Source organism: Antechinus flavipes, chromosome 2 (genome assembly GCF_016432865.1).
Source record: "Antechinus flavipes isolate AdamAnt ecotype Samford, QLD, Australia chromosome 2, AdamAnt_v2, whole genome shotgun sequence".
NCBI classification, from domain to species: domain Eukaryota; kingdom Metazoa; phylum Chordata; class Mammalia; order Dasyuromorphia; family Dasyuridae; genus Antechinus; species Antechinus flavipes.
The window spans coordinates 513699485-513771573 of record NC_067399.1 but is presented as its reverse complement, the minus strand read 5'-3'; the positions used below and the strand labels follow the sequence as shown (position 1 = coordinate 513771573).

The window sequence follows — 72089 nt, the reverse complement described above, 5'->3', positions numbered from 1 at the left end:
ATGGACATTTGATTCTGGCACAGATACTGAGGAACTATTTTTACCAAGCTAATAAGCCAGCCCTCAAAAAGTCAAGATGGGGAAGGGGATAAAGGAAACAACAAGCACTTCTATGTTACTTAATTATATACCAAACACTGCTAAGCACTTTAAAAAAACAAATATTATCTCAATTGAGTCTCACAATAACCCTGAGAGTAGGTGGTATTATTATTCCCATTTTACAGTCAAGGAAACTGAAGTAAACAGAGTTTAAATGACTTGCCAGGAACACATAGTTAATAGGTGCCTGAGGCTGGTGTAGAATTCAAATCTCACTAGTTCTAGGCCCAGTATTCCAATCACTGAGCCACCAGCTGCCTCTGTACATGTTAGCAGGTACACTACTATCATCTAGTCCAGCAGGTTATGAAAGATCATTTCATAAAGTGTTTGAAAACTTTGGAAGCTTTCCACAACCGAAAAGATAATGCTTTTTATCTTAACTATTTTTGATTGGTCTGAAATACCATTTTCTTCATGGAGTTGGATCAGGTTGTGGATTCCTAGCAGTTCTAGTTTGGTGAAAGATCAATGCAACAAGGCTTTTAATTTGAGGATTCCATATACCAGGCCATGTAAGCCTGATAATTAGGAAAGAACTTTGATTCTTTATTATTTTTTAATTAAAATTTTTTTAATTTTAATTTTTTTTACTCTGGAAGGAGAGGTACAAAAATTAATAAATTCTTTAGGCATATTTTTCTCTAGAAACTCCTAGAACATTTCCTTCTTGTGTCTAGCCAGTGAATAGTTGTGGCTTGAGAGAATGGAGACACCTGGAGTCAAATTAATTTTATAGTCCTATGGTTTGTGTGGGGAGGGCATTTTTTCCTATGTGGTATGGAATACGTCCCAGTGCTTCTGATGTGGTGGGGGAAATGTGATATCTAGCTCTGGGGATGCCATTTGTCATGGCCCTTGAATATTGCAAATAGTAATATGCAAAATTCAAGGCCACCCTGAGTTCTAAGAAATATTGGATTATGCTGAATCAACTGCCCAATTCACTGTAGGATGATAGGAAATACAGGAAAACCAGGTTATTCCTGATTTCTAGCATATAGTCCCTGGCTCTGATTATAAAAGCTGTCTCCTACCACATCCTTTGGGGATGCAGAGACATATGGGACCTCTGGTGTAATTCCTTATTTAGAAAATCTGCTGAAGATTCCGAGTCCAAGATCTGAATCCACAGCAACTAGTGTCCTGATGATTCCATTTTGAGGAGCAGGAACTTTTGGGAGACAGTATCGGTAGATTGGGAAAGGTAAGTAAGGTCATTACATAGCAGAAGACTTGGCATTTTCCTTGACCCATCATTCCCTGAGTAATGCCCTGGGAGGAGGCCCTCGTGCAACTGTGCTCTTTTTATGCCTCTTTGGTATTGGTTTTGGGTGGGCCTTTCTAAGTTGCACAGGCTTTTGAGGATTGAGCAATATGAAAGTTAAGATTACAGTATGGACTAAATGTGACCTATGTTTAGGCTATTATCACAATTGTTAAGGGGATCTTTATGAAAGTGAGCTATTTGATGAGATCTAATAGTATCTCTGACAATACTATTTTGGGAAATTCAACCCTATTTGCCAAGGCCTTCCCATCAGATGCCTTGAGCCAGTATGGAAGAAAGTATTATACTTTCCTCGGGCTGGCAAATCTATTATGGGCAAGCTTTGAATAAAACAAGCTATCAGAAATATCCAGGGTTCCCATAGAGAATAATCAAAGTTAGTAATCATGGTGGCTGCCAATCATATTGGGTAAAGCCCAACAGGTAGCCTATTTCAATGGTCAGGATTGAAGCTGCCTTAATGTGTTTAGAATGGAATAGTTCAAGTAGGAATCCCTAAATACTATTAATTGAACAGTATGTCCCAGGAAATCGGGATCCCAAGGCATTCATTAGCTTTCCCTATAGGCATCCAGATGAATTTAGGAGTAAGTTGGCCACACTGTTGCTGAATTGTGTTTTTGGCTATTGATCATCCCAATGATTTCTGGAAGACTAGTATTTTGGATCTGTAGTTATGATAGCCACTGTTGAAGTGTTGGAGTTCAAAATGTTGGAGTTCTTGTTCTTAAAATACAGCCAGTTTAGCTTAGAGCCCTCCGAATGTCTCCAAAATCAAAGGTTCTGTCCTTCAGCCTCTGCCTCTGCTTTCTTCTGCCTCCAACCAGCACAGAGATGGAACGAATCTCTTGTCTCCTTCACTTGGGGCTCGGCTAGCTTTCTGGTGAGTCTTTCAGACCAGCTTGGTCTCAGTGGGGGGCATGCAGGAGCCCAGCCACCTACCACAGTGGTGTGAGATGAAGATGAATCTGGTTGTCCACTGAACTCTCGACTCGTAGCTTCTTCCTCTGAAAACTCTTCTTCTGCCACCAGGCAGCCAAGTGGAAAATATTCTGCCTTGCCTCGGAGAGAGGGCTTCTGGCCTAATTCCGCTGAAATCTCCCAAAGTGCTCTGTGTCTGTACCAGAGTGCTCTTCTCCAATCCAATTGAACTCTCTTCTGCCACCAGCCAGCCAAGTGGAAAATGTATTCTGGAATAGCTCTCTCTTCATTGGCCTTATATATGAATCTTCTGAGAGAATGGGATTATGGGTTTTCTCCCATAGTGCTCTCTGGCCCAAAGAGCTTTAAGGGAGGTGTGAACACAAAGGTGTAAACACAAGCATTGTACTAATTAGTTCGACTTAGTACCTTGTTTCAGGTTCTGGCCAAAATCTTCATTTAAGATTAGATCAACTCTAATTAGTTAGCAGTTTGTAAGGATTTCAACATTGAAGTATGCTTATCCAGGTGCCAGGTCCCTCATCATCATAGTAATGACTCATTTCTGGAGTGCTGCAAGAATTTCTTCTTCGTTATTGATAAAGGTCCTGTTATGGCTGGGATTTTTAAGTCTTTTCTGATACTTTGTTGAAGCCTCCCAAGCCAGAAGAAAAGGAAATGCTGGAGCTAGAAGGTTCCCATCTGCTGTCACATTCTGCTTGAATGAGTGAATTATCTAATCCATGGAATTTAGGAAGATATCTTTTTAGCTGGGAAAAGTTAGTCACAGTGGTTATTAAAAATTAACATATCCTTTGTCACTTTTTTGGCTAGAGGAACTTTTTGAGAAATGGGGATGATAAGAAAGTATTTCTGTTAAGAACAGTGTTGCTGGTCTTTTTTCTACAACTTTTTCCCAGAATGTCATGATGGGACTTGAGTGGTAACAGGATGGAGTAGTATGTGGGGAGCCCGGATCAGGAATTTGTCTAGATAGGAATGATAGGTCTTCCCAAAATGTGAGCTCAGTGATTATGTCAAAGGAAGTCAGTTAAGACAGGGAAAAACAGGGAAGGTACCCAAAATCTAGGCAGAGGGGTTGCTAATTCAGGGGAATTAGCTATCATGGAGAGAGGAATTAGGTAGCTGCCCTCAGCTTAGGTATGTGAGGTATGATAATTAGACTCTGGGAGTTGTAAGGATGTATGTCCTTACAGAAACCTGGGTAACTTTATTACCAAGTAATGTTGGTTAAGGATTTAGGCAAGGGGTCTGAATAGGCATAGAACATCAGAACTTATACTAGAGTTTGTTATATATAGGGAACTAAAAGAAACAGTGAATTCTCTTTGCTCTCATTTACAATGTATGTATTTTGTATGTACAGATTTGTTTGCATGTTGTCTCTACTATTAGAATGTAATTCTAATCCTTGAGGGCAGGGGCTGTATTTTTGTCTTTGTATTCTCAGTGTTCAGCAAAGTGTCTGGTAGTTAGTTAATCAATAAGTAGTTATTAAGTTTCTACCATGTGACAAGAACTGTGCTAAATTCTGAGGATATTAAAAAAAAAAAGGTGAAAGGTAGTCCCTGCCTTCCAGGAGTTCACAATCAAATAGGGGAGATAACATGTAAACAATCATTTTGTTATATAGAAATAAATTATACACAGAGTAAGTAGGAAATAATCAATAGAAGGAAGGCACTAGAATTGAGAGGTTTGGGGACACAATAAGCATTTAATAAATGCTTCTTGAGATAATGATGATGATGTATGGGATCAAAAGCTATTTTCCAATAGATAAGATCTGAACAAGTAATTCTTCCCTCTCCCTTTTTTGTTGTTTTCTTTTTTTCTAGTTATACATGTATATAAAGTTTTTAAATACATATTTCTTTGAATCATATTAGGAGAGAAAAAATCAGAACAAAAGGAAACAACCATGAGAGAAAAAAACACAACATAGCATGTGTTGATTCACATTCAGTCTCCATGGTTTTCTCTCTGCATGAAGATAGCATTTTCTATCCAAAGTTTATTGGGACTGTTTTAGATCATTGAATCTCTGAAAAGAAATCCTTTATAGTTGATCATCACAGTCTTGCTATTACTGTGTACAGTGCATTCCTGGTTCTACTTGTTTTCATGTAAATCTTTCCAGGACTTTCAAAAATCTACTTGTTCATCATTTTTTATAGAACAATCATATTTCATTACTTTAATATATTTTGACTCAAGTCATTCTCCAATTGATGGGCATTTACTCATTTTCCAATTCTTACCCTCCTCAAAAAAAGCTGCTAAAATATTTTTGTACATGTGGGTCCTTTTCTTTTTATGATTTCCTTGGGATACAGAACCAGTAGTAGCACTGCTGCATCAAAAGATATGCACAGTTTTATAACCCTTTGGGCATAGTTCAAAACTGATGAGCAAACAATTCTCAAAAGGAGCATGGTGTAAACTGTTAGCAATCATATGAAAATGCTTCAAATCGCTAATAAGAGAAATGCAGATTAAAAAAAAAAACCCTGGAAATTTCATGTTAAGCCCAGCAAATCAATTAACATAATCAATGTTGAGACTAGAGGTGAAAAATGTAAGGGTTGTAAAAATAAAAAAATCAATAACAATTTATTTAGAAAAAAAGACTGGAGTTGGTATTAATCCTCTGAGTCAGGATTTAGATCTGTCTAGGACCAGAACTCTCTCAGAGCCCAGGTAGCCCTAAGTCTATAAAGGGAAGCAGGGAAGACCAGAATTGAGTGTTGAGTGAGGGACTTTAATGTAAGATTTGATCTCTTATCACAGAGAAATCCATCAATATATTCTTTTTATTTACTTATTTTTTATTTTTTGCTGAGGCAATTGGGGTAAGTGACTTTCCCAGGGTCACCCAACTAGGAAATGTTAAGTGTCTGAGACCAGATTTGAACTTGGGTCCTGCTGACTTCAGGGCTGGTGCTCTATCCACTGCACCACCTAGCTGCCCCCAGCAATATGTTCTTTGAAAAAGGTTCTCTTTAAAAAACTATTTTTTAATTAGTGAAAATTAATTTTTTCTCTCTTTTTCATCCTACCACCCTTCTGCTCTCATGGAAAAAAAAATAAAACATTTGTAACAAACATTCATAGTCAAGCAAAACAAATTCCTGTTTTGGTCTCTGACTCAGAGATAATTTTCACAACCACAAGTTCAGAGAATCAATGACATGACAAAACATGCCAACAACCCCCTGATAGAGAAGTGATGAACTCAAGGTACAGATTGAGCTTTAAATATATATATCTATATATATCTATCTCTGAGTCTTCTCAAGTATGAAAGCTCATAATTATTTTTGAATTGATGTAGTCATTCCATTAAAATTCCTACTTGTTGAATATCTACTAAGAAATTATAACGTCACATATTAAAGTTTATAAGAATTGTAACAATGGGGCAAATTAGGATTTGCAAGTGAAAAAGGCAATGTAAATATTATTGCCTTCGTTTGTAGATGGGAAAACTGAACCTCAGAAGGTTAAGTGCCTTGATCAAGGTTACACAGTTAATAAGTGTTGAGGGTTGGATTTGACCTAGTTGTTTGCTGACTCCAGGTCTAGTACCCTTCCCACTACATTGTGCTAAGACACTGAGATTCTCAAAAAGCAACACACACACACGTACACATGTATATATACATATATATACACATTATATATATGTAAATAAAAGTTCATGAATTTTCTGGGGAAATTCAATTTTATATGCATGAGACAAGGAGAGGATAATATCAATATAAATTAGTATACAATAATGTGCTAAACTGAGTGGGAAGCAATATGATATAGAGGAAAGAGTGTTAGGTCTGGAGTCAGAGGTCCTGGTTCAAATCTCATTTCTGATGCTTATTATCTCTAAAACCTTGGGCTTAATCTTCTTAGGCTTCAGTTGTATCATCTATAAAAGAAATGGTTGGACTAGATGGTCCTCAGAAGTCCCTCCCAGCTCTAGATCTGTGATCCTATGAATACCAGTAAATTCCAAGTATATGGTAGAGATAGTTGGACAGTCTCTCTCCTTCTTCTTGGACTTTCCTATTTCCTGAGACTCAGCAATATTGAAATTCAGGCCAATTAGTAACCCTACTATAACTTCTAAATGTTCAAGTGAAAGAAAAACTCAATCAATAAGGCAAACTTCTTCTTGTCTTATTTCAAGGAATTGACACAATCATCTCAATCTTTAATAACTACTACCTTGATCAGTTAGCAGCCATCAGCATTAAGGCAAGACTCTTGACCAGCAAAGATTACAACTCATTGAAGACTTACATGATGATTAGTATTTTTTTTAGCAATAAAATATTTTTAAATTAAGGTATGTGCATTTTTAAAGACATTATACTATTTATATATTTTTAAACATGTTTAACATATATTGGATTATTTGCCATCTAGGAGAGGAGTTGATGGGAAGGAAGAAAAATTTGGAACACAAGGTTTTTATAAGGGTCAATGTTTAAAAATTCTCCATGCTTATGTTTTGAAAATAAAAATGTTTAATTAAAAAAAGACATTATGCTATTACACATTTAATAGATTGTAGAGGGCTGAAACTATTGAGTCGATGCACTGAGGTCAGAACTGCTGAGCACTTGAGGCTAACTACAGATTGGGCAATACTCTATGGGCATATGTTTGGAAAATGGTCCTTCCCACTATCCATGCTGGCTCAATGATTGGAGTATACAGAGGATTGTAGGAGGGACTAGGGGGTAGAGTAAGACTAGCCAGAGTCACTCTTTGTGGTAGACGAGGGAGTAGGCGGTCACAGAGATTCTGCTTCCATCCTGTTCAATCCTGCGTCTAAAGACCAAGAATAAAGACTTAAGAACTTTTGCTTATCCTGACTCCAGCTGGTTCTGGGGTGTCTGGGGTGCTAGCATGGTTGTCACAATAGACTATAATGTAGGGGCAGCTGGGTAGTGCAGTAGATAAAGCACCAGCCCTGAAGTCAGGAGGACCTGAGTTCAGATCTAATCTTAGACATTTAATACTTCCTAGCTGGGTGACCCTAGGCAAGTCACTTAACCTCATTTGCTTCAGCAAAAAAAAAAAAGACTATAGTGTAGTATAAACATAACTTTTATATATATACTGGGAAACAAAAAAAATTACGTGATTCACTTTTTTGTAATATTTGCTTTATGGTAGTAGTCTGGAACTGAACCCACAATATATCCATCCTATGCCTGTATATAGGCAATTATGTGGCATAGTAGATAGAGTGCTGGGCCAGAAATGAGGAAGCGTCATCTTCCTGAGCTCAAATCTAGCCTCTCACACAATTTCTAGCTTAGTGATTCTCATGATCATAGGGAGCAGGGGCTCTTGGTCACAAATCCAGGGTCATGAGAAGCACTAGCTCTTGCAGCTACAGGGAAGTAGGAGTCCTTCCTGGATAAAGACTAAAGAATAAACCAGAAGAGCAGTGACCACATCTCTTTCTGTATCACACAATCTTAGATTCACCAAAAACTTGTGAAACCAGTTCTTATCAGAACCATCACTGAAAACAGTAAGATGAAAAAGCCTGCTACTTGGAACAGTGCTTTCTCACACCGAAGTGAGCAGAGCCTAACCTTAATTTAAAGTTCAAAACTTTAATGTAAAATTCAAAACTTAATGTTAGGTTCAAAACTCTTCTTGGAAGAATTAAAGAAAGAGATAAGAATGGTAGAAGAAAGATCGGGAAAAGAAATGAGAATGATACCAAAAAATAATGAAAATAGAATTAAAAGCTTGGTAAAAGAGGCACAAAAATACTGAAGAAAAAACAGAATTGATCAAATGGCAAAAGAGGCACAAAAATTCACTGAAGAAAAGAACTCCTTAAAAAGCAGAATTGATCAAATAGAAAAAGGAAGTACAAAATATCACTGAAGTAAATATTTCCTTAAAATTAGAATTTTGCAAGTGGAAGCTAATAACACCATGAGACATAAATAATAAAACAAAGTCAAAAGAATGAAAAAATAGAATAAAATCAAAAAATCTTATTGGAAAAACTACTGATCTGGTAAACAGATTGAGGAGAGATAATTTAATAATTATTGGACTACTTGAAAGCTATCAACAAAAAAAGAGCCTGGACTCCAAATTTCAAGAAATTATCAAGGAAAACTAACTTTATACCTTAGATCCAGAGAGTAAAATAGAAATAGAATCTACTGATCACCTCCTGAAATGAAAATTCTCAGAAATAGTATAGCTAATTCCAGAGTTCTCAAGTCAATGGATATTTAATAAAATAAAGGACTTTCAAGCATTCCTGATGAAAAGACCAGAGCTGAATAGAAAATTTGACATTTAAACACAATACTCAAGTGAAGCATAAAAAGGTAAACATGAAAGAGTAATCATAAGGCACTCAATAAAATCAAACTATTTTTATTCCTATATGGGAACATGATATATGTAACTCCTAAAGACTTTATCATTTTAAGGGCATTAGAAGGAGTCTACATAGAGGACAAGGATGTAAGTCACTTAAATTGGGATGATCTCTTAAAAAAAGGAAAGGGAAAGAAAGTAGGATGCACTGGGAAAAGGAGGAAGGGACAGGAAGAATGGGGACATTTTTCTCACACAAAAAAGGCACACAGGGAGGAACTTTTTTATGGAAGGAAAATGGATTCGAGGACATGCTTCAACCTCTTATAATTGGTTCCAAGAGGGAAGAATATGTATCCATGCTCAGTTATGTACAAAAATATAAGTTTCCCAGTAGGGAAATAGGAGATGAAGAGAATAAGAGAAAAGGGGGAGGCAATGACAAAAGGGAGAGCAGATTAAAAGAGCAGTGATCAAAAGTTAAAAAAAAGACTTTTGAGGAGGAACAGGTTAAAAAGAGAGATCGATAATACAAGTATCCTTATTTACTCCCATTTTACAGGTGAAACCAAGTAAAGATCACTTAAGATAAAAAAAAAACCCCAGTAAATAGTTTGCAAACCCAGGAAGTACTAAGGGTTTTTTTAGACTTATCAGGGCTTGTCTTTTTTTCCCCAGAATTTTGTTTGACTTTTGGGGGATCCAATGAAATTCACGCCATGTAAAAAGACCACGACCCTAGTAGGCTGCTTTGATTGAGAGTATCATAAGTACAAAGCATTAAGTTCCCTTGTGTGGTCTCTGGGTCAGGAATTCAGAAGCTCCAGTGAATTAGGCTAGGAATAGTCAATGGCTACCTTCACACAGGCAAGTTCTTTTCAAATGGAGTCATTAAGTCCTGAAACTGGTTCAAAAGAACAAACATCCTTGTACAGGTCCTCAGTTAAGAATTTTTTTTTAATTTAATTTAATTTAATAATAACTTTGTATTGACAGAATCCATGCCAGGATAATTTCAGTTAAGATTAATGAAGAATTGATATAGTTCAGAGCAGACATATGACCTTTCTTGAATCTATTAATTGACAGGTTCTTTCCACAGCAGGTCTCAAAAGCCATTTGGAGCTTTAGAAACGATTCTCAAATGCAATGTTCAAATGGTCAGTTTAGTCAGACAAGTAGTGGGGAAACCTATGTTTGTGCAATCATTTGGGAAGTGACAGAGGAACAGCTCCATATAAAAATGAACTTGGAGCAGAGAGCTGGGTAGCACTTCTAAAGTCTTCTTAATCACTGATTTGGGAAAAGGCAAAAGAACAGACTGTACTTCGATTGACCAGGAAGGAACTTTAAAGTTGGTTGCACAGGTTCTATCTGTGCTTATCAAGAGAAACTATCCTTGCAATACCATTTACTTCTTCTGCAGTGCCTGAATGATGGTTAGATGGTTGTTTTACAAAATGTCTTGTAGAAGTGGGTATTTGAAAGGACTTTTCTGATACAGGCTAAAAGTAGGTAAGGCTGGGTCGCTCCAAGGTATTATTGGCTGCAAGGTCTCTGTTACCTTGAAAAATAGAGGCAAAGCTCAAGTGTGGAAACATCTGGTGATATTAAAATTGGACAATTGTATGTGAATTGACTGGAGAGTTTACTAAGCCCATCCTGATCATGTAGTATAAGATATGTCCTGGAATGTTATAGTGAAAACAAATCATCAAAGGCATAGTCCAAACCAGTCTAGTCATAAAAAAGCCAGATCGTGGAATAAGGGAATAGACAAAGAAAGAATCCAAAACAGAATACAGCAGGAAAGAAGATTAGAATAATGACAGAAGTCTGCAAGGCAAGCATGGTTTAAAAAAGTAATTTTAATGTTTTATTGACACTTTACAAAAACATTACTGTCACTTCCTAACCATCTCTTCCTATAAGAAACTTCCTTTTGTAACAAAGATATAGTAACAACGATTTGCAATTATCTAGTGCTTTTTGTCATGTTGGTCATGTCAGGTAATATACACCTCATTCTTCCTATATGAATTTCACCATCAGTCCTTTGGCGTCATTATTGGCCATTGAATCACTCAGATATAATTGTATCAACTCAGAGTTTTGGTGTTTTTCCAATGTTGTTTTTTTTACATTATTGTAGTTACTGTGCAGTTATTCTCTTGATTCTATTTACTTCATTCTGCACTAATTAATACAAATTTTTCCAAGGTTCCCTGAATCATATACATATTTATTATTTTTTATGGCACAATAATTTTCCATTCCACTTGTTTACATATCAAAGTTTGTTTAGCCATTTCCCAATTCCTAGGTTACTTTGTTTTCATTTTTTTTTGGCTGTCACATAATGTATAGCAATAAATGTTTTTCCTCTATTTTTGACATCCTTATACTATACTTAGTAGTGGTATTGGTGGGTCAAAGATTTTGTGTAATTTAAATGATTTTTCTATCATAGTTCCAAATTGCTTCCTAGAACAATTAGGCTGATTCATATCTCTCTACCAACAGTGCATAAGTGTGCCTATCTTTGTATGCTCTTTTCAGCATTTACAATTTTCATCTTTTGTCATCTTTTCCAAGTTGTAGATAATATTCTTAGGTGAAGCCTCAAAGTTGTTTTACTTTGCATTTATTCTTAAAATTTTTTATTGATATCTTTTTTATTAAAATCTTTTATTTTCAAAACATATACATGGATAATTTTCCCAATATTAACACTTGCAAAAGCTTATGTTCCAATTTCCCTCCCTTCTCCTCTCCCCTCCCCTAGATGACAAGTAATCCAATATATTGATATCTTTTAAAAATTAATTTGCATTGTTCCTATTAATGAATTGAAACATTCTCTCATATGGCTGTTGATACCTTGCATTTCTTATATTGAAAACTGACTTTTATATCCTTTGACCACTTATCTATAGAATCTTCAATAAACATAACCATTGAGAACTTGAATTCTTTTGTTGATACCACTTTGTGATTCCTTGAGTTGATTCCACTAAGTAAAGTTGTCATTGCAATCTATAAATAAGCCAAGCATCTGAGAACCCCTTTTATTCCTTGTGGTTGCCTTGTCTAGAGACAATTAGAAAGTCAGTAGTCTGAGCCTTTAGTCCCTTGAGCTAATCGGTTCTCAAGGAATGTTTCAATTGACCTAATCTGAATAGGATTGGGTGATGGTGGAGGAAGATATTGCTCCTATCATACATTGGGTAGGGAGAGAAAAATTCTATGAATGCGAGACAATTTGAGCTACAGATTCAGAGGAAGGACTTGAGAGTGTAATTATATGCTGGGTTGCCCTGTTTAACACCTCCATGAAAAAAACCCTATTTGTGTGGGGTTAAAGTTTGTATCTTCACTGGTGCAGACTTACAACCTTCTCTTGCCCAAATAGATCATGTCCATCTCTTGTTTCTAAATTTAGGTGCTTTATATAAAATTATAAAATGATCCTTGTGTGAGTGGAAAGAAGAACCAAGTCCTTTTGTCAATGATCTTTTTTGGACACTATGCTCAACAGTTCTCTCCCTCTTCTCACTAAAACTTCTCTGAATCCCACCCTCACCTTCTTAAGGATCCCTTGCAAGGGGATACTTGCACAGTATCATTGCTCAGGGTATAGATGAAGGGGTTGAGAAAAGGGGCCACCACACTGCTCAACATTGAAGGTATTTTGTGGATTTCCAGAGTTTCTTTCTGGGAGGGAGTCACATAGATAAAGACTGTAATTCCACCAGCTATCACAACAATGGTCAGGTGAGAAGCACAGGTGTTAAAGGCTTTCTTTTCCCCACTGGCTGAGGGGATGCGTAAGATGGTCATAATGATGCAAGCACAGGAATATCCAGTAAGGATTATGGAGCAAAGGATGACTAAGGAAGATAGTAGGAAATCCATCAGCTCAGTAAATGCTGTGTCTGTACAGGCCAGAACCAATAGAGGCCCACTGCCACAGAAAAAGTGGTTAATGGTATTGGAGCCACAGAAGGGTAGCCTGGACGTGAGTATGGTGGGATAAAGAACAGACAAGAAACCACTCACCCATGAGAAAAGAACCAGCCCAATGCACACAGAAGGACTCATGATGGTGCTACACCTCAGTGGGTTACAGATGGCAGCGTAGCGGTCATAGGACATGGATGTCAATAGAAGGAACTCCACTGTCCCCAGGAAGAAGTAGAAATAGCATTGGGTGATACACCCAGCAAAGGAGATGGTCTTATCCCCAGTGGTCAAGTTGTCCAGTACTGTTTGGGAAATTGTCTGAGGTGAAGAGAATGTCTAAGATGGAGAGATTACAGAGGAAGAAATACATGGGCATATAGAGGTGTGAGTGGGATACAATGATGTAGATGATGAAGATATTCCCCAGGAGTGTTATCATGTATGTGGGCAAAAGGAATACAAAGAATAACAACTCTTCCTCTCTGCTGATGGGAAAACCAAGCAGAATGAATTCAGTCACTGTGGTAGTCTGATTCTTCATGGTTAGTGAAATTGTCCCGGATCTCGCCCCATGGGGTAACAGTAGGAAAGAAATCTGTAAGATAGAACTGAATTGATAAACTCTGTAAGTTGTTACTAAGCAACTTGCAATAGGAAATTAAATCTATGGGAAGAGAGGGTTACCCTGAGCAGCATAACTATGGGATTGTTAAAACCTAGGATTTGAGTTTTCCCTAGTTTAAGCTAGGGATATGGCTAGGATGTGTGATTGGGCCAATTCCCCCTCCCCTCCAAATCTCTCCAAATCCTCCAAAACACAACCTATTAAAAACAGATAGCAAATCTTTTTTTAACCCTTTTCTGTTCTCAGACCTCTTTATAAATCCTTAAAATTACTCGTTCCATTAGGAAATATGCAGATGATAGAGAAATTGTGTTGTCTTTCACTAAAGCATAGGAAACTTAACTTGGCTATTATTGGTGATATGCTTTTCTCTCTAGTTACAACATAGTCCCAAAGTAATTTATAAATAAAATCATCTTATCCTAGTTATTACATGCTGTTTGCCACTGAGAATGAAGACCATTTTCTCCAGTGGAATATTGTAAGATTCCCTTGCTTCTGTAGAGAGAATTGCAAACAGTCACACTTCATACACTTCTTAGATTCTCTAGTAGAATCAATAAGTTTGAGGCTACAAAATACTCACATTACCCAAATTGAGACAGGTGATGGCAGAACTTGGAATCCATTGTTCCATAGAGCAACTGGCCTGGGATGCTGGTGTTCTCTTTGAGCTCTGAGATCCCAGAATTCCAGGGCTGCCCCTATTTCTGGAGACTGCGGTATTGAGACTTCCCCTGCTAAGACTTGTTGGATGGGTCTTGAGTCTGAGTCTGACCAGACAATATAAGAAAGGCTTTGGGCTTGGGTTGTGGGGCCTGGCAGGATCATCTCTAATTGAGACCAGTGCATTGTTGATGAGTGGGACTATTCTCATTCAGCAAAGGCACCTCTAGGACCCAATCAATGGAGATCCCTCAAGGGGGACAATTTACAAACCTGTTCCCAAGCACAAAACCTCAGTGCATTGCTCCTGAGGATTGCTTAGGAGACTGGGCCAACTCAAACACGTCTGTACTGGAAAACTAGCCAAGGTGAACAATACTTCACTACTGCAGCCAAAACCTTTTTTCCTTCCTCTACAAAATTTCTTTAATCTGTCATTTTATTTCCAGTCTGTCTCCTTCAGTTCTCAATCTCTTTCCATTCTTAATCTCACCATTCTATAAAAGGATCTTATGGAGGTACCTGAATTGCAATAACAACTTATCTCCACACCTTTTCTCTTCAATTTATCCTGTACCTCAGGCTAATCTTTTGAAATGGCTATATTTATAATATCATATCCCTTTTCAGAAAACCTTTAATGGTTAGCCATATCCCCTAGGATGATATCAAAGACCTTTTAAAATATTACCCCCTATAGCCTTGTTTCTTATAACTCACAAAATTTAGACTTGATGAGACCTTAGTGTTCATGTAGTTTAACCCCCTCATTTTACACGTGAAGAAATTGAGATCAGAAATGATATTACTTGTCCCAAGATACCCAAAGTAGTAAGGGACAGAGTAGGATTCTAATGCAGAACCCATGGCTCCATATATAGCCCTCTTTCTATCCTATCTTTATTATTGATGGGGGGAACCCTGAAACTGTCCTCTGACTTGGTGGGGGGAAGCCATGGGTGAACTCTTGAGAAACTCTCCTCTGGGAGTGGCCCGCCTCAGGGAATCAAGATAAAGTAGCTTCATATCTGTTATCTTGGGACTAAGTATTCTCTCTATTGACTAGCTGCACCCTCTGTTAAGTTGAAAATTAGTCCAGGACCATTCCTACTTAGCTCGAACTTAAGTGATCTTATTCAACTGGAAATCTAGGCCACATTCATGTTGAACCTGCCCCAACCAGAAGGGTATTCTCACACCTCCACTTTCTGCACTTCACCACACTAACCACATCATTTGGTTCCCTAACAGCATCACTATTAAATGTCCACGGCAGTCAGATTGGTTTATACTTTGTATTCCAAACATTCCTTTGGCATTTGAGCCTCTATTCTTTCTTTCTTTTTTTTAAAAAAGGATTTTATTTTTTCAGTCAATAAATATTATTTTTTCATTCCCAGTCCCTCCACTGGATGAAGAAAAAGAAAAAAAATTGTAACAAATATATTATATATACATACAAACATATATCTATATATTTGGTGAGCAGATTCCCACATCATCCATGTCTAAAAATGGTCTTCATATTGAGTTTATCACCCTTCTGAACAAATTATCTGAATATACTTAGAGAAGTCTGATAATCAAAAATTTTTATTAAGTACCTACTATGTGCCAGATACTGTGCTAAACTCCAAGAATACAACAAAAGGCAAAAGTCAGCCTCTTCCTTCACTGAGCTTACAATCTAAAGGACAGAGGGCGGGGAGGAGACAGTACACATAAGGAAGCAGGAAAGTAGGGGAGAAGGGATGGGACACTAGGGGATATCTGGCTTGGGGGCATCTTGTTGTATGAAGTTAAGACCAGGCAGGGCAGCAGATGCAAGGTAGAATGATCTAAGAGTTCAATTTCTGCCCTCTATAAAGGAAGGAATTGAGAGGAGTTTGCTGCTCTACGTGCAAACAGAGGGGAGAGGAAGTTGAGGAATATGTAATCAATTTCATTGCATTTCAATGGCAGCATGATGATGAGTTTAGAAGTGATGAAGTTATCTTGGGAGGGGTGTGTCTTGTTGTATAGAGCTGAAACTGGGCAAAGTAGCAGATGCAAGACTGAGTGACCTTGGGCCTATCTTAGGTGCTATTTGCTGGCTTTAATAAGAAGTTCTGTTTTCATCCTAAAGTATATATACCTCAACAAATAGACAAAATTATGCCTACATGTTAGTATTCTTAGATGCAAAAACAGATATTTTGGAGGTTCCCTCAAAGAAGAGATACCTCTTCAAACAATGCGGAGGTTAAAACTACTCCCAAATAGCAATATTTGAACATGTTCCATTGTAAGTTCCCTACTCTGTTTATTTTCATTGGTTGTCCCCTATCCCCTTATTCCCTCCATCATCATCTCTATTTCTAGCTTCCCTGGTTTCCTTTAAGTTTGAGCTATAATCTCACTTTTCCATAAAAAGCCTTTTCTGGTCCTATTTACGGTTAGTGCCTTCTCTCTTTTGATTACCTTTATCATGTTATATTTTCTGGATATATAGTGACCTGTTTCCTTCATTAAATTGTGAGTTCCATGAGGGGAGGGGCCATTTTTGTCTTTCTTTGTGTCTCCAGGACTCAGCATAGTGCATAAAATATGGCAGGTGCTTCATAATTGCTTATTGACTGATGGTCCGATTTGAATTTTGCACTTTGACAGGCTCTCCCAGTGTTGTCATGTGGATAACTTTCAATATGGAAGGTAGCCATCTGTTAAAAATAGTTTATTAATATTCTTTTAAAAAAATCCCTGCCATTCCATTGACTTTTCCCACTCCTAACTACCAACAGCAAAATGTCTTTGGAAAATTAAGCAAAACAAATTTAACACATTGGCCTTGACTGACAAAGTAAACCTTCTTCATACCTATAGTCTACTCCCTCTCTGCTGAGAGGAAAGAAGCCTGTTCAATCATCAGACATCTGAAGTTGCGATTGATTATGAATAGGCTTCTGAGATTTCCTTTACATTATTATGGTCATTGGTAAATTGTTTTTCTGTTTTGGTTATCTTTTTTAAAAATCAGTTTGTATAAATTTTTCCAAATTTCCCTGAATTGTTTCTATTGTTTCTTATGATACAATAATATTCCATTTCATTTATATATCACAATTTGTTTAGTCATTCCCTAAATGATGGTCACTCATTTTTCCTTCTCATTCCTAGATGTTTTAAAAAGTGTTGCTATGAATATTTTTGTGTATATGAGACCCATTATTAATTTTTAAAAAAAGTTATTAGAAGTCAATCACTCCAGAAGAATAGGAATTTATGAAAATGTTTCATACTTGGAAAAGTTAGCTTTCCCTTCAGATTTTTTTATTCCAAAAAGGTTTCCAGCTTCTTGCTCTGTAAGCGTACGAAGTAAGCCAAGAAGCGTCTGAGACCCAGCTTTACTGACTAGTTTGATTTCCGGCCAGAAGTTTTTTCGGACAAGATATGCTCTTTATTATTTTGTTTACATAATTGGGAGTAGGGGAGAAGTTTTTTGTAGAAAGAGGTCAAGGTGAGAACCTTTCAAGATCTCCTTCCTCCCAATCCCCCCCCAAGACACTGACACACTTCTACTATCAGTATTGTCTGACCGTTTTTTATATCAGACACAGTTTTTAAATCCCCCAGGTACAGTCTTATTCCTTGTCCTATCTTTAGCTAATGACTGTAGCTACAGTAGCTACAGCTTTGAAACAAGGTTGCCTTCTTATCTTCCTTCTCCAGTCCTATAACTAAGGTCACTAAATTTCATCACAACTAAAGCTTTTGTTACATTTGGAACAAACAGAAAAGTTTTAATTCTCTATTAAACTAAGTAACAGTTATGGGAATTGTGAAGCAGCTGGGGCTTTGTTATCACAGTGTTAAATTGATTCCTTAGATAAACTCCACCTATCATCCCAGAAAAGACAGAGGATCACTGGATAGGTGAATACTATGGACAGCCTACTTCTGTTTCTGTGGAAACAAAACATTTCATGTGATGCAGAACTGGGACCTGCTCCAAATGGAGACAAAGTCTTTCTTCCACAAATATCTCATTCATGAAGTTCTTTGGGGGTACACTGCCCCTGGACATGCCAAAGATGAAGCAACTGCATCTCCATCAGCCAGTGTGGCCCTGGGAGCCAAAAGGGGAAGAGGAATCATTTATTTCCTCAAATAAGCTGCTGATTCACTAATTATCCTAATATATTTTACGATATGTATTTAAATCTGGAAAGGACTTTAGAAGGGATATAATCCCAAATCCCTCATTTTATTAATGGGTAAATTGAGGTATAGAAATATTAAATGACTTGGTTAAACTCATACAAGTAATATATGGTAAAAGTAGGATTTCAAATAGGTCTTCTAACTCAAAAGACTACATTTCCCTCTTCTCCCCCTGAGAAATTCCATCTGTACCACAAAGAGAGTTCATATTTAGCAAGTCATAGCTGGGCTTGAATGATAGGAATATCCTAAACTTTTTGTCACTCCAGATAAGCTGAATGACAGGTATAGCCTAAGGAAGGCTTCCTCATGTGCTCTTCAGTTAATCTGGAGTCTATTTCAGTGATACCACATAAAAGAGGCTGTCTTACAGGAGGTGTAATTGAGAAAAGGTGCTAACAATGAAAGAAATGGGTTTGACACATAAAAGGCAAAAATAATACAATTTCTCTTGTTTGGGGCTTGTAAAATATAATCAACTTCAAAAGCTCTTAGAAGCCCAAGTCTTCTGCCACTGTCTGCTGAGTAGCATTGTCAGTCAAGTCAACAAATATTTATGGTTGAGTATGTGCCCAGTGATGTGCTTTAAAGAACTGGCTATCCTGTACAAAAAAGGTAAGATAGAACCATGTTCCAAAGGTATATCAAATTGTGCATACCTTTTGATCCATTAGTGTCTCTACTGGGGCCTGTGTCCCAAAGAGAGAATAAGAAAGGGAAAAGGACCCATATGTGCAAAAATGTTTGTAGCAGCTTTTTCTAGTGGCAAGGAACTGGAAAATGAGTGGATGCCCATCAGTTGGAGAATGGCTGAATAACTTGTAGTATATGAATATCATGGAATATGATTGTTCTATAAGAAACAGAAAAGCCTGGAGAGACTTACATGAATTGATGCTGAGTGAAATGAGTAGAACCAGGAGAACATTGTACACAGCAACAGCAAGATTATACAATGATCAATTCTAATGAATGTGGCTCTTTTCAACAGTAAGGTGATTCAGACCAGTTCTAGTAGACTTGTGATGGAGAGACCCATCTGTACCCAGAGAGAGGACTATGGGGACTGAATGTGGACCACAACATAGTATTTTCACTTTTTTGTTGTTTGCTTGCTTGTTTTTCTTTCTTTCTCATTTCCCCCTCTTTGATCTGATTTTTCTTGTGCAGCATGATAGATATGGAAATCTGTTTAGAAGACTTGCACAGGTGTAATCTATATTGGATTACTTGTCTAGGAGAAGAGAAGGAAGGAGGAAGGGAGAAAGGTTTGAAACATGGGATTTTGCAAGGGTGAATGTTGAGAATTATCTTTGCATATATTTTGAAAGATAAAAAGCTATTATAAAATAAATAAATGAATAGTGAGTTCTTGTCCCAAACTGGTCTCTATGGGTCTAGCCAGCATGAGGTTACTGAGCTCATTTTTATCTGCATATTGTGTATGTAATCTGTTCCACTGATGAACCTTTTTTATTTCTTAACCAGTATCTAATTGTTTTGATAGTTACAGCTTTGCAGTATAGTTTAAGATCTGATACTGCTAGAGTTCCTTCCTTCCTATTTTTTCTTCATTTCCTATGAAATTCTTTTGTTCCTTCAGATGAATTTTTTTTTACAATTTTTCTAGCTTTGTAAAGCAATTCTTTTGTAATTTGGTTAGCATAGCATTGAATGAGTAAATTGATTTAGGTACAATTGTCATTTTTGTTATACTGGCTTGGTCTACCCATGGACAACTAATATTCTTCAGTTATGTAGAAACATCTATATAAAATGTTTCTACTTGTATGAAGTGTTTTATAATTATGCTCATATAGTTTCTATGTGTATGTTGGCAAGTAGACTGCCAAGTATTTTTTAATTGTCTATAGTTATTTTAAATGAGATCTTCATTTCTATTTCTTCCTAACGTTTTTTGTTGGTAACACATAAATGCTGATGATTTGTGTGGGTTTATTTTATATCCTATAACTTTGCTGAAGTTGTCAATTGTTTTGTTTAGTTGTTTTTAGTTGATTTTCTGGGATTCTTTAAGGGCAGCTTGATGGCTTAATTCAAATAGGCTTCAGACACTAGCTGTGTGAGCCTGGGCAAGTCACTTAACCGTGTTTGTCTAAGTTTCCTCATCTAAAAAATGAGCTTCAGAGGTAAATGGCAAATTACTCCAGTATCTTTGCCAAAAACAAAACAAAATTTAACAAACAAAAAACAAGGAAAGACAGGAGAAGCCAGACATAATTGAAAAAAAAAACTGAACAAATGATTTCACTTATGAATTGAGTTGATTTAATTCTCCTAGTCTTACTGAGAAAGTCTCTTACAAAATTCTTCATGCTCTTTGACCAAGGATCCAAGTATATAATGGTACCATAACCCATTGATTTTAGGGATAAATAGGAAAAATATATTTCAGCAAAGACAAACTTACCAACATTCTTTATAATAGCAACATTGGAAACAACCCCAGGATCCAATTATTCCAAGAGTGGCTGAACAAATTGGGATGTATAAATGTAATGAAATGTTATTGTGCCACAGGCAGTGTGGTATAAAGGAAATTGAGAGGGCTATAGAGTCAAAGAATTTGGGTTCAAATTCCAGTTATGTATCTGTGTGACCTCAGGTAACTTATTTAATTATGACTCATTTTATTCATCTGTGAAATGATTGGACTATATGAAGTACATTCTAAGTTTAAATTGTTTCTTCCCCAATAAAAACAATAAGTATGAAGAATATAAAGGGATATGGAAAATTTATTGGAATTGATATGGGTAACAAAAGAAAAATCAAAACAACAGTAAACACATGTATTACAGTTATGTAAATAATAATGGTAGCAATCTGAAAAATTTACAGAAAATGAAGTAGAGGGAAAAGGACATCTATAAGGAAATAAATTCATTATTATTTAGTTAAAGTTAATTTAAATAATTTTGTTAAACTACAAATGATGTTTGTAAGCTTATTATTTAGTTATAATTATAAATATATAAATACACAAATTTAATCCCTCTTAGTCCCAGTTTTTTCATTTGTGAGGTAAAGATAATGATCTCTATTCTACCTGTTTCATAGAGTATTATGAATATTGGATGATATAACTGGTCTGAAAGTAGTTTATAAACACTGCTAAGTGCATGTGTGTGACATCTGTAGGTCTCCTATTCTGAGACAATGATTCAAAAAGTGAATATCCATTATGAGCCATAGATGAAGGGCAGAGGTTTGTGAGAAACCATGTATACATATGCACCCACAGATTCCAAACTACACAGCAGAATTTTCATGAACTCCAGGCACTGTTTTCTCTTTCTTACATGCATGTGCACACACACACACACGCACACACACTCACACACAAGATTCAAGTTGAATCATGGGCCATCAGAAAGATTCCAGATTGCCCTCCATGAAAGTTCCAGGCTAATACTGAAATCTTTCCCTTGCCTTTTCCTAACTTCCCTGCTGTTGTCCATCACCAGTCACAGATATCATTCTTAACACTTCACTCTCATTTTTCATATCCAATCTGTTGTCAAGATCTATTGAGTTTACCCTTACAATATCTCTTCTTCCTTCTTCTAACACTGCTATTGTCCAACTACAGGCCCTTAACACCTCAGAACTAGGCTACTCCAAGTTTTCTGGTTTGTCTCTTTCTTTCAAAGCTATCCCCACACTCCAGCCCGTCTTCCAATCAGTTGCCTAATTATCCCAAAAGTGCAGCTTTGACTATATTCCTTCACTCATTTAACAAATTTCAATGGCCCCCTCGGTTTGGCATTCTAAATCCTTCACAACCTAGTCTTTTCCACTTTTTTTTCAGTCTTCTTACACCTCAAAACCCTCCAAAGACTATTATAATTGAGTAAAATCAAGCTTCTTGCAATTCCTTGGGTAAACAATGCTCCCTCTCCATTCTCTATGCATTTTCATTGATTGTTTCCCATACCTGAAATTCTGCTTCTCCTGATTTCTGTGGCTTCCTTCAAGTCCCAGCTAAAATTTCATTTACTCTTTTCCAATCCTCCTTAATGCCAGTGCCTACCTTCTGTTGATTATCTCCTATTTATCCTTGTTTATATTTTACTTATGCACATTTATTTACATGTTGTCTCCCCCATTAGATTGGGGGCGTCTTGAAGACAGGCATGTGTTCTGCCTTTCTTTGTTAATTTTTTTTGTTTTAAAAATATTTAATAATCGTTTTTAATTTTCAAAATATATGCAAAGGTAGTTTTCAACATTCACCTTTACAAAACCTTGTGTCCCCAAATTTTCTCCCTTTCCTCACCCTATCCCCTTTTTCTAGACAGCAAGGAATCCAATAAACATGTACAATTCTTCTAAACATATTTCCACATCTATTATGCTGCACAAGAAAAATCAGATTAAAAGAGGAAAGGAGAAAGAAAAAAAAAACAAGCACACAACAAAAAAGATGAAAATACTATGTTATATAATCCATATTCAGTCTCCATAGTTCTCTTTCTGGATGCAGATGGCTCTCTCCATTCCAACTTTTTTGGAATTGGCCTGAATTATCTCATTGTTGAAGAGCCAAGTCCATCACAGTTGATTATCACATAATCTTTTTGTGTACAGTGTTCTCTTGGTACTACTCATTTCACTTAGCATCAGTTCATGTAAGTCTCTCCAGTCTCTCTGAAATCATCCTGCTCATCATTTCTTATAGAACAATAATATTCCATAACATTCATATACTATAACTTATTCTGCCATTTCCCAACTGATGGGCATTTACATTAATACCACAGAAAGGGTGCCACAAACATTTTTGCACATGTGGGTCCCTTTCCCTCCTTTAAGATTTCTTTGGGATACAGGCCCAGTAGAGACACTGCTGAATCAAAGGTTATGCACAGTTTGATAGTCCTTTGGGCATAGTTCCATCTACCTTTCTTTGTATAAGATTGCCAGGCTTTTAAGCACAGCACTCAGCACATAGAATTGAAAATTAAACAAATTACAACTAAAACATATTAGATTCAAGTTGGGTCATAGTCTACTAAATAGATAGATAGATGCCTGATTGCCTTCTGGGATAGTTCCTCACCTGATGATGCCACAGATCTTTTCTCCAAAACTCTCTCTTGTTCCTGACTTCTATAATATTATCAAGGACACCACCATTCTTTCAATTAAGATGTCATTCTCAATTCCCCACTGTCTCTCACTCCTCAAATCCAAACTGCTGTCAAGGCTTGTCAATTTTTACTTTTGTAACACTGAGCTAGATGACAGTTCCTTCTAGTTCTAAACCACGATCTCATGAATTTTCATCATTTCATGATTCCTTGTTCTTATTATAGGAAAGACTAGTTTTCCACAAGTCACACCTTCTGTTATATAGTTGGAATTATTTTTTAGACATATAGTTCTACTGTAAATTCTAATTTGATTGCAGATGTCACTTACAGAATGGTCTGTATATGTCCTGGAAGGCTTTTGATTCTGAGATAAAATAGCAGGATCAGTTTTTAAGTCTTCTATTTAAGTTGATTCCTTTTACATATAACATTTTATGGGTCTGAGGTCTGCTTTAAGAAAAACTCATATACAAAAATTCAAACTTAGAAAACAATTAAAGAGGCATTACTCATACAGTAGGGAATGTGCTTGGAGAGAGAGAAAAAAGTGAAATCAGCCTACAGTTTCCTCCAAAATAAGGTGGTCAGTATTAATAGACTTTAGACCTTTGCTAGTGCTAGCTTTTTCTTGTATCCTTAGTTTCCCCAAATCAGCCACTACCATACTCTTCTCTGGCTATTTTAGCAAGATTGTTAACATAATCTTGTCTGTCTATTTTCCTCCTGGAAATGTCTGGAAAGCATTATCAAAGGTAACAAATAAAAATAATTCATCCTTAGCATAACTAAAGTTTATCAAAACTAATTCTATTTCTTGGCAAAAAAGAACAAAACTTTCAGTCCCACTGTAGGAGAAAGTAACAGCCAATTGAATTGTGATGAAGCTAAGTCCTTATTAAAATACTGTTATAATGAATCTTTAGGGAATTCAGCCCCATTAACTCAGAGGAAGGATCAGATCCCTTAGTGGGTCCATATTTTAGGGTTGTGTGTATCTCTATCTCCATGAAAACAAAACAGCATCCCAAACACTGTAGGACTTGTTTCCACAGTGATATCCATAGTTTATTTCATCAAAGTCTCATGTATAAGGTCCTTTGTGGTCATATTGTCCTGAGACATGAAGAAACCTTTTAACAACAGATGCCTTGGACTGAACTGGTGATGAGCTAAGTGAGCCACCACCAGCAGAAGTTACCCCTTTAGTCTAAGATGGGAGAATGATTTTCAATCAGTGATGAACACATTTTGCTTCTTTATCCATTTCCTCACCAATCTCCAAGACAGTATAGATACGTATATCATAGCAAAGATCAACTTATGATGCCATGAAGCTAGAAGAACAAGAGATTCCCAAAAGGAAGCAAAGGGTTTTGTGAGATCTGATGCTATACTGAGGGAGGCTGAGAAAAATGGTCAAGAGAAAGTGCCTTCTCCCTCATTAAGAGGAAGGTGAAGAAAGGATTGATAGTAGCCTAGAAAAAGGTATTGCTGGGAAACACTGAACTTCCTGAGAAAAAAGGCAGCCCAGTCAAGAAAAGAGAGTTCACGTAACTGTTTCAAATGTGCAAATCACATGCTGTTCTCTGGAGCCAGTGGGGAGAATCAGATGTATCCTGCCACTCTGTGAGTAGCACTATCACTATTGCCAGAAGTGCAGCTGACCCACAGGAGAATTTAGATATTTGCCCAGTGACTTGTGACCTAATTTACATAGTAGACCCTTTTGTGAGGAGATAGTGACTGGCGTAGCAAATGCATGGGGATTCCTGGTAGATGCCTTATAGTCACCAGTTTTTTAGCTGTTTATACACACAGTGTAACATGATATAGATTGGTCATTCTAGAAAAAGTAATGATGGATAGTCAAGAGGAAGGAAAACACATCATTGAAATTCATCTTGTCTGGCTTGTCAGGGTTGTCTGACCCCATGGACCATGTTACTGTCCCCACTGAAATTAAGTCAAAGGTCCTGACTGCCTCAAGTTAAAGTTTGAATGAAATCCTCTAGTGGACTTATACAGCATAAAAATCACATACCCTTCATGTATAAAATTATCATAGAATCTCAGAGTTGAAAGGGTCCTCAGAATCTAACTAATCCAATCTTTACCTAACCAAGAATTCCCTCTACAACATATAACTAAAGAAACATCCCACTTTGTTCTAGGGAGAATCTTTAAAGGCAACCATTCTATTTTTGGATACCTCTCTTTAATCATTAAGGGCAGCTAGGATAGAGTATGGGGCTTGGAATGAAGATGACTCACTTTCCTGAGCTTAAAAGTGGTTTCAATCACTTATTAGCTATGTGACCTGGGCAAATCACTTAACCCTATTTTTTTCAATTTCCCCATTTGTAAAATGATTTGGAGTAGGAAATGGCAAACCATTCCAATATCTTTGCCAGGAAAACCCCAAATGGGTTCACAAACAGTCAAACACAACTGAATAGCAACAATATTCATTAGGAAACCTCACTTTACAAATCTGTCTTGATGCAGTTTCAACCCATGATGCCTAATCTGCCTCTGGGGCCCAAGAGAACAAGTATAATCCCTTCTCTAGATGATGGTCCTTCAAATATTTGGAGGCAGCCACTATATTCTCACTATCTCTTCAGCTGTGGAAAATGCACCTCTAGTTTCTCCAACTTCTCTTCATATAGCATGACCTCAAAGCCCTAAACTATTCTTGTTGCCCTCCAATTTAACAGCATCTTTACAAGGGGTTATCCAGAACTGAACATAATACCACAGAATTGGTCTGAATAGGAAAAAGTAGAGAAAAACTATTATTTTCCCATTCTAGACATTATATTTCCTCTCTTTATGAAATTTAAGATTGAATTAGCTTTGGAGGCTACTCTTTCAGTCATAACTCATATTAAGCTTGCAACTTATTCTAAAATCTATGGATCTTTTTCAGACAAATTGCAGTCTAGTCACACCTCCCTCATCTTCTACTTACAGCATTAGTTTTTGAAATCCAAATATAAAACTTTATAGTTATCCATACTAAATACCTACATATAAGGTTCAACCAACCTTTTAACCAGCTGAGAAAATAATGTCTGACTTTTATATAGAGCTTCAAGAGCTGTAAAGTTTTTTACATATATCATCTTATTTGATTCACACAACAGTCTTGAAAAGTACATATAAACCTACTTCCTCCATGTGTCCTCTTTGTATTTGATAAGTAAATTTCTCTCACTTTACCTAAAACTTTGATAAAAATCTTAATCTGCATGTGACCTGATACATGACCATGTATGACTCCAGTGGAGTCAGGCAATTAAAGATTATTCTTTGGGTTCAATCATTAAACCAGTTCTTAATGTATATTAATTTACTCTCTATATTTTAGAAACGAGGCCTTTATGAGAGGAATTTGCTATAAAACTTTTTTTTCAGTTATGATTACTCTATATTTCCCTCCATTTTATTTTTTCCTGTTAATGCTTTCTTTCCTTTTACCCTGTTTGTCTTCAAAATGTTTTGCTTCTGACCGTTGCCTCCCCTAATTTGCCCTTTCTTCTATCAGTTACCCATATCCTTTTCCCTTTCCTCTTCCTCTCCTATTTTCCTCTAGGATGAGATAGATTCCTATAGTCAACTGAGTATATATATTATTCCCTCTTTGAGACAATTATGATGAAAGTAAGGTTTAAGTGTTGTCTGCTATCCACCATCATATCCCCCTCCATTATAAAAACTTTTTCATGCTTGTCTCTCTTATGTGAGATAATTTATCCCATTCTACCTCCTATCCTTCCTCTCCCAATGTATCCCTTTGTCTTACCTATTAATTTAGTATTTTTTAGTTATTGTTCCATCATAGTCAACCCATATCTTCCTTCTGTATATGCATACTTCTAACTATAGTAATAATGAAAAAGTTTTTAGGAGTTATACGTATGATCTTGCCATGTAGGATTGTAAACAGTTCAATTCTATTTAATCCCTTATGAGTTTTCTTTACTCCTTCCCATTTTATGCTTTTCTTGACTTTTGTATGTGTATTTGAATTTTCTATGTCAGGAATGCTTTCTAGTCTTCTATTTCATTGACTATCCATTTTCCCCTTGAAGGATTATACTGCTTTTCAGGGCAGGTGATTCTTGATTATAATTTTAGTTCTTTTGCTTTTTGGAATATTATCTTCCAAGCTCTCTGATCATTTAACATGGAAGCTGCTAAATCTTGTATGAGCCTGACTGTGGCTTCACAGTATTTGAATCATTTCTTTCTAGCTATTTCCAGTATTTTTCCTTAACCTAAGAATTCTAGAATTTGAGTATAAAATGCCTGGAGAAATTTTCATTTTGGGATCTCTTTCAGGAGTTGATCAGTAGATTCTTCCAATTTCTATTTCCCCTTCTAGATTATTCTTTTGTAATTTTTTGAAATATGATGTCTAGACTTTTTTCTTTTTTTGTTGATTATGGTTTTTAGGTGGTCCAATTATTCTTAAATGATCTTTCTTTAATCTGTTTTCCATGTCAGGTTTTTTTTTTTTCTATTGAGATATTTTACACTGAGATATTTTTTTCTCCCTGGAACATACTCTTAGATATGTTAGTGCTCTTTCTTGCCTTGGGACTGTGACCCAGAATGACTCATGAACAATGTAACAGAATCCTGCCCCTAGTGCAAAAAAGGTTCCTTTGTAATCTCCCTCTGACCAGGTGTCCAACCTCCTTGACTAGTTTTTTAAATTTTTTTTTTTTTTTTGAGGCAATTTGGGTTAAGTAATTTGCCCAGGGTCACATAGCTAGGAAGTCTTAAGTGTCTGAGACCAGATTTGAATTCAGGTCCTCCTGACTTCAGGGGTAGTGCTCTATCCACTGCACCACCTAGCTGCCCCTCCCTTGCCTACTATTACTAGAGAGCTTTGGAAGGCTAGAACTTCTTTGTTTAAAAATCTAGAAATGAATTTTGGAAGTTATTACTGACTTGGTCAACTTAAGTCCTGCTATTGATTTGTCATTTGTCTTAATTTGGATCATTGCATCCTTTTGTTGACTCTGCTACTCGAGAATTGATTTTGAAGTGTTATTTTAAAGTTTTTTTGGCAGGGGAATTTGAATGAGTTCAATGGAGTTCTTGCTTTTACCCTGCCATCTTATTGTGTCCTTATCACTGATTTTTTTTAAGCAACAGAGATGAGATTGGCAAACCTGTGTCTTAGACTTTGGTGCCTGTGTGGATGAATTGGAAAAAGGAGATAATAGGAAGAATGCAAATTAGGAGTCCATTATTAGTAGTCTCTAAAAGAGAGATGGAAAAGGTCTAAACTGGGATGACACGTAGAGAAAAAAGAATGAAAATGAAAAATGGCATGCATATAGTATCTAGATTAGTTGGCAACTGATTAGATATGTTGAACAAGTTAAAGATAGAAGTTAAAAGAGAACTTCAGGCAGTTAGGTGATAACAGTAGATAGAGTGCTGGGCCTAAAGTCAAGAAGACTTGAATTCAAATCTGGCTTCAGATACTTACTAGCTGTGTGACCCTAGGCAATTCACTTAACCCGATTTGTTTTAGTTTTCTCATCTATAAAAATGAGCTGGAGAAGAAAACAGCAAAGTACTTCAGTATCTTTGCTAAGAAAAACACAAATGGAATCATGAAGAATCAGACACAACTTATCAACCAAAAAAAAGTTTGAAATTACCATCAGCTACTTGGTAATTGAGGAGAATTGTTAAGAATAGAGTTCAGTGGATCTTTGAACCCACTGATGTGAGTACTTCTTTGAAATGGAGGAGACCGCAATACATTCATCAGTGCTTACAATTTTAGATATTTCCCATAAATGCCCTATAAAGTCTACTAACCAGAATTTTAGTATGTTCTTAAGAATTAACAGTCTTCCAAAGTTGACCAATACTTTTAATATCATTTTTCCATTATTGTTGTCCCATTCACAATGCTCACCAAATACAAGATAGTGAATATCATATTCAATGTATATGATATTAGATCTCTATAACATATTTCGTACTTAGCACATATATTCCTCAAAAATTCACTCTCCATAATATCATTCTCCTTAATCCAATTTAATTCTTGCTTTTGTTTTAATTACTTCTAACATAAGTTTCTAGTTTTTATTTCTTTATGTTAATTATTCCCTTTTCTTTATTTAGTTAATAATATAATAAAGTATAAAAAAATGAAAATTTCAAAATGAGTAAGTTTAAAAAATAATTTGTTTTATGTGTTTATTATCTCTCCTCACTACTTTACCAGTGAATAATAATAAAAATAAAATCCTTATAATAAATACATATGGTTCAGACAAAATAAATGCCTCCATTGGTTATATACAAAAATATGTTTTATTTTGTATTTTAAAATCACAACCTTTTTGGCAAGAGTTAAGTTGCATGTTTCATCTTGAGTTCTCTGTACTTTGGTTTTATTATTGTTCTTATCAATCAATTAATCAATGATCAGAGTTAAAAATCATGTGAAATTGTTTTTCTACATAACATATCATGGTAGAAATTGTTCTCTTAGTTCTGCTGACTCTACTCTGTTACAGTTTGTAGTTATTCCCAGTTTTCTCAGAAACTGTCCATTTAATCATCTATTATGGCATAAAATTTAATTATATTCAAATACTATATAGATGGAAATAGAAACAAAAATAGTGATATTGATATATATGTAGGTATAACTAAGCTTCAGTCATCTGAGTTGTATTCAAATGCTTCCTTATAGAATGTAGGTGATCCTAAATTTTGAAAGGAAATATCAGTTGAACACAGGCTCTGAAATTCTATTAAGCTGGAAAAATTAAGCTTGGGTGTAACTTGGAGAGTAGTCTTGATGACCATACTAATGAAATTGAAGAAAGTTCATCATTTTTATGTTTATGTCAAGGAATTTTTCAACCCCAGAAGTTCTCAAAAAAAAAGCAAACAAGCACTTCTACTACATGATGGTAGAGTTTCAATCTGAATCAGTACAGATACTAATTACATCAATGAAATTATACAGATCCTTGAAAATCCTGCTGCAAAGATTTGGAACTGGAAGCACAAGGAAGGAAAAATTGGTGAAATGAATTAGGTTGCACATTTACTTTTAATGCCTCTGCTTTGAGTGATCTGAAGAACATGGGATTGTGGGAGGGGAACTGTTTAGTGGAATAATGAAATGATGTCTAGAATGCCAAAGAAAATTTTAAAAAGATGATTCACAATCTGGGATAAAAGAAAGAGAAGAATTGAGAACTAATTTTCTTTTTCTTTTTTTAAATAGCTTTTTCTTTTTCAAAATACATGCAAATATAGTTTTCAACATTCACCCTTGTGTTCCAATTTTTTCTCTCTCCCTCTTCCTTCTCCTAGATAGCAAGTAATCCAATATAGGTTAAAACATGTGCGATTTTTCTAAACATATTTCTGAGTTCTTTCTTATAAAGAACTGAGAAAGTGCAGACAGAATGGACCTAACTTGGTTCGGAAACTAAAGTAGACAAGAGTTTGGTCTACATACTCTTTAGTCAACTATCTGAATTGTTATTCATCTTTACACTGCTAACTTCACTTAGTTCTCAATCCAAAGCAAATTTGATATAGGTTATTTGTCAGCTAAGGATTTATGATGAATGTGGATTGGGAGATTGATGATATTGCTGTACTTGAAAATAACGGACTCTGATTTCAGCTAGAAAAACTTCCTTTATTTCTTATTCCCTTCACTTCTAAATCAATTGTGATCTTACAATATCGTAGCTTCTTGTGCTAATACTCTCTTTTTCCCTAACAGAGAACATGGAGAACAGCACCACTATAACTGAGATCATTCTTCGGGGACTCACAGATGCCTGTGAATTCCAGATGCTGATCTTCGTGGGGCTCCTCCTGACCTACTTTGTCACACTGCTAGGGAACCTCCTCATCATTGTTGTCACCCTGATGGATCATCGCCTTCACACCCCTATGTACTACTTCCTCAGAAACTTTGCTGTTCTGGAGATCTGGTTCACTTCTGTCATCTTTCCCAAGATGCTGAACAACATCCTAATAGGGAACAAGACTATCTCTTTACTGGGATGCTTCCTACAGTGTTTCCTCTACTTCTTCCTAGGAACCACAGAATTCCTTCTTCTAGCTGTGATGTCCTTTGATAGGTATGTGGCAATCTGTAACCCCTTGCGTTATGCTACCATCATGAGCAAAAGGGTCTGTGTGCAGCTGGTGCTGTCCTCATGGGTGGGAGGTTTCCTTCTCATCATTGTCCCAAGCTGTATCACATTCCAGCAGCCTTTCTGTGGCCCCAATGTCATCAACCACTTTTTCTGTGACAATTTCCCATTGCTAGAACTGGTCTGTGCTGACACAAGCTTGGTGGAACTGATAGGCTTTGTTGTGGCCAATGTAAGTCTGTTGGGTACCTTATCTGTCACTGCCTCCTGTTATGGCCACATCATCTATACAATCTTGCGTATCCCTTCAGCCAAGGAGAGGCAGAAAGCCTTTTCCACTTGTTCCTCCCACATCATTGTGGTATCCCTTTTTTATGGCAGTTGCATCTTTATGTATGTCAGGGCAGGTAAAGGCAATGAAGGAGAGAACCTGAACAAGGTGGTGGCCATCCTCAACACCGTAGTGACTCCAATGCTCAACCCTTTCATCTACACCCTGAGGAACAAACAGGTGAAACTGGTGATTAGGGAAAAGGTGGCCAAGTGGATTTCCCAAGCTTGAGCAGGAGCTTCAGAACAGGGAGAGTTCTCCATAGGAAGTAAAGGCTTTTGTAGTTCTCTATGTAAACTGTTGGAGTTTCCTCATCTATTGACTCATATATTTTCACTTTCTCCCTTCTCTGAAATGAATTGCCAAAAGAGTCTGCTCTTTTCTCAAGACATTTTCTCCAGTCCTCCCAATGGAGTTAAACCACAGTGACCTTCACATCGTGAAAAACTGGTGATTATTCAGTTCTTTTAGTTAAAGAAACAGCGAACAAAGGGAGGTCAATTCCACTTTGATTGTAGGTCTTTTCTGGTATCTAATTCCTGACCCATGCTTGCATGCAAATGATAATTTCTATCACTCAAAGTTTTTCATTCATTTATGACAAACCTAGGTACTAATGATAAAAATCATCATCATCCTTTTATTGAATTGTTATAGAAAACTATTAAAATGTTACATAGAGATATTCAAAAAATATACAATACTTGCCCTCTAAGAGTATATTACCTAAAATATGTAATTCAATATAGATTAAGATGCCAAGTTCATAGCAAAAGCAACCAAACATTAAGTAAATCAGATTAAATGAAGCATCTATATAAGTTGAATCCAATAGGTTTCAATAAGGTTTCAAATAAGTTCAGGTAATTTGGAAACAGGCTGGATCACAATCTCATTTGTAATTGGAGAAAATCTTACTGGAAAAGGAACCTTGTCCAGAGCCATTTGGATGAAGCCAAAAGGCATAGTGACTCATATAGAGACTATTGTGGCACTTGTTGGCATGTAAAACAGCTTCAGTTGTAGGAAACATTCAGATGAAGAGATTGAGTAAATTTCTCTGCTTAGAAGCTAACCAAAACAAGGAAAATGAGATCATGAAGACATATTTACGAAAAGCTCTTGAAACATACCATGGGTTTCTTAAACCTGATCCAGAGTATAATAGGAGGGTGTCAAAGAATCCTAAATAGATTTATGAAAAGACAAAATGAAAATAAGAAAACATCTTTGATAATGATTGAAGAATGGATAGTTGGTTGGAAGGGAAATGAGGGTTACAATGACTGGGCAAGAAATTGATGGGATCCAAAGTAAAGTAAATATTTGATTTGAGAGAAAGGATTAAATTCAGGAGATATTATGTAAGGTAAAATAGTATGTTCTGGTTCCAACAGGCTGTGTAGAAAGAAGGGCAGTTATATTTAGATATCAGAGAAGAAAAACTTCATTACTGGCAGGAAAGTCTGCCTAGCAAAAATGAATCTCCTAGGGTGATTTGTATAAACTATCTGTATGGCTGAAGTTGATAGGAATTAAAAGGAATTTTCTCTACATAGCTCAAAGAGTAGTTTGAATTTAAGGAGTGACACTTAGGGCAAAAGAAAAGCAATTGTCAAAAAAAAAAACCCAATAAGTTAGAAAAGTGATTCATGCGAATGATCATAACAGTGTAAATTAAAACAATTTTGAAACAAGAATTTGGATCAATTTTGTAACTCCAAAAGGCTGATGATGAAGTTTTTCTTCTAGCTCAAGACAGATTGGGAAAGGACCATATACAAAATGGTACATGCATTTTCAGAAACAACACAAGTTTGTTTTGTTTGATTGTTTTGTTGTTGTTCTTTAGTGTTTTCAGTCATGTCTGACTTTTTTGTGACTCCATTTGAAGTTTTCTTAGCACAGACATTGGAGTGTTTTGCTCATTTTACAGATAAGGAAATTAAGGCAAATAGGGTTAAGTGACTTGTGCAGGATCACACAGCTTTTAAGTGTCTGAGGGCAGATTTGAAGTTAGGAAAATGAGTCTTCCTGACTGCAGCCCTGTTACTCTATCCATTGTGCCATATAACTATCTAGGCTTGTTTATCGTATTTATCTGTTAATGTGAGAGAGATTTATATTTGTGGTAAGAGTAGGAGAGAGTGATAGTAATACAAAAAAAGAGAGAAAGGAACTTTAAAGAAACATTTAAAAAATATATATATTTATGCTATATATATGAAAGCAAAAGGATTTGATAAGTTGGGCAATATTGCTACTATCATAATAAATTTATACATATTAAAAAACAAACTATATATAATAGATTCACAGCTTTATACACAATTCTCTTTTCCTGGCCTTCTTTGAATGTGGAAATGTTTGTGTTTGTTGAAGATGTTCTAGTTAATATTAAAAAATACTTTTTTTTTAAGGTAATGCTTAAGGATTTCTGTAGCTGGCTATCAGACTAGCTGATTATAGTTCTAAATCTGAAACTGTTGAACCAGGCTCTGAATGTATGAACTAAAACAGTTGAAAACTCTTCCCCATTTAATGGAGAATCAGCAGAGAATGATTCAGGAGATATATGGATAGAATGCAGGAACTAGACAAAGCAGTTCATAGGGCAATACCATCACCAGACCTATTACATCGCTTAATTAAATATAATTTGCTTTAAACTTTGAACTTTGTACATCTTTTGGTTGGTTTGGCAGAAAAAATATCAATAAGTGTTTGCCATTTGTGGTTCTGAATGAATGTTGATCCAGAAGCTTTCCATCAGTTTCTCATTTTTTATCAAATGGCATCACTATTCTCTAGATAACCCAGACTCAAGATCTAGAAGTCATTTTTTAACTTTTCCCTTTCTTTGACACTTTTATTTGTCATCAGATTCTCTCAATAGCTTCCTTTGCAGTAACACTTAGATACAACCTGTTTCCTGCATGGCTACTCTCATCATGAAATCTGTTAACATCTGGATTACTCCTGCAATAACATTTTTACTTTTAATCTCCCTACATCTAAATCTTCCTGCACAATATTGTTAGCTTGTTTTTCCTAAAATATTATTTTCTACAAAGACTGGAGAGATGATTTGAATACACCAACCTCCATACTATAATGTAGTTTGTGTATGACAGAGATTGGGAAGCTATCTCTAATGTCATATGTTGATAAGGCCACATGATATCTGGGATTTTGGGATTTTCATCTTCACATATTAATATTTTGTAGTCCTACTAGTTATGTCTGTCTAGCCCTGAAGGAGGGGTGAGAATAGAGGCTAGGGAAAGATAGTCATTGGAAGAAATGTCAATGATGAAACAAATTATTTTAGTGAAGATGTGCTTTCCTCCCTTTTTTTTTTTTCTAGTAAATGCTCTACCAGTGCACTGACCTTTGACATAGGTTAATCATTGTATGATTAAAGTAATTTACACTGAAGTGTGAATGTTTAATGGCCATTATAGAATCTTCCAGACTTAGAGTTAGAAAATACTTTAGATATCTTTTAGTCTGACTCTCACGAGAGACATGAAAAGGCTTGATTATGAAAGTAACTAACATGCATAGAAATGCAAAAAGAGATTTGGAGTTCTAAATACAACTTCTTCCTCAAGTAGTTACTAGTTATGCAAACCTTAGTAAGTCACTCAACCTCTCACAGCCTCAGTTTATTCAGCTATAAAATGGAAATAATAGCATCCATCTCGCAGAGTTGTTGTGAGGATCAAATGAAGTAAAATTTGTAAGACCTTTTAAACTTTAAAGCACTAGATAAATGCTAACTGCCATCAACATCTTCATCTTCATCATTAACATCCTCCTCTTCTTCCTTTTCCTCCCTCTCATTATCTTCATACAAATGAGGAAACTGAGGTCTAGAGAGTTGCTCGAAGTCATTCAGGTAGTAAGCTTCAAAGTTAGGGTTCCAGCTCAAGATCTCTTAACTTCCTATTCATGGCACTGTTTTGTCTCTCCCCCAGGAAGAATTTTTTTTGGGAATTATAATCCAGTTGTCCAACATGTCAGATGGACATGTTCCAATTTTGTCACCTGTATATTTGAAAACATGATATCCTTACCTTCATCCAAGTTACTGATAAAATAAACATTACACTGTGAAGCACACACCCATAATAACACTTGCCCCTGGAGTCCTCTCCCAAAACTAACATGAATATGTGAGTAAATTTGAGTCTTGTCATTAAACTAATTTTCTAATCTATCTGATGATACTATTGTCTAACCCACACCTAGAGAGTTAGCATAGAACAATGCAAAGTGTGCTAGATTTGTATCAGAAGATCTGGCTTCAAGCCCCACAAATGCCACTTACTAATTCTATGACTTTGCAAATCACTTAAATCTTTAACCCTCAGTTTCATCATTTGCAAAAAGCCTACAGCTGAGTTTGTTATTGTTGTTATTAACTTGTGCCACCTTGCTGATCAGGGTGTATAAGGTGTTCACGAAGTTAATGTTTCTCTGGAGTAAGGGGCTTGCAGAGCCCTTTTCAGGGCTGCTCATTTGTGGCTCCGAGAAACTGTAGTATGTATGATGGTCCTGCCTTGGTAAAACCACCTTATCAGATAGGCTAAACCAGATGGAAGGTAACCAACAAGTGAGGTGGGGGGATGGCCACCCCAAGCATGTGAAGACTTCCCTTCCAGAATGGGAGGATGAAAGCAATTTGTCCCAATGGTCATGAAGTTAACTGAAGCAGATGCTTCACTGAAGACAGCAAGGTCATCTACTATATTCTGGACTAGTACTAGTCATCTTGACTTTGTCTTGCCACTGAACTTTAATGACTCTGGAAGAGAGAGTGAGGCTGACAACTTTGTGCAATTCTGCCTAGCTTAAATCTAACTGATGTAACTCAGGCCATCACCTCCTTGATTTCATTGATCTTCTTCAAAAACAACGGATGAACAATAACAGCATCATCTGAAAAATGAGGTTGGACTTAGATTGCGTCTAACATTCCTTCTAAATCTAAATGTATAATCTTAAAATCTTTCCATTATTCTATATTTTTAAGTCATGGTATTGGAATCTACAGTTTGTTCTTATACATCATTTCTTAACCAGTTATTTATTTCCTCAATTAATTTTCTCCTCTGAAATTCTCATTCTTCAATTAGAAAGTGATAAAAACACCACTTGTATCCCAGGTTCTTGCCTCGCACTTCATTATTTCTAGTAATGTTTTCTAAGTGCCTTCTTTTAGCATGTCCTCACATGAATCAGCAAAACTGGATAGTTATTATGACGTTTAACAAGTGTCAGAAGGTTCTCTGCAATATCTAAGGTAGGTTTCCTGGAAAGACAGCATATCTTAGTGGTGGGTATGTTAAATTTATATATGTTTGCTCAGGGACCCCCTTAATCACCAACCACAACCACCTACTTCCTTTGATGATTACTGCATGACCTATATCCTAATGACATCTTGTTGAGTCCATATATTTATTTTATTGACTTCCTTTAAGTCCATCTTGAGTTCCCTCACTTCGTATTTTTTCCATCTTAAAACTCTCTATATAACTTTACCAATTCCCTTCAAGGAAAAGATGGTTCTTCTCTTAGACAACACTAATCTCTCCACTTATGTCTTTGATCACATCCCCTCAAATGTCCTCAGGAAGATACTCTTAGTGATCATTCCTTCTCTTTTCCTTATCATTAATCTTTTTTTTTTCCCATTGGTTCTTTCTCTACTATCTATAATATATTCAGGTTTTCCTTCATCCTTAAAAAGGCATTTATTATCACTTCATACTATCATTCTATTTTTCTCCTTTTTTTCTGTTTCATCTTTTTGCCTCTAGTTCTTCATCATCCGTTTTTCCGTGCATTGCGTTACTTTTGACCCCACCATTCAACTGAAACTGCTATCTCAAAAGTTATCAACCATCTCTGAAATGCTAAATCCAATGACATTTTTGCCAGTTTTCATCTTTCTTGACCTTTTTGCACTTTTTGACACTATTGACTATTCCCATCTTTTGGATACTCTCTCTCCCATTGACTTCCATGGAATAACTCTCTCCTGATTCTTTTCCTATGTGACTATTCCTTTTCAGTTCCCTTTAATGATTCATTATTTATTTCCTGCCCTTAAAGCTTTGACCTGGGTTCTCTTTTGTCCTCATTCCACATATTCTATTTCCCCCATAGTCTCTCCAACATTTGTCATTTTCATTTCCTTTGAACCATGCCTCTGACTCTGGGTTCTCCTTGTCCCTCCAATTCAGATGTATCATCTTGAGTATAGCTCAGATCACTTCTCCTCTACTTAGAGACCTTCAATCATTCCACATCACCTACAATAGAGGTGACAAATACAAGGCCTCCAATGCTCCTCAATATTGAATGACATTGAATAAAATACAGTTGGGAAGTATTTAATGAAATAAAAATGCAATAAAATAATATTAATAAGTGCCTTTCTAAGTCAATATGTGCCCATAGGGATCTTTATGAATCAAATGGTTCCCATTTCTATCTCAATTTGACCAGAATAAAGTCAAAACTCCTCACCTTGACATTTAAGGCCTTTAATAATTTGGTTGAAGGCTACATTCCCAACCTTATCATTGGTTATCCACCATACTCTCTCTCTCACCTACTATGCACTTAAGCAAAGTGAACTTCTTAACATTCTCTGAACATGCCCCATTCTTTTCATCCACTTAGTTTTTGCTCATATCACTCCTGCTCCTTATTTCCATCTCCGAATATTAGACCCATGTTTGCTGAGCTCAAATTTTACCTCTTCAAGGAAGCCTCTCATGACAACCCTCTAACCAGTATTTGTTATTCTTCTTCTTTCAAATCTTATAGAATTTGACATTATTCTACTTAGTCCATACTCTTTTTTATATCATAGCTATTTGTATATGTGATAGGGGAGCAGCTAGGTGGCTCAGTAAATAGAGGTCCAGGTCTGCAATCAGGAAGACTCAGTTTCCTGAGTTCAAAGCTGCCCTCAGACACTTCCTAGCTGTTTGATTCTGGCAAGTCACTTAACCCTGTTTACCTCAGTTTTCTCATCTAAAAAATGAATTGAAGAAGGAAATAACAAACTACTCTAGTATCTTTGCTAAGAAAACTTCAAATGAGGTGACAGAGTTGAACACAACTGAAAAATAACAAAATCTATTATAAGGGTATGCTAACCTATGGTAGGTCAGTCCTTGAATCATGTATCATCTGTGGGACCATATAGAAACCTTAAAGTTAGGCCGTCTTTGGCTATGCCTTATGAATTAGAGTTGATTCACTTATACTCTTCTTGAGAAATGTCTTACAAAACCCTTCATACTCTTTGACCCAGTGATACAGTTTATAACCCACTGATGTTATTGATAAGAAAAATAACTTTCAGCAAAGATATCTTACCAGCATTCTTTGTAATGACAAAACTGAAAACAGTCCCTGTATCTAATTATTTAAAGAGTGGTTGAACAAATTGGGATGCATAAATGTAATGAAACATTGTACCACTAGCAGTGTGGTATAAAGGAAATTGAATGAACCATAGAGTCAAAGAATTTGGGTTCAAATCCCGGTTATATATCTATGTGACCTCAAGCAACTTATTTAACTATGATTCAGTTTCTTCATCTATAAAATAAATTTGGACTAGATGAAGTCCCTTCTATCTCTAAGTCTAAATAATTTCTTCCCCAATAAAAAAATAATAAGTATGAAGAATATAAAATGATATGGAAAAATTTATGGGAAGTGATGTAGTCACAAAAGAGAAATCAAAACAACAGCAAGCACATGCATTACACCAATGTAATAATAACAGTAGCAATTTGAAAATATTATAGAAAACAAAGTAGAGGGTAAGGAAAATCTATAAAGAAATAATTAAGCTTGTCATTACTTTGTTAAAGTTAACTTAAACAATTATGTTAAGTGGCAAAAGAGTCAAATTTATATTACATAAAATAATTTATTTCTTTGTTATTGATTCAACAATGTGCCCATTTTCTGCTATCAAGTAACTTATAGTCTCACTGGGGATAACAGAATAGGAAGATGAAAAAGGATAGGGAAAAGAGTATATGGTAAATTCAGAAAAGTTTCAGAATTAGAGCAGTCAAGTGAGAAATGAGGAGATGTTTTGAGTTGAACTCCTTCCTTAAATGGAGGTTTGGAAGTTCGTGGCTCCGCCCTTCAGTTAATGGAGAAGAGGGTAGTAATGAGGTGCAGCATGGAAAGTAATGGGATCTTGTAGAATGATGAGGTTCTCCCTGTCATCAGCTTCCTGGGCTATGATGGAGAAATCAGAGAAGTCCCAAAGTAGTATAGCCAGGTAAGAGATGAGGAGATTGTATGTAAAGTCATGTACTTGTTGGACAGAAAGATTGTCTATCTTGTAAATCCCTAGATTCTCCCTTTCCTTCAGGGATATGAAGACTAACCGACAAAAGCCCAATAGTCAAATTCAGTCTTCTCTCTCACTGGGAAAGGGGAACAGAAAAGCAACTGGTGTATCAGAGGGAAAACAAGCCCAGAACCTGGAGTCAGTCAGTTTAAATCTCACCTTTAGTATCTGTGGCTATGATTTAAAGCAAGTTATTTAATCCCTTTGAGTCTAAGTTTTTTCATCTGTAAGGTAAGGACAATGATCTCTGCCTTACTTGTTTCACAAGGTTATTGTGAAGCTAACTGGTTTGAAAGTAGTTTATAAACACTGACATAAAGTCTATGTGTGTGATATCTATAGGTTTCCTCTTATTCTGGTACCATAATTCAAAGACTGAGTATCCATTGAGACAAGGGGCAGAGAGAAAATCTCTCAATCTCTCTCTCTCTCTCTCTCTCTCTCTCTCTCTCTTTTTCTTATTTTGGTACCATAATTCAAAGACTGAGTATCCATTGAGGCAAGGGGCAGAGAGAGAATCTCTCTCTCTCTCTCTCTCTCTCTCTCTCTCCCACACACACACACACACACACACACACACACACACACACTCCAAACTACAAAGCAGAGTTTCCATGAGTTTCAGACATTGCCTTTCCACTCATAAAAAATTCCTAACAACCATCAGGATGGTGGTGTGAGATTCAACATTTTCTCTTAGCTCTCCTGACATGCTTGCTCTACAACAACCCAAAAAGTGAGCCAGACTGAATTCTTTCCCCCCTTTTTTTGTTTTCTTTTTTTCCTGGTTATACATGTACATTCATTTTAAAAAATACACATTTATTTATGAATCATGTTGGGAGATAAAAATCAGAACAAAAGGGAAAAACCACAAGAGGAAAAAACAAGAAAAAAAAAGTGAATACAGTATGTGTTGATTTATATTCAGTCTCCATAGTTCTCTCTCTGGATGCAGATGGAGTTTTCTGTCCAAAGTTTATTGGAATTGCCTTGGATCACTGAACTGCTGAGAAGAACCAAATCTTTTATAATTGATCATCACACAATCTTCCTATTATTGTGTACAATATATTCCTGATTCTATTTGTTTTGCTCAGCATCAGGTTTAGACAGAATTCTTGACTCCAAACCCAATATTATCCATTGGTCCCTTTGCTTTCCCTCGGGAGAGTTACACTAATAATAAATAAAATCTACATAGCACATACTATGTGCCAGGTACTGTGCTAGCACTTTACAATCATTATCTCCTTTGATCCTTACAACAATGTTGGGAGATGGGTGCTATTATTATCTCCATTTAACAGAGGAGGAAACCGAGGCAAATTGAAGTTAAGTGATTTGATACAGAGCTAGGAAGTGTTTAAGGTCAAGTCTTCTCAACTCTAGGCCCATCTTTAGACTCTGTGCTTTCAAGATAACCTTTAAGGTTTCTTCCAACTCTTAAGTCTGTGAGATGTTCTCATTGCTATTGATCATTCATATCTCAGCATTGTGCTAAACCCAATTAAGATGCAAATAAGACAAAGAGATAGTTCCTACCCTAAAGAGGCAACAATGTAATGGAGGAAAACAACACAGAAGGAAATTGAAAACTTGAGGAGAAGGGACAAAAAGGGGTACCTGGTGCTAGATCATGTTTTTCTCTAGAGGTGGAGACAAGCAGAGCTGCTGGTGGAGAATGGAGTCACCTGGAATTTTGTGAGTCCTCTATAATAGAAGGTTTTGGGAGGAGTTTAGTGCTCTATCCTCCAGCTCCCAATCAGAGGGGAAAGGCAACTGAGAACATCCCAAACTGAGTTATTCTTCATGGGGTTGAGATTTCAGATGATCAACTTATCTTGCTGGGTTCAAGACACATGGGTCATGATGTTCCCTGGAGGAAGCCAAGTAGAGCTGTTGATGGAGAATGGAAATAAGTTCAAAGTAATCTTCTTATTCTGCTGAGAAATACCTCTTCACATTTCATCCAAGAAGGAGAAAGAATAAAAAAGAGTTTTTTTTTTTTAAATCTTAGAGATTTAAGTTTAATTGTGAAATATTCAGGAAACATAGATGGTCAGGGAAAATGCATAAAGTATCATACATAGAAGGAACATGCATGGCTTTAGGAAGATTTGTAGTTGGGACAGTTCAGGTTTATGCTGAAGATCCCCCAGTACTTCTTATGATGACATTCTGCTGCTACTTCTTTGCAGTGTGATATTCTTTCCTGGGTTTATCTGTTCTCTGTTAGGTATTTCTGCTTCTCTGCTACTCTGTATTGGGGCTTACTAGTTGCCTTCAACTATGATGTGTTTCTTTGCTGAGTTGTTGCTGAGGCTATTAGACACTCAGCTCCAAAACAGATGAAGAAATCAAAGCTATCTATAGTCACATGAAGAAATGTCCTAAATCATTATTGATTAGAGAAATGCAAATTACCACCTGATATCTATCAGTTTGGATAATGTGAGAGAAAAAGAAAATGATAAATGTTGGAGAAGATGTGGCAAAATTGGGTCACTAATGCACTATTGATGGAATTGTTCTGGAGAGGAATGTGGAACTTTGCTCAAATGGCAATCAAACTGTGCATACCTTTTGATCCTGTAATACTACTACTATATCTGTATCTCAGAAAGATTGCAAAAAAGGGAACAAGATCTACATGGATAAAATTATGTATAGCAGCTCTTTTTTTGGTGGTGGCAAGGAATTTGAAATTGATGGGATTCCCATCAATTGGGGAATGGTTAAAAAAGTTGTGGTATGTGTATATAATGAAATACTGTGGTATTATAAGAAATGATAAGCAGACAAATTTCAGAAAAACCTGGCAAAACTTATCTGCACTGATACAAAGTGAAATGAGAAGAACCCAAAACATCCCATATAGTATTAGCAACATTGTGCAATGAGCAACTATGAATAACTTAGCTATTCTCAACAATACAATCCAGATCCAGAATAGGTCTAAAGGATTCATGACAGAAAATGTTATTGACATTCAGAGAAAGAATTAATAGAGCCTAAATGCAGGCTAAAGTATAATTTTTTCACTTTTTAATGGTCCTTTTTTTGGTCTGTGTCTTTCATAATATGATTAATATGATTGTACATTATGATTGCACATACATAATCTATATTAAATTGCTTCCTGTCTTAGGACAAGAGTGATAAGAAAAAGAGGGAGATAATTTGAAATTTGAAATAAAAAATGATTGTTAAAAATTGTCTTTACATATAATTAGAAAAAAATGCTTTAAAAAACTTTTTATCCTGAGGATATTTTTGAACTTTGGAGATTTAGATCACAGCTAACTGTCTCTGATTGTTTAGCGAGAAAATCTCTGAAGCATTTGCCTATTTTTTGAACATTTTTCCTCCTACTATTTGTTTCATGCTAAACTTTAAACTCTTAATTTACCTAGAATGAGAAATATCATTTTCCATTTTCCTGTAGCCCATGCAAATCAATTTTGTGTCAGAGCCTTCTCCACTTAACATCCTTTAGTTTTCTTCAAAGTTCAGCACAGACTTTACCTCCTACATGAGATCTTTCCTGAATGTCCCTCTTGCTATCTCTTAGTGCCTCTTTCCATCTTGCCAAATGGCCTCTTTCTTATTTTATGTATATGCTCTATTCTGTAACTGCTTAGGTGTGTATGTGAGGCACATGCTGTGTTCCTGATAGACTGAAAGCTCCTTGAGAATTAGCACTGCTTCATATTTGTGTTTGAATACTAGCATCTAACACAGAATCTGACATTCTTAGCAAGTAAATGCTTGTTAATTTGATTATTGAACATATTGTGCAGTATAACTTTTCATAATCTCCCCCAATTTATTTTATTTGTAAATTTGGATTTTTGCATTTGCCATGTTCTCAAAGCAGCATACACTTGTATTTGTTCCCACTCAGTTTTACAGACTCATGAAATATTACAGCTGAAAGAGTTGTGGAGGAAGATGTATCTGAGCACTGTGACTTTTGGGAAAACATGTTTTTTTCAGCAACAATGTATAACTGAGAGTTGGATTATAAGGAAAAGTGAGTGCTGAAGAATCGCTGCTTTTTCATTGCAGTGCTGCAGAAGACTTTTGAGGGTCCCCTGGACAATAACAAGGTCAAATCAATCAGTACTTAAAGGAATTAATTCAGACTATTCATTGAAAGTTCAAATATTGAAGCTGATGCTTAAATACTTTGGTATATAAGATGGGACTTGTTGGAAAAGAGCCTAATGTTGGGAAAGATTGAAGACAAAAGGAAAAAAAGACAGTAGAGACTGAGATGGATAGATAGTATCATAGAAATAATGAATATGAACTTGAACAAGCTTCAAGAAATAATGGAGTTAGAGGAGCCTGGTATGCTATGGTTCATGGGGTCACAAAGAATCAGATGTGGCTGTCTAGCAACAATATCAACAAAATTTCTTCACAGATAAATAAAACTCCACAGAGCTAGAGCTAAGAGACACCCTCATTCTATATCTATTTCCATTCTCAAGGATATTTACAAGAAGATCAAGACTGATTCTATCTTTTTTTATTAAAGTTTTTTATATCTTCAAAACATATGCGTGGATAATTTTTCAACATTGACCCTTACAAAACCTTGTATTCCAAATTTTCCCCTTCTTTTTCTCACTCCTCCCTAGATGGTTAGTAATCTAAAATATGTTAAACAGGTTAAAATATATTAAATCCTATATATATATAATTATCTTGCTGCACAAGAAAAATCAGATCAAAAGGGAAAAAAATGAGAAAGATAACAAAATGCAAGCAAACAACAACAAAAAGAGTGAAAATGCTATGTTGTGATTCACACTCAGTCCCCACAGTCCTCTCTCTGGATATAGATGGCTCTCTTCATCACAAGATTTTTGGAAATTGCCTCAGTCATCTCATTGTTGGAAAGAGTCACATCCATCAGAATTGATCATCATATAATCTTATTGTTTCTGTCTCCTGGTTCTGCTCATTTCACTTAGCAGACTGATTCTATCTTTAAGGAGATTTCCACTATTTTAAAGATTACTAACTATAAAGGAATTTATTTTTCCACAGGAACAAACCTAATTTTTGTTAATTCCTTGAGACTTTTCACAGTTGCTTTTCTCCTTTCCTTCCTGCTACTTAGCCCCCTTTTGCTATATTATAAGAACCCCAAGATTGTCCATCCATGTGGGACTCTCTTTGGATACTTCCCTCTCAGTTATTAATAAAGTCTCTTGTTCTTAGTTAGTCCTTTGTTTATCTGACAATCTGATCCATAGACCTGTTTTGATGATTGAAATCCTTTTCAAACCTATTGGGACCTGAGGTTGGAACTCATGAGACAGGTTCCTTTGAGTTTTCCTTATTCAGTAGATAGCTGAATGTGTCCCTCATTTGTGAAGGCATTTTTTCATTTTAAAATAGAAAATGTTATCTATAAGACTGTAATGGCATACTATTGTTCCATAAAAATGATGAAAAATAGTTTTAGAGAAATCTGGAAAAGCATATGTGTACTTTTAAAAATTCCGTAGAAGGATATTGCAATATAGTTATGTTTTTAAACATTTAGTGCTTGCTGTTGTTAAAATAAAATTATTTATTGATTTGATCTACACCTATGATTTCATAGGTGTGGGGAACTCCTGTTGAGGAGATTTCCTAAACTAATGCAGATGGGGTAATTCATAATTTTTAGTCTTAAAGATTTGACTGGAGACACTAAGAAATTGAGTGACTTGTACAGGGTCACATAGCCAATATACGTAAAAAGCTGGACTTGAACAGGTCTTTCTGCCTGAACCTGGCTCCCCTTCCAAGATTATTTAATTTGTCTTTCAATCACTGAAAATCTTTTTCCCCTTTCATTTCTCCATTTCATTTCATTACTCCCTTGCTCATCCTATTGAGAAAGAATGAAAAATAAATTCTTAACAGATATGGATTGTCAAGCAAAAAGAAAATCATGTCATAATTTACACCTGATTCTATCACCTTTCAGAAGGTGAGAGGCAGAGGGAAGTGAGTGAATTGTTTCTTCATGAGTCTTCTAAAATTCTGTCAGTCTTCTCAGTTATCAGAGTCCTAAAATCTTTCAAAGTTGTTTGTTATAGCAGCACTCTTTGTGCTGGCACAAAACTGTGACAGCACATCCATTGAGTAGAGAATGAATTTTAAAAATGATATCATAGGAATATAATTTGAATAAAATTGTAGAGTAAGGGATATGAAGAATCCAGAGAAATATAAGATTTGTTTGAATGATATAGAATAAAACAATTAGAGGCAAGATAATATGTACAATATATGATGACTAGATAATTGGAAAGAAAAGGCAATGAGGAGGAGTAATTGATAAAATGTTGGGCCTGGTATCAGAAAGACCTAAGTTCATATATTGCCTCAGACACTTGAAAGTCATGTAATGCTGGGCAAGTCACTAAACTTCTGTTTGCCTCAGTTTCCTCACCTGTAAAATAAGAATAATAACATCACTGACTTCCCAGAATTGTTTGAAGATTAAATAAATTAATATTTATAAAATACTTAGCCTAGTTCTTGGCAAATAGTAGGTGCTTCATAAATGCTTATTCCCTTCTCTCTTCCCTCCCCTAATAGAAAGTCTAAGTAAATGAAATAGCAGTGAGTGATCTAAGAAAAAGACATGAAAAATCTCTTCCATGTTATGGCAGATAGATAAGGAGCTATTAGGATAGAATATCATATATATGTTATGTTTCTGTATATTAATATTAATTCAATAATAATTAATTAAAATTAATATTAAATGTTTCTGTACATTTTTTAACTATTAGGGAGAGTAGTATTATTGAAATGACTGTAATGTAAATAATTAATAGAATTGACTATACATATTTATATGATTAATCAGCATTAAACATTAGGGAAAATCATATAGTAGATGAATATATGTTATATCAAATGTATTTTATATTGCATATTCAACATAAATTTATATAATAAAAGAAAATGGTCTTTATTTGAATGAAGAGAAAAAGGATTCAATTTTTTTGTCAATTATCTTTTTGAGATATTTTACTCAGCAGTTCTCTTTCCTTTCCCACTAAAAATGCTTCGATTTCTACCTATACCTCCCTAAGAATCCTCAGCACAATGTCATTATGCAGAATGTAGATGAAGAGGCTGAGGAAAGTCAACACATAGGGATCAACACTGCGGGTATTTTGTTGATTACCAAGTTTTTTTCTGGACGGGAATCACATGGGTATGAAGACTGTGATGTTTCCAGCCATCACAACAAGGGTCAGATAAGAAGCACATATGTTAAAGGCTTTCTTCCTCTCATTGGCTATTAGGATTCAGGACATGGTCATAATGATGCAAATCTAGGAGTATCCAGTGAGGATTATGGAGCAAAGGATGACTAGAGAAAATAGCAGGAAACCTATCAGCTCAATAAATGGCCAAGGACAATAGAGGTCCACTGTCACAGAAAAGTGGTTAATGATACTGGAACTTCAAAAAGGTGACCTGGAGATAAATGTAATGGGACAGAGAACAGACAAGAAACCACTCACACATGAGAAAAGAATCAATCCAATGCATGTAGGACTCATGATGATGCTATACCTTGATGGATTATAGATGGCAGTGTATTGTCATAGGACGTGGATGTCAGTAGAAGAAACTTTACTGTCCCGAAGAAGTAGAAAAAGCATCAGGTGATATACTTAGCAAAAAGTACAGTTTTATTCCCAGGGGCTAAATTGGCCAAAACCTTTGGGGAAATGATAGAGGTAAAGAGGATATCTATGAAGGAGAGATTGCAGAAGAAGAAATACCTGAGTATGTAGAGGCATGAGTAGGACACAACAATGCAGAGGATGAGGATGTTTCCCAGGAGTGTCATCAGGTATGTGAGCAGAAGGAACATGAGGAATCTCTCTGCTGATGGCAAAACTGAATAGAATGAACTGTCACTGTGGTGATCTGATTCTCTTTTGGTGTGATCCTCTTGGGTTTCTGTGGGAACTATGGGAAAAAATTATGGAACAGAAATGAATGGAGGAAATCTACAGCTTCTGTCTAGAACCATGGAAAGAAAAGAAACTTTTATAAAGAAAATTTTAAACTGGAAGTAGGAAATTCAGAACTAGTTTTTCAATGATAGTCTAAGGATTGTGGCTATGGTGTGTGGATACCAGAGAAAATCAGGTTGAAATGAGAAACTATAGGTCTTTTCCACCAACTTTTAGAATATTCTCATAATCCTTTGCACAATAATTACCACCAGCTCCACTTTGCAATCAGATGGTAGAAAAATTACGTTTTAGTAGAATGACCACTGGCCGTAGTTTTAAGAGATCTCTTTGAGTGCTATCTTCACTATTAATGAAATGGAGCAATATCACCTTTTTAACCTCAGGACTATTATTAGTATATTAAAGAGACAGAACAAAAGCATGAGTCTAATTCCCATATTAGAAGTTCTATGATTCTAATAAAATAATGTAAATAAGGTTAAACAATTCATCTTCTCTCAATCCTCAGTATTATATTAGAGGTCTCCTGTTTAGAGGAAAGACAAAATTCTCTTTTGTTTAAAGATCCATAAATTTCTCCAACTTAAAGCTTATGAATAAAATGAGGAGAAGGTAATATTTGAAACTAAGTTGCCAAGGGCATTATCTACTTCCTCTCTTCTCTTTGATAAGCTGTCAGTGGTGATTACTTTTCTATCATGTAGAAATGAATGAAAAGGATATTGCTACTTAATGATTCATGAACCTCAATTCTCTCTAATTGATCAGAGGATTGGTGTATAGGGTGTATTTAAACCATATGGCTCATTCTACATTATCATTGATTCCCTCATCTCAATCACTGGGATCCAGTAGTATGAAAAATCAAATTTTTGTCAGGGATAGAGAATACAATAGGTTCTTGAATTTAAAACACATTGTCTGTAGATACTTGGTATATGGTATGAGCAAGGGAGTGGTGGCCTCCAAACATATCTCTGGAATGATGTGGTTAACTTAGTCTAGCTGAAATGAAATTAAGTCATCCACATGTAATTGGTTTTACATATGGCATGGGAACGGGCATAAGGAACATGAACAAATTAGTATTTTTTTTTGTTTTTAGAAACAGGACATTTAGGAAAATGAGAAAGGATTAAGAGAGAACAAAGATACCTTTATTTTTTAAAAAAATTTTTTGTTGTTTTTCATTATGTCTTCTTTTAAAATTTTTATTAAAACTTTTTATTTTCAAAACATAGACATAATTTTCCAACATTCACCCTTACAAAGCCTTGTATTCAAATTTTTTCCCTGCCTTCCCTCCATCCCTCCCCTAGACAGTAAGTAATTCAATATATGTTTAATATGTATGTATGTAATATGTTTAATATAGAACTTATACATTTTCCCACAATTATCTTACTACACAAGAAAAATCAGATCAAAAACAAAAAATGAGAAAGAAAACAAAATGTAAGCGAACAATGACAAAAAGAGTGAAAATACTATGTTGTGATCCATAGTCAGTTCCCACAGGCCTCTCTCTGAGTGCAGATGGCTCTCTTCATCACAAGAGCATTGGAACTGGCCTGAATCACTTCGTTGTTGAAAAGAGACTTGTCCATCAGAATTGATCAAAATTTTGCTGTTGCTGTGTACAATGGTCTCCTGGCTCTGTTCATTTCACTCAGCATCAGTTCATGTAAGTCTCTCTAGGCCTCTCTGAAATCATATTGCTGGTCATTTCTTACAGAACAATAATATTCCATAACATTCATATGCCATAATTTATTCAGCCATTCTTCAACTGATGGGCATCCACTAGGTTTCTAGTTTCTTGCCACTACAAAAAGGGCTGCCACAAACATTTTTGCACATGTGGGTCCTTTTTCTTCCTTAATGATTTCTTTGGGATATAAGCCCAGTAGAAACACTGCTGAGTCAAAGGGTATGCACAATTTGGCATAGTTCCAAATTACTCACCAGAATGTTTGAATCAGTTCACAACTTCACCGACAATGTCCATTTTCCCACATCCCCTCCAACATTCATCATTATCTTTTCCCATATTCTTAGCCAATCTCAGAAGTATGTGATGGTACCTCAGAGTTGTCTTAATTTTCATTTCTCTGATCAATAGTGATTTGGAGCACTTTTTCATATGACTAGAAATGCTTTTAATTTCTTCATCTGAAAATTGTCTGTTCATATTCATATACCTTTATTGAATATTTGTTCTGAGCTGTATGTAATAAAAGAATGGGAAGATATATTTTATGAATAGAAAATAGGGAAATTGTGTGAGGTTTGTGCTTGGATTTTGCCTGAAAGGTGAACCTATAGATAATACAAAAATAAACTTGCTGCTTTTTTAACTAGCTCTCTGGTTGTTATTGGGAGTGGTAGTGTTGATGGTGGAGGAAATAAGTGCTAACTAGGAGATGGGACTAGATAGGGGCTGCTAAAACTTTTATGTTCATTCTAACCTATGCTAGCCTAAGGAAAATAATGAGTTAATACCTATAGTATCCTATATATGTTAGAACCCAGAGATCTTTACACACACACATAAAGCAAAGTAACTTTTGTCCTCTAAGTAACTATTCTTCTTAAGCTATAATCCTCAGAGAAAACACTACTGCCTGAGATAGGGAAATCCATAGGAACATGGACTTTGCAGGGAAAATCATAACGGATCTGACTCAGACCAGTGGGAATGGCACTAGGGAATCTCTTCTTAGAACTTTCTCCACAAAGATGAAATATTTCTAAAGCAAAAGCCAGTTTAAAAAATTGGACTCTTTATAGTCTCAAAAAGACAAAATCTGAGATAGAATAAAATCATAGTCTCTAAAATGTTGAAGTATATGGATAGAGTGAATACGAATCTTTACTATGTCCTGGAATAGTAGAATGAGGGAGCAAATATATGTTCATTTTAGCCATTCATTAGAAGGTCCTCTTCTCTTTATCTTTTGCATCACAAGTGTTTGATGTCTGCCGCTGACTGAATCAAAACCACAGAACCCAAGAATTGGAGGACCTCAAAGATTGTCTAGTTCAATTTATACCCCAAACAAGAATCACTTCTATGACATTGTTGACAAGTGACCATCCAATCTACACTTTAAGATCTCTACTGAGGCAGAACCCACAAGCCCTTTCAACCCAGGGAAGTCTATGCAAGGGTTTAGATCTTGCCTCACCCTTAGATAATGAGATGGTGACAATAGATTTAGGTGCTTAGAAATGCTTGGTATCTCAGGAATTGTAACTCATCTACTACTTAGACTCCTCCCTGCTCTGTTCCTGCGCAGACTCTGGTGTGGAATCAGCAGTAAACCTGGATTACAAGGTGCTTATTGCTCAGGCTTTAGGGTTTAAAGTTCATTTATTTCAGAACCCACATAATAATAAGGGTATCTTCTTCATAGCATTATTGTGAAGATCAAATGAGATGCTATATGTACAATGCACTATAAACCTTAAAGTGCCAGAGAAATGTTAGCTATTATTATTTAATGGTAATAAAATAAAGGTATTAAACTAGCTGATATCAAAGGTTTTTTAAATTCTAAAACTTAGGATCTCATGATTATAAGATAAGGAGCTACTAAACAGAATCAACATTGTGACCTTACTCCTCCTCATCCTCCTCCAATTCCAGTTTCCCACTCATAGAGTACCATGCAATGACTTGCTATGCAAATATAGCATTATGTGTATTATTGAAATCTAATATAATCCTGCCAAATCAACTTCACTATTCATCATGATTCTTATCATATTGAACACCAAATTGCATCTTCATCGATGTCCATTGTACAAAATAAAAGGCCAACTTTTCAATAGACTTGTGATGGAAAGTGCCATCCACACCTAGAGAGAGAATGATGGAGACTGAATATGGATCATTACAGTATTTTAACTTTTTTTTAGTTGTTTGTTTTTTCCCCTTTGATCTGATTTGTCTTGTATAACATAATGAATGTGAAAATATGTTTAGAAGAATTGAATATGTTTAATTTATATTGAATTGCTTGTTTTCTTGGAGATAGGGGAGGGAGAGAGAAATTTGGCACATAAGGTTTTGCAAAGGTGGATGTTGAAAACAATTTTGCATGTATTTGGAAAAGTAAAATACTATTAAAAATAAAAAGCAAATCTTTTTATAGTGGTTTTTGGCTTGTTCTCCTAACAGTAGTATTTCTACCAGATTAGATTAGATTAATTAATTAATTTGATGTAGTTTAGAAATAAATTAATCTTATCCTAGATAGCATATCTTATTTAGTAATGAAGGAAAAAGCCATTTTCCCCAGAGGAATATTACAAGTCTTTCTCCTTGCCCTCATAAAATAGAGAAGTGAAAGCATCTGTTCTACCTGTTTCTTCCATTCTCCAGTAGAGTCAACAAGTTTGATGAAACTACAAATACTCACATCATTCTGAGACTTGGTGATACCAGCACACAGGAACTCCTCACCCATAGAACATCTGGCCACAGGAAATGTTGCTCTCTTTGTGCTCTAAGATCTCAGAATTCCAAGACTTCTTCCTGCAGAAGACTGCTGTATTAAGACTTTTGATGCTAAGATTTTCAAGATCTTTGCCCAGATGGCACAATGGAAGGCAGACTGCAGAATGGCTCTTGAACTTGGTTGTGAGATATGATAGAATGATTTTTGACAGAGATCAGGGTGCCATGGAGTAGTAGAAGGATTCTTATTTGGGAAAGTTAACTCCAGATCTAAATTATAGGAGATGCCTCAAGGGGTTCGATTTCTTTGTCTTAGAGCACAAAATCTGGACTCAGCCAGCTGTGGAGACTGGGCCAACTCAAACATGTCTATACTAGAAGGAGTTGGGATCAAAATACCAGCTTTGACATTTTAAACCCATTGCTAACCATTAAACCTAGTCCTGTCTGTTATTTTTTTGAATTGTTTCTCTGATGTTTCATGTTTTTTTCTTCCATTCTCATTGGCTCTTGAACTTGATCACCTTACATATGCAGTAGAATAATGGCTTTATAATTTGTTTCCCCACTTTTATACTCTCCTCCAATTTACCCCTACATGTCTCTACCACATTATTATTATCCCCATTATACAGATGAGGAACTCAAAGTAAACAGAGATTAGATGACTTGCTCAGTGTCTTATAATTAGCAAATATTTTAGGCCAGATTTGAATTTAGGTCTTTCTGACTCTAGGCCCAGTGTTTTACTAATTGTGTTAAGATGATCTGTGAGGTCTCTTCCAACTCTAAACACATGAGAATGTAATGGTCATTAAGTCCTTCTCATGGTCATTGTCAACTGCCTTAATCATACAATCAGATAAACCTATGTCAGAAGCCAGTTCTCTGGTAGAACTTTGAAGAAAAAGGAGAAATGGAGGAAAGCAAATTTTCAGTCAAATAATTTGTTCCATCTTTCTTCCAATGTTATATTTCTATAGTCTTCACTCTCATCGTTCCTTTAGGGCTAGACAGAAATGACTAGTGGAACTACAAAATCTTAATATTTGAGGATGAGAACCTAGAATTTTCACATATCACTGTGGCCTTGTTGCTCTGTGGCACTGAAGATTGCTTCTCAATCTCTCTCACATACAGACTGCCTTATATGAAAGTAGGTGGGATTCAAATCACTGCTAGTCTCTGTTGGAAAGCAATATTTTAGAAAGATTAAACTGGCAATATTGTGCAGGAAGGTTTGGAGGAAGGGAGATGAAAAGTAAGGACGTTATTTTAGGAGTAATGCAGATGTTAATAGATTTCATGGTGAGAGTGGGCATGCTGGGATCAGGTTGTATCTGAATGTTACTGTGAAGGAAGCTATTGCAAGAACCTGATGACAAATAAGAACATTTAGGAAAGGAAGGTGTTGAAAGATGACCTCTGGATCTTGAGCCTGGGTTATCTAGAGAATAATGTTGCCATTTGATAAAAATGAGGAACTTGAGGAGGTAGATTAGTTTAAGGACCTTCTGAAAGCTATCTGGATTTCAGGAAATCCTTTGGATCAGTATTCATTCAAAACCACAAATGATAAACATCTATGGACATTTCTTCTGCCAAACCAACCATGGGACATACTAATTCAAAGCAAATGATATTTAATTCAACAATATATTAGGTGTGATGATGGTATTGCCCTACAAATAGCTTTGTCTGTTCCTCCATCTCTCTCCTGAATCACTCTGTGTTGGTTCTCCGCTAAATAGGGTAAAGTTTTCAATTGTTTTAATTCATTCTCAGGAGCTGATTCAATATTTTAGGATTTAGAGACATAATCAGCTAGTCTGATAGCCAACTATGGAAATCTGTAGGCATTGTCTTAAATTTTTTTTTATTATGAACTAGAACATGATTAATAGACATAAACATTTCCATATATAAAGAAGGTCAGGAAAAAAAAGAGTTGTGCTTGAACCTGTGAATCTATTAATATTGTTTTATTTATATATATAAATAGATGTATATGTATATATTTGCATATATACATACATACATTATATACATATACACATACATATACACACACAAAGCAGAATTTTTATCTTTTTAAATATTTTTATTGTAATGCTTAATATAGAGTAGGCACTTAATAAGTGTTTTGTTGTTGTTATTCAGTTGATTTGATTCTATGTGATTCTTTGTGACTCCATTTGGGGTTTTCATGGCAAATATATTGGAATAGGTTGCCATTTCCTTCTCCAGCTCATTTTATAGGCCCAGATGTCAGAGATATATGTGTGTGTATGTGTGTGCACATATACATATATATGTAGTGCCAATGATGCCCTGCTTATCTGTGTCCCCTTCTCAGGTCCTTCTGATCTTTTCTATTTATTTCAGTTTATTCACTTAAGAGTGTGAAACAAGCCAGCAATAATTGATGGACGTGGGTGTTTGATAATGCTGCCAGCCACATATCTATACCTTTAGCTATCTGTTTTTCTATCCTCCTCTTATCTTATCTGATGTCTCATATTTACACCTTTCTCTCAGATCACATTTTTAGTTTTCTTCAGGATGCAGCAATCTCTTATCTAGGTGCTGCATACCTCCCCTCCCTGTCAGTGGATGATTTATTCTTAAATCATAATGAAAGTTGTTTTCCTAGTCTTCACTTTGACTATACCATTCACGTGTTTAGGATTTTATGACATCTTCCTATTTATGCACTGTTTCAGAAACTCATGATTTGCTTCAAAAGCCTGTAGCAAAATTACCCAGACCCACCTCCTTCCCATAATCTTTCTCCTTTTATCCTCCCACCCATCTTACTTTCTTATTATTTTGGAGGACAACACTATCTTCCCCTTCCCTCAAGTCAGTAACCTAGGTGTCATGCTCAATTCCTTACTTTCTCTTTGCCCACATATCTCATCATATGCCAAGTCATTTCATTTCTACATTCTTTACATTTTTAATATATCACTCTTCTTCTTGGCCATTGCTACCACCTTTAGTTCTTATCACTTCATTTGTTATTTGCTACTCCAATTTGGGGTTTTCTTAGCAAAGATACCTACAAGTATCTTTTTTTTCTTTTGCCCTGGTTTGCCCTTTCATTCTCCAGTTCATTTTACAGATAAAGAAACTGAGACAAATAGTTTTAAATGACTTGCCCAGAGTTACAGTTAGGAGGTGTCTGAAGCCAGATTTAAGTTTAGGAAGTTGAGTCTTCCTGACTGCAGATCCAACACTCTAACCACTAAGCCATCTATCTGTCCCCCATCAATTCTTACCTGATTATTACAATAGTCTGCTGGCTGGTTTCCTTGCCTCAAATCTCCCCACTCCAATTCATCCTCCATTCAGTTACCAAAATGTTTTTCCTAAATGCAGATCTGAGCAAGTCATCCACCCTACTCAATAAACCTCTTGTGGCTCCCAAATGTCCCCAAAAGGCATTCAAATCCCTTTCTACCTTTCTAGTCTTAAATCCCAGACACATACTCTTTGATTCAGTGACATAGAACTTAGTCTGACTAAAATCCCATATTCAAGAAGAAACTTTTTCTAATCTCTCTTGATTCTAGTACCTTCCCTCTGTCAATTATTTCCTATTTATTGCTTCCTTGTACATGTTTGTTTGCTTATCAACTTTCCCATTAGATTGTTATTGTTGTTCAGTTGTTTAAATCCTATTTAATTCTTTCTGACCCTATTTGGAGTTTTCTTGGCAAAGATACTAAAGTGATTGACTATTTCCTTCTCCAGGTCAGTTTATAAATGAGAAATGGAGGCAAACAAGGTTAAATGACTTGCCCAGTGTCACACAGCTAGTAAGTGTCTGAGGCCAGATCTGAATTCAGAAAGAGGAATCTTAACTGACTTCAGACTTAGCACTCTATCCACTGCACCATTTTCCTTTCAACTTTCCCTGTGGCAGAGCCTTGTCTTCTGTGTCAACAACATAATGTCAAAATTATCTTCCTTCATTCAAATGACTCTGGATAAGGTTTCTTTCCCAGTGAATCACATGTTTAAGATTTTATGATGAACCTGATAGGATTTTATGTGTACCTGAACTAGGTACAAATGAGATTGTGAACCATCCTGTTTCCAAATGACCTGATTTGTATATACTAACTATTGGTTTCAATTTATAGATAAATGGATCATTTAATCTGGATTTCTAAATGTTCATTTACTTTTGCTATGACCTTAACATATTAATCCATATTAAAGTTGCATACTTTTCAGGGGTCCTCAAACTACAGCCTGCGGACCAGATGCGGCAGCTGAGGATGTTTATCCCCCTCACCCAAGGCTATGAAGTTTCTTTATTAAAAGGCCCACAACAGCCCTGTTTGTAGTGGCTAGAAGCTGGAAAATGAATGGATGCCCATCAATTGGAGAATGGTTGAGTAAACTGTGATATATGAACGTTATGGAATATTATTGTTCTGTAAGGAATGACCAGCAGGATGAATACAGAGAGGACTGGTGAGACTTACATGAACTGATGCTAAGTGAAATGAGCAGAACCAGGAGATCATTATATACCTCAACAATGATACTGTTTGAGGATGTATTCTGATGGAAGTGGATCTCTTCCATAAAGAGAGCTAATTCAGTTTCAAATGATCAAAGATGGGCAGAAGCAGCTACACCCAAAGAAAGAACACTGGGAGATGAATATAAACTGCTTGCATTTCTGTTTTTCTTCCCGGGTTATTTATACTTCTGAATTCATTCTCCCTGTGCAACAAGAAAACTGTTCGGTTCTGCACACGTATATTGTATCCAGGATATACTGTAACCTATTCAACATGTAAAGGATTGTTTGCCATCTGGGGGAGGGGGTGGAGGGAGGGAGGGGAAAAATTGGAACAGAAGTGAATGCAAGGGATAATGTTGTAAAAAATTACCCTGCATGAGTTCTATCAATAAAAAGTTATTTAAAAAAAAAGGCCCACAAAACAAAGTTTTTGTTTTTACTATAGTCCAGCCCTCAAACAGTCTGACGAACAGTGAACTGGCCTCCTATTTAAAAAGTTTGAGGACCCCTGCTTTAGATAATATACTCCCAGAGGTCATGTTATATATTTTTGAATAGCTTTATATAATATTTTAAAGCAAGGAACAATAAAAGGACTTTGGGTGATGATAATTATTATCAATTTAGGCAGATGTTATCCCAGCAGGAATAATGACTGGGTTTATTGTAAATGAATGATGAACTATAAATGATAGAAACTATCATATGCATGCAGGGTGGATATCAGAAAAGACCTGTCATCTAAGTAAAGTTGACCTTTTTGGGTTCTCTTCCTGCTTAACTAGAAGAACTGAACAATAATCAAGTCCCCATGATGAGAGTAGGGCAATAGAGCACTGTGGTTTAAGTTCTGTTCTGAGGGATGGGAACAATGTATTGAGATGAGGGCAGAGAGTTTGTTGGAAAAAGGAAGAGATGAGGGGAAAAATTCTGGGCGAATAATGACGGAGACCTCTAGAATAATATTTCCAGGGAACTTCAAGAATCTTTACCACCTATGGGAAACTCTCTCTGCTCTGAAGCTTAGGCTGGGGAGATCCACTTGCCCACCTTTTCCCTAATCACCAGTTTCACCTGTTTGTTCCTCAGAGTGTAGATGAAAGGATTGAGCATGGGGGTCACTACAGTGTTGAGGATGGCCACCACCTTGTTCAGGTTCTCCCCTTCACTGCTTTTACCTGTCCTGATATACATAAAGATGCAACTGCCATAAAAAAGGGATACCACAATGATGTGGGAGGAACAAGTGGAAAAGGCTTTCTGCCTCTCCTTAGCTGAAGGGATGTGTAGGATTGTGTAGAGGATGTTACCATAACAGGAGGCAGTGACAGATAAGGTACCCAGCAGACTTACATTGGCTATGACAAAGCCCATCAGTTCCACCAGGCTTGTGTCTGCACATATAAGCTCTAGTAGTGGGAAATTGTCACAGAAAAAATGATTGACAATATTGGGGCCACAGAAAGGCTGCTGAACTGTAATGTAACTTGGGACAATGATGAGAAGAAAAGCTCCCACCCATGAGGAGAGCACCAGCTGCACACAGACCCTTTTGCTCATGATGGTAGCATAACGCAAAGGGTTACAGATTGCCACATACCTATCAAAGGACATCACAGCTAGGAGGAGGAATTCTGTGGTTCCTAGGAAGAAGTAAAGGAAACTCTGCAGGAAGCATCCCAGTAAAGAGATGGTCTTGTTCCCTGTTAGGATGTTGTTCAGCATCTTGGGAAAGATGACAGAAGTGAACCAGATCTCCAGAACAGCAAAGTTTCTGAGGAAGTAGTACATGGGGGTATAAAGGCGATGATCCATCAGCGTGACAACAATGATGAGGAGGTTCCCTAGCAGTGTGATAAGGTAGGTTAAGAAGAGCCCTACAAAGATCAACATTTGGAATTCACAGACATCTGTGAGTCCCAGAAGAATGATCTCACTGATGGTGGTACTGTTCCTCATGTTCCCTGTTGGGGAAAAAGAGAGAAGAATATTAGCATAAGAAGCTGTAATGCTGTAAGATTACAACTGATTTAGATGTGGAAAGAATAGGAAATAAAGGAAGCTTTCCCAGCTGGAGTCCTTTATTTTCATGTACAGCAATACCTTCAATCTCTAGATCCACATCCACATTTCTTAGCCTCTTTGCCAATGAATGACCTATATGATAGAATTTGCCTTGGATTGAGAAATAAGTGGTATTAGTATGAATAATAACTCAGTTAACTGAAGAGTATGGAGGTCAAACTCTTGCCTACTTTATCTTTCCAACCAAGTCAGATTTATTCTTTCTACACTTACTGTTTTGTTTTGTTTTGTTTTTTTTAAAAGAAAACCTGTTCTCAACGTTTTTTTCTTTCTTTTATCCCAGATTGTGGAGCATCTTTTAAAAATTTCCTTTGGCACTCTGGATATCATTTCATCATAGCACTAAACATTTCCTCTCCTAAAATCCCTTATTTTTCAGGTCATTCAAAGCAGAAACAAAGTAGACATACAGTCTAACTCATTTCCCCAGCTGTTCCTTCTTTGTGTTTCCAGTATCGAATCTTTGCATTAGGAGTTCAGGATCTATAATTTCACCAATGTATATGTTATCAACAGTGACACAAACTGAAACTCTTCCATCATTTGGTAGAAGCTTTTTTCAAGGATGGCTGGATTTGAAAAATTTGTTGTCTTTTCTGACTATCTTGATGATGATGGTTCTCTTTTAATTTAATTAGGGTATCTTTAAACATCTGAATGTTTTTAAGTAGGGGAATAACATAGGCAAACCTGTGCCTTAGAAAGATGACTTTAGCACTTGTTTAGAGTATCAATTGGAAAAGTCGGTTCCAATTATCTCTAGGAGAGAAGTGACAAAAGTCTGAACTGGGATAATAGGCATAGAAGTAGAGAGAAGGGAATGGATGTATAATATCCAGATGAAATGGAAACGGATTAGAAATAATGGGTAAGAAATATAAAATATAATTTATATTTTAATATATTAACATGTATTGGTCATCCTGCCATCTAGGGGAGGGGGTGGGGGTAAGGAGGGGAAAAATTGGAACAAAAGGTTTGGCTATTGTCAATACTGTAACCCATGCATATAACTTGTAAATAAAAAGCTATTAAAAATTAAAAAAATAATTAAAAAAAGAAAAGAAAAAAGGGAAAAAAAGAAATATAAAATAGTCAAAGGTAGCTTCAACATTAGTGATTGAGACAATGAGGGTGCCTTTATCAGAATTAGTAGATTTAACTGTAGTGGCAGATTCAGAATGTTTCAATATGGAGTGAGCCAAACCAGGAGAACAATTTATACCTAATAATGTTATAGAGAAAAATAACTTTGCAAGAATTTAGAATGTTGTCACTGCAATGATAAAATATTTGTTCAGAGGAATAAAAGTGCAATATGCCACTTACCTCCTTCCAGACAAATGATGAATTTAAAATGTAGAATGAGGCTCATTGTTGTGCATAACCAATGGAGGAATTTGCTGTATATGAGCTATATGTAATTATTAAAAAGATTTTAATTCTAAAAATTGATTAATGGGAATGCAGTGGGAAGGAGAGAAAATAAGAATTTATAAAATAAGTTATTTTAAAACCTTCCTCATAAAATTTTTTTTATATTTTATTATTAACAATGTAAAAATAAACAAAAATTAACAAGCAAAAAAATAACCTTTATAAGAAGTAATTAAAACAAAAGCAAGAATGACATTTTGTATGACATATTTCTGAGGAATACATGTGCTCAGTGTGTTCATTATGTTATAGAGATTGGAAATCATGTACTTTATGTATGATGTTCACTATTTTGTACTCAATGGATATTATGAGTTTAACAATGGTAAGAGAAGAATGATATTGAAAGTATTGTTCAGTTTCAACTTTGGAAGACTTTTAATGCTCAAAGATATGTTTTGAGCCAAGTTCTGATTGATACCTTCTATGGGGTATTTATGAAAAACACCTAAAACTGTAAGCACTGAATTGGATGAATGTGTTGCAATCTCTACCATTTAGAAGAGTACCTACACCGATGAACACAAAGATCCCTTGAGGTGTACACTCCTAACTTTTCTCCTCAACTCTAGTGACCAACTGCCAAATTAATAATGGCCATTTCAAACTGAATCTGTTAAAAATAAAACTTTTTTTATTTAACTCTTGAATCTGCCATTACTCTAAAATCCATTAATTCTGATGAAGGCACCATCATTATCTCAATCACTAATTTTGAAGCTACCTTTGGCTATTGTCTGTTCCTTACCCATCATATTTAATGTTTCCAATTCATTTAGATATTATACATCCTTTTCTCTATTTCTAAACCTATTATCCCAATTCCAATTTTTGTCATTTCTCTCCTAGAGACTATTGGAACCGACTCTTAATTTGTATTCTTCTTATTCTCTCCCTTTTCCAACTGATACTCTACACAATTGTTAAAGTAATCTTTCTAAAGCACAGGTTTGCCCATGTTACTCCCCTACTTAAAAACATTCAGTGGTTCTTCATTACCTATAGTCTTCAGTACTCAAGGACCTCTGTTACCTATCTCTTACCTACTTTTTTGTCTTTATAGTATTCCCTGCCATTTACTACATTCCAGTTAAATTGGACTACTGGCCAATTCTGATATTGATGCTTTATCTTTCACTTCTGTGAATTATCTCTTCAGTTCTCCTATCTTGAATGCACTTGCTAATTAACTTTGCCTATCAGAACTCCAGTTTACTTTTTTTTTTTTTTTTTTTTTTTTTTTAAAGCAATGGGAGTTAAATGATGTGTCCGGTGTCACAGAAATAATAAATGTCTAAGGTATGGATTTGAATTCATGTCCTCCTGACTTCAGTGTTAGCTCTCTATTCACTGAGCCACCTAACTATCCATCTACTTTTAAAGTTCATTTCAGGAGCTACCTCTTCCGGGAACTATCCCAGGTCTCCCAGTGTTAATACTCTCTTTCTCTCAATTTTTCTTGTATTGTGCTTATCTCTATACCTGTTGTGTCCCCTTAGTAGAGGGTAAGATCCTTGGGATCAAGGACTGTTTCTTCCTGTGTTTATATTCCCAGTTATCTAGCATAGTACTCTGCACATAGGAGATAATTAATAAATGTTTATTGAATTGAATGTGGAAGTCACAATGAACAACATAACTTTTTCATCAAGTACAATGCTGGCTAAAGTTTGTAGACCTTTCTATAGAACAGGAACAGAATTCGGAGTGATTAGGATAATCTGGAGAAATTGTGAGATATAAAGTCAGATTCATTAGGATTAAGAGTCAGATAGGACAATTCAAGAGATGCTCAGGAGTAAGAAAGGGGAAAGTTGGTTTCATGTGATTTAGACAGAAAAAAAAAAAGGATTTGTGATAGAACAGAAGCTGAAAAGAATCAACCATGTCAAACTGTTGTAAAAAAAGACAAGAGAGAGAGTGATCCATTCCAGGAAGAATATGAAGCACATTATTCCAGAAAATATACTGAGTACCAATTAATAATCAGAATGGTCCTTCTTGTATTTCTCGGGAATTGAATGTGCAATATCCAAACCAGAATGGAATAATTTATAACAGACCTCCTAGGTAGGAAACAGAGATTTACTCTCTGATGAATTCCTCATTTCCTCCCCTTCTTTAGGTGAAGAGAATCTGAGTCTCATTTTGTAGTTGTTCCAGCAAAATTATTCTTTCTCTTTCTGAGAGTTGTGTGAGAGTATTTGAAAATCATTGCTGTGATGACTTAGGTAGTCTTGCCTTATGATGCCTATCCTGGGTTTATACAGTACTATTTGAAAGAGTTAATAGATTAGTAGATTAAGGAAATCTTATAGACAAAGTCAGCCTAGATTTTAGCAAAGCATTTGACAGAATCTATTGGACTCTTTTTGTGGATAAGATAAGAAATTTGTTTGCTGATAGGTTAGAGCTGGTTTAATGGTTAGACCTAAAGATTAGTCTCTGTATGAATGGAATCACGCAGAGTTATTAGCCTGCTGCATGCAGTTTAAAGTTTTTAATCAAAGCCTTGGGTAAAGTGAGAGAAGTTCTGCTTATACGTGCAGACAATACATGCAAGACAGATGGTTACTTTACAAGACTTTTATGAGAAACCAATAAGATGATGTATATAAAATGCTTTGTAAGTCTTAAAGTAATGTAAATGCCAGTCTTCATTTCTTCAGCTGGTAAAAGGTTGGCTGAAACTTATAAGAGGGTATTTAATATGGATAAATATAAAGTCTTATATTAGATGTAAGTAGATGATATAAGTAAAAGTGCTTGGCTAGATAGCAATTTGTCTCAAAAAAATCTAGGGGTTTTAGTAGGCTGCAAGCTTAATATTAATTATGGGTGAAAGAATGGCCCCCAAAGCTAGTTCAATCTTAGACTTCATAAAGAGAGGAAATATAATGTCTAGAATGGGAATATGATAGTTTTTCTCTACCTTTTTCTATTCAGACCAACTCTGTGGTATTATGTTCAGTTCTGGATAATCCCTTGTAAAGATGCTATTAAATTGGAGGGCAACAAGAATAGTTTAGGGCCTTGTGATCATGCTACATGAAGAGAAGTTGAAGAAACTAGGGATATTTTTCCCACAGCTGAGGAGACAGTGAAGATATAGTGGTTAACTCCAAGTATCTTAAGGACTATCATCCAGAGGAGGGATTAGATTTGTTCTCTTGGGCCCCAGAGGCAGAATTAGGCATCATAGGCTGAAATTGCATCAAGATGATTTGTAAAGTGAAGCTTCCTAATGAATGTTGTTGCTATTCAGTTGTGTTTGACTGTTTGTGAACCCATTTGGTTTCCTGGCAAAGATATTGGAGTGGTTTGCTATTTCCTTCTCCAATTAATTTTACAAATGAGGAAAAAATGGACATCTTCACTCCTAGCCCCATACTCTATCCTAGCTGCCTTTAATGATTAGAGGTATCCAAAAATAGAATGGTTGCTTTTAAACCCCTCCCCCACAAAAGGTAGGATGTTTCTTTAGTTATATGTTGTAGAGGGAATTCTTGGTTAGGTAAAGGTTGGATTGGGCAGACTTTGAGGACGCTTTCAACTCTGAGATTCTATGATAATTTTATACATGAAGGGTATGTGATTTTTATGCTGTATAAGTCCACTAGAGGATTTCATTCAAACCTTAACTTGAGGTAGTCAGGACCTTTGACTTTATTTCAGTGGGGACAGTAACATGGTCCATGGGGTCAGACAACCCTGATAAGCCAAACAAGATGAATTTCAATGATGTGTTTTCCTTCCTCTTGGCTATCCATCATTACTTTTTCTAGAATGATCAATCTATATCATGTTACACTTTGTGTATAAACAGCTAAAAAACTGGTGACTATAAGGCATCTACCAGGAATCCCCATGCAATTGCTACGCCAGTCACTATCTCCTCACAAAAGGGTCTACTATGTAAATTAGGTCACAAGTCACTGGGCAAATATCTAAATTCTCCTGTGGGTCAGCTGCACTTCTGGCAATAGTGATAGTGCTACTCACAGAGTGGCAGGATACATCTGATTCTCCCCACTGGCTCCAGAGAACAGCATGTGATTTGCACATTTGAAACAGTTACGTGAACTCTCTTTTCTTGACTGGGCTGCCTTTTTTCTCAGGAAGTTCAGTGTTTCCCAGCAATACCTTTTTCTTGGCTACTATCAATCCTTTCTTCACCTTCCTCTTAATGAGAGAGAAGGCACTTTCTCTTGATCATTCTTCTCATCCCCCTCAGTATAGCATCAGATCTCACAAAACCCTTTGCTTCCTTTTGGGAATCTCTTGTTCTTCTAGCTTCATGGCATTATAAGTTGATCTTTGCTATGATATACGTATCTATACTGTCTTGGAGATTGGTGAGGAAATGGATAAAGAAGCAAAATGTGTTCATCACTGATTGAAAATCATCCTCCCATCTTAGACTAAAGGGGTAACTTTTGCTGGTGGTGGCTCACTTAGCTCATCACCAGTTCAGTCCAAGGCATCTGTTGTTAAAAGGTTTTTTTCATGTCTCAGGACAATGTGACCACAAAGGACCTTGTACATGAGACTTTGATGAAATAGACTATGGGTGTCACTGTGGAAACAAATCCTACAGTATTTGGGATGCTGCTTTGTTTTCATGGAGATAGAGATATACACAACCCTAAAATATGGACCCACTAAGGGATCTGCTCCTTCCTTTGAGTTAATGGGGCTGAGTTCCCTAAAGATTCATTATAACAGTATTTTAATAAGGACTCAGCTTAATCACAATCCAATTGATTGTTACCTTTTCCAGCACTAGAACTAAAACTTTCTTTTTTCTCACCAAGAAATAGAATTACCTTAAAAATTTTTTTTCTGATTATACATGTACATTAATTGTTAAACAAAAATTTCATTCTGAATATGTTGTTAGAGAAAAATCAGAAAAGGAAAAAAACCACAAGAGAAAAAAAAGAATCACTTTTGATAAACTTTAATTGCTCTATTATTTTTGCTAATACTTTTTTCTTTTTCTAAGTACATTTCCTAGTGTGTTAACAATTTCCTTTTAATTTTTTTGTATATAAGTTTTTCTTAAAACAGGACTCATAAAATGTTAGAGTTTGAAGAGATAAATTTAAATAGAAAGTTTAGAAGTAATACTAAAATTTTATCTCAGAATCAAAAGCCCTCTGAGATATAGTTATATCTCTATATATCTATTTCTAGGTAAATGACATCTATAGTTAAATTGGAACTTAGTCTGGAAATATACTTCTAAAAAACACCTCCACCTATGTAACTGAAGTCATGAAACGATGAAAAACTATAATTTTTTCTATAATGGGCTCATATGACCAAGACTTGAATAAAATCGATAGTAACATAAAATTAGAGCTAGAAAGATTATCCAGTCCAACCTGATATAAATGAAGAACCTGAAACCTAAAGAAGCAAAAGAACTTCTTCAATTTCACATGGTTAAAGTGGCAGAACCATGATTTGGATCAATATGTTTTTACTCCAAAGACAACACATTTTGGATTTTATTAGGCACAAAATAAATTGATATAATTAATCACACTGTCTAAACCTTTGCTAACAAATTATTGAAGGGGCAGTAAGAGGATAAGAGAAAACAGAAAAGGGATATTGTAAGGGGAACAGATTTATATCAAAGACAAATTTTGTTTACTAAAAAACGAGGATAAGTCCTACCCTATTCCCCTCCTTCCACAGACTAGATAAATAGTAATCATTTTCTTTGAAAAATGAAACTTGAAAGTGAATATTGCTCTTGGAGACATTGTTCTACTGCTGAATTTGGAATATTAAGATAATGTTAATGTGAGGCAGATTTCTAGAGAAATGTCCTTAGGGATTTGTCCTTGACCTTACGCTATTAAATATTTCAATAAATTATTTGATTAAAGGTGTAGATAATATGTACAACAAGTTTGCAGGTGACAAAAAGCTGGCTAAAATTGGTAACATGTTGGACAAAAGAGTTGAGTAGAAAAAGGTTTTTTGCAAGTCTATAACATATATTAGGAATTCTCTAGACCTTGGAATTACAGTTTAATAGTCTCCGGGGATTGATAGAGTGCCATAAAGCTTAACAATAGTTTTTGACTCATGATTATATGGGCAAACTCTCTTCTTTGTCAATCATTTCATCTATTCTAACTTCCTAATCAAATCAGGTTCATTCTTTCTGCATTTCCTTTGCTCATCTTTTTTTCCCCATATTCCCTTATAACTTAAGTATCATCTTCTTATTTCACAAAATTTTTTATCCTCCAAACCCATATTTTGTAGAATATTGATTTAGAGCTTGAGAAGGAATACAGCCTCTAATATTTCTGTCCAATAATTTGCTCTAAGGCTTATATTTTTTAAAAGAAGAAAATAATAAAATGAAGAAATGAAAAAATACAGCTTTTGTGAGAAATAAATAAAACTAAGGAAGAAAAACATATGGCAAAAGCAAATGATAGATATTAATGGTTGATGCTTGATTGAATAATTCAGGGTTATGTATTTGAAATATTTAGATAGCAGAAATTATATATTTTAATAATGTAGTATAATTAGATAATTAATATAATTAGAGCAGATGTTATATACTATGAATATTATGAATAGTGCCTAAAACTTTTAAACATTAGATAAATAATGAACATTATTAACACCAACAGCATATTGGTTCAATATCAACTTTAGAAAATATAAGTAAAGACTAGTTTTTACTAGTCTTTTTTTTTAGAGCCCAGTTTTGGTTAGTGTGTCATAAATGATCTAGATAGTGGGCCTGTTGTGATAAACATGTAGCTAGAACATTTGTTAGTCATGTATTTTGTGCCAAGCACTTAGCTAAATAATGGAGATTTAAAGACAAGCAAGAAAATTCCTGCTTCCAAGAAGTTTATATTCTAATGAGGGAAGGCAGCATAGGGTTCTGGAAAGGGACAGTGGAAGGTACATAGAAAAGGACATGGAAGGGAGAATTAATTACATGAAGGCCTGGACCCTGGCAAAAGACAAAAATCTCACCTGTCAGAGTTGGGGGAGCTGGAGCTGAAAGTGGGATAGATTTCCAGTTAGATAGAGATGTTTAGGCAGTAGAACCATGCAAAAGAGACTTCAGGTAACCTTAATCATTAAATTAAAGTATATGGCTAAGTGGCTGGGAAGGATAGCTAGCTTTTTGATTGGAATGGTCCAGGGAGATTGTATAAACTGTGGAAGGAAGAAAATATACACATATTTTCCTACTACATACCAGATCGTGTGCTAAGTACTTTATAATTATTTTCTCCTTTGATTCTCATAGCACTTTCAGGGAGCTAGGTACTTGTATTTTCCTATTTTGCAGTTCAGGAAATTAAGACAGACAGAGCTGAAGGGATGTATCTGTGATCCCATAAATAGTAACTGGTTAAGATCAGATTTGTTAATCAAGGGCTACCGTAGGCACTCTATATACTGTGCTATCTACCTGACATCTAGAAGTGATGAAGTTCAATAGAATGAGATTCATTAAGTTTAAATTATGGTTGGGACACTTCAGGAGGAGAGACTAAAATACAGTGGCAAAGACCTGCTTTTTGTGATTAAGGAAGGGAAATCTTTGGGTTTGTAATGAAGCACAAACTGAAAAGAAGTCAGTATAATAGAATTTTGTTGAAAAAGGCAAGCTAGGTAGTGGCCTATGCCAAGAGCCTTATATGATAACAATAAAGTCTCATTTATGAGCACTATGCATGAGCCTAGCATATAGACTAAGAGCCACTTGATGACCAAGTTTCTTCTGTGTATCTCAGAGAAAAAAAATCACAAAAATAAATATATTTATAAAAATAAATATAAGGGATAACATTTTGAGAGCCCACCTGAATGTAAAGCAGAAATTGACTATCTTATAGATCCCTAGTATCCTCCCCTCATCCTGGAAGTTTGACTGAAGGGGAGGAAAATCTGTATCTAGAGACATTTTATTTTTCAATTTTATAGTCATTGAAAGAACAACCTGGATCACCTCCTTTAGTTTAAATGTAGCGTTTTCTCTTTATAGGATCATGGGAGTGTGGAGTGGGAAGGGAAGGAAACAAGCATTTAAGTGCCTATTATGTACCAGGTAACTATGATTATTGCTTTACAAATGTTATCTCATTTGATCCTCAAGACAACTCTGGAAGGTGGGTGCTATTATTATCTCCATTCTACAGATGAGAAAACTGAGGGAAACAGAGGTTAAGAGATTTCCCCAGAAGTCCCTCAGCTAAGTATCTGAAGCTGAATTTCAGTTCAGGTTTTCCTGACTCCATTTCCAGTGCTCTATCCAGGAGTCAGATTGGGAAGTTATTATGATATCCTGGTAGTCTTTCTCCATTTGGGTCTGAGTGGAATGGGAATGTGATTTTTCATTTTATATTTGAGGATGCTCAAAGGCTTAACTAAAACATGGACCTATTGAGAATTTGAGTGTTCTGTATGTGATAGTTGACTGTACAAAGAGGGTTAAGTAGCCTTGACAAAGCAGACCCAAGAGCTTCCCAAGAGAGTCCACAGGACAGCATTTTCAGATTCCTCACATTAAGCAGTATTAGACTGCAGGGGCAAATTTTTAAAAAATCCAAAAAGCAGATGGTGGACTACAAGTCAGAATTTCCTGACTAGGATGAAGCTTTTGTGCTGTTCCTTACCTCTCTCAAAATGTGTATAAAACACAGGTTACCCCACATGTCACTAGGCAAATGCTCAGTTCCCTTCTGGGTTTGTTCAGCTCCTGGAAATATTGACAGTGCTTTTCATGTTGTAAGAGGCATGTGGTTCTCTTTGCCAGCCCTAGAGATCTATTCCATTAGCTGTAGATCCTAAATGGAATCAAAGATGTGTTCCCTTTTATTGTACTGACATTCCTAATTCTCACTAAATTTGTGTTTTTCAGCAAAGCATCTTCTCATGTGAACAGCGATCATTGTATAAATATACCTTATGTCACTTCAAAATAGAGTACAAATTATCTCTAAAATCCTTCTCTCAGCTTTCTTTGTCACAGCCTCATGCCATGTCATAAATTCTTTTTCTTTCTTTGAGGGACTTTTGTAATTCTAATTCCATCATTGCACAGAGCTTTGAGATTGGCTTTATTTCTTACTTTGTAGCCACTGGAGGTTAGGGATAGGTGAAAAGAAGGAATTTTCTATGGAAATGAACATGAAGAGCAAATAGGCTCATCACTGGCAGAAAATCATTCTGGTATATAATGGTTCTGATGTTATTTATTTATTTATTTCTATTTTTTATTTATTTCTTTATTTCTATGTTTTTTTACCTTGTTCATATTTTACTTTGGTCATTTGATTTCTCCCCCTTCCTCTTATCAATTCAAGCTAAAACTTTGTTGATTTTGTTAGTTTTATTTTGTTTTTTTTTAAAATAATCTTTTAGCCTCCTGGAATCTTTGTAAGAACCACATTAGAAATATAGTCTTGGTATGTAGCTGGGCAAAGAGAGAATCAAAACCAGGTGCTTCCAGTCTTCTCTTTCAACTTTAGCAAACATTCTTGGAAATATCTACAGAATAAATATCACCAATTTCACTTAGAATTAGGAAATCTTCACAAGAGAATGTACACTAATTAAGTGTCAAGCACTGTGCTAAGAACTTTACAATCTGGGTTGATTCTCCCAACAACCATGAAAGACATATGCTATTATTATCCCTGTTTTATAGCTGAGAAACCCAACGTAGAGATGAAGTGACTTTTCCGGGGTCACATAGCTAGTAAGTGTCTGAATATAGATTTAAATTATGTCTTCCTGATTCTAAGTGCCCCAATCTAACAACTACCATACCTAACTGCTCCAGGAAAGAGAAATCATCCTGTAGTGGGAAGAACGCTGAGCCCAAGGCTACTAATTTGTGTTTTTGATCAGCACACTTGATTTCTCTGGGTCTCAGTTTCCTCCATTGTAAAAAGAAAAGATAGGATTAGATATTTAGTTAAATTTCCATCTCTGAAATTCTACCAGTCTTTGAAATGACAACACAAAGGTTAAACTATGCTCATGCTGGGCCCTAATTTTAACCCCATGTTTGTCTTAAAGGTTAATAGAAGGGTATTTCTTTTAAAGGACTTTTTAAGTACTTTCATTTTTCAGTATTTTTTTTTTTTGTCAAACTCAGAAACCTAGAGATTATGGATAAAACGTAGTGGAAGGTCTAGCTCACTGGAAAACTAACTTCCCGGTTCACATTATTCACTTCCCTTCCTCTCTCTGAGCTGGTTCCATCATCTGCATCTAGTTTTCCTATTGTATGGTTATATGTTAAAGACATTTCCAATTCAAGCAATGAGTTGATGCTATCTAACTACATTCTCCTACATCATAATGCAGCCCTATCCAGCTAGTATCCCAGTAATCAAAAACATAAATAGTTTTATGATATGTTGGGGTGGTTGTTGGTGGTAATAGATGAGCAATGTAGGGGATTTTAAAGAAGAGTGGTTTGGGGAATCTGAGGAAGGATTAAAGGAGATGAAAATTGTTTTTCTTGGACATTGGTCTCAGATTGATGCTGAGAAGATGTCTAGACGAGGGATATTCTGTGAGCAGAAAAAAGAGGGCCAGAGCTTAGAATTGGATAGAGATTTTGACCCAGAAACCAAGGATTAAATTTTGAATCAATATAAAGAGAACCTTGCTTTCTTAGATGGAAAGAAAGTTTAAGTTAAGTTGATAGATGGAAATAAGAGTGAACTGGGAAAGGATGCTAAAACTAGAAATGGATGCTAAATTTTTTTTATTAACCTTTGCCAATGTAAAGTGAATAATGTATTGATGTTCTCATTCTGACTTTCCCTCTCAATTCTCCTGCAGTACTTCTTCCCCAGAGTGTTGTCTGCAATATTAACTTGGGAAATGAAGGAGAAATCTCAATGAATCTGGGTAGGACCAGTGGGAAATTAGCCAGTGGCACTGGGGAACTTTCTCTTGAGACTCTTTGTCATAGGAATGGATCAATTTCCTTATGAAAAGAGACTAAGAATATTGGACTTTTCAACTCTCAAAAGACAAAGGCTGACATAGAATAAAATAAAAGTTTTTGAAGTGATGGATCTCGATGATAATGAATTCTGTTGAGCCTTCATCATTCTTATCCATGAAAAATTGTAAAAGGTATGGATTAATCTATGAGCCACCAGAAAAATGTCCTATTGCACTCTGGGGATAGTTTTAACCAGAGTTGCCCTCACAGCCCCTTTTATGTGACCACTTCCTTGAAGTTCTTCTCTCAAGTTTGCTCCTTCTAGCTGGTATTTGCTTCCTTTGGCATCTAATCTTTTATGAGATTCGTTTTGTATCCTACCCTCTCCAAAGGGTAAGCTACACGTTTACTGCAAGAATTTTTGATCAAA

At 35.7% G+C, this 72089-nt stretch overlaps 3 protein-coding genes and 1 pseudogene across 3 annotated transcripts; 1 reads left to right on the top strand and 3 right to left on the bottom strand.

Annotated features, from left to right (window-relative positions):
* Nucleotides 1-12197: 12197 nt before the first annotated feature.
* LOC127547108 (olfactory receptor 6J1-like) lies at nt 12198-13196 on the bottom strand. Its single transcript, XM_051973940.1, is given in 3 exon segments — nt 12198-12305; nt 12308-12973; nt 12975-13196. Coding segments are annotated over 3 exon segments (996 nt in total).
* Nucleotides 13197-30990: 17794 nt separating this feature from the next.
* On the top strand, nt 30991-31990 carry LOC127547107 (olfactory receptor 49-like). The gene has a single exon (XM_051973939.1). The coding sequence runs from the start codon at nt 31055-31057 to the stop codon at nt 31988-31990; it is 936 nt and encodes a 311-aa protein (XP_051829899.1). The 5' UTR covers nt 30991-31054.
* Nucleotides 31991-47182: 15192 nt separating this feature from the next.
* Nucleotides 47183-52644, bottom strand: LOC127546865 (olfactory receptor 6J1-like; annotated as a pseudogene).
* A 5553-nt stretch (nt 52645-58197) lies between these two features.
* On the bottom strand, nt 58198-59133 carry LOC127547105 (olfactory receptor 49-like). The gene has a single exon (XM_051973938.1). The coding sequence runs from the start codon at nt 59131-59133 to the stop codon at nt 58198-58200; it is 936 nt and encodes a 311-aa protein (XP_051829898.1).
* Between the last annotated feature and the right edge of the window lie 12956 nt (nt 59134-72089).

Excerpts from the sequence above, each read along its gene's own strand:
- LOC127547107 (XM_051973939.1), top strand. The coding sequence starts at position 31,055 with ATGGAGAACAGCACCACTATAACTGAGATCATTCTTCGGGGACTCACA.
- LOC127547105 (XM_051973938.1), bottom strand. The coding sequence starts at position 59,133 with ATGAGGAACAGTACCACCATCAGTGAGATCATTCTTCTGGGACTCACA.